At 34.2% G+C, this 72,089-nt stretch overlaps 1 protein-coding gene and 1 long non-coding RNA gene across 3 annotated transcripts in view; one reads left to right on the top strand and one right to left on the bottom strand.

The window, feature by feature from the left end:
* SOX5 (SRY-box transcription factor 5) overlaps positions 1-15,546 on the bottom strand; it is a 404,989-nt gene extending 389,443 nt beyond the window's left edge. Inside the window, exon 1 of the mRNA XM_082742456.1 lies at positions 15,351-15,546. Coding sequence (XP_082598582.1) covers positions 15,351-15,388 — 38 coding nt within the window. The 5' untranslated portion in view covers positions 15,389-15,546. The remainder of the gene's footprint in view (positions 1-15,350) is intronic.
* Positions 15,547-40,631: 25,085 nt separating this feature from the next.
* Positions 40,632-71,716, top strand: LOC309868579. Of its 2 annotated transcripts, none has more exons than XR_014313734.1 (5): positions 40,632-40,683; positions 42,179-42,245; positions 48,868-48,977; positions 50,617-50,719; positions 71,676-71,716. It is a non-coding gene; the product is annotated as an uncharacterized lncRNA (long non-coding RNA). The 2 variants fall into 2 exon arrangements; XR_014313735.1 differs by having other exon boundaries at positions 50,613-50,719.
* The last annotated feature ends 373 nt before the right edge of the window (positions 71,717-72,089 follow it).

Genomic DNA, 72,089 nt, shown 5'->3' with positions numbered 1-72,089 from the left:
GATAGTTTAAGGGACATGTTAGCCTTTTCTTAGATCTCTGCCAATATCCTTTCACCAGGAAATCTACATACCTGGCAAACATTAGTTTAGCTACTTATAGAAATGCCTTCCTTCACTAAGTTAGTTATCATTCAATATTCTTTCTCTTATCTGGCTGTACTAAAAATGGCAATGTAAAGAATGCCTTATGAATCTTCTACAATACTTCTATCGAAGACAACTTAAGGAATCATAAAACCAATGACTCTTTCACATCAGGGTCCCCCAAAACAACTGTGATTACTGATAAAATAGTAGGTGTTTTGTGTTGTTGTTTTGTGGGGTTTGTTTAGTTGTTGTTGTTGTTGTTGTTGTTTTGGCCAGAAAATGATAATCATTAACCTTATTATGACTGTCAGGTTACAAAGAGTATTCTTAACCAATGTTTTAGAAAGGATTATCTTCCCTTAACTACTTATTTATGTGCACACAAACATTAATGTGTATATGATGTACATAATATAGATATAATATATAATTTTATAATACATGTATGCATCGTTATATAACAAATATATGTATTACACATGTATAATATAAAAAAAAGCTAAGAGCTTCCATGACAGAAATATTTTCCTTTAAATATTTTTAATCCTTTTAGAAAGTATTTGAAGTTCTAATAAATCCTGTACAAACCACTGGTTTCAATATAATTTATTAAGTACTTGATATTTACATATCAACTTATAGTCCAATGTTATTTGCCATATTATGTGAAATATTCTTTAAATTCTTTCTATATTATTAAAATCTTCTCAAGGTTAGTTTCTTATGTAAGTAGTAAAGAGACTTAAGAGATGGGAATTATTATATCCCCATTTCACAGATAAAGAAATTAAGACATGGAAAGTTTATGTAATTTGCAAAACTGACACAGCTAGTAAGTAGCTGAGTTGTAGAATATATTTAAACAGTCTGACTCCAAAGCCTACCCATAGTTATATAGTTTCTCCCTAGTACGGTATTAAGAAATCAAAGCATCCCCCAGAAGCCTCAGCCATATCTATATATGGAAAAGCACTTACAAGATCAAGACCTAAATCATAGATTTAATATAGGTTTAATTCAAACCTACATTAGCATACACTATTTTAATAGTGAAATTGAGAAATCTAATAGAATAAAACCATAAGGTTCAATCTTCATTCCCAAATGCCTTGTTGTCCCCAGGAATCTACAGTCTTTTTACAATCACATTCTTTTTCCATACCTGCTGAATTTTCTACTCAAAATTACCAATACCCTTGCCCGCTACCCTATAAAAGCAGTATGTCCTGACGACAAGTGAGATCAAGGATTCCCATCCTATTAATTATTAATATCATTATTTACCAATTCATCACAAGGTTTTCCATATTAATTTCACCACTTTAGATGTGAACAGCGACATATTTAAAAATTACTCTATTGTAAGGAGGCATCCTACCCATTACGATAGCAAAAACTAATCAGATAAACTTTCTGAGCAGAGCTACTGCCTGTCGCTAAAGATATTATTTCTATAAGAAGTCCACTGTGAAGGACTTAATAAAGAGACGTTTGAGAAATTTTACGTAGTTACACTTCTCAAAGGAAATTCCATCTATAATGTGCACTGGAAATTGGTATCTCTCAGAAACAGTCTCAAGAAGCCCTTAGTAAGAAACCCTTTATATAACTGTCCATGTGTCTGGATATCCCCTGTCTAGCACATTGCCCTGTGCCATGTATGAATGAATTCATTCAGATTGGAGAAATTAGAAGTCCGGAACACAATCATTGTATGCTATTTATTTACAGTGTCTGATCTTTTAGTAATATTTATTCATCAATGAAAATAATGCTGGTATTACATCGTAGGTATTTGAAATACATTTGTTGAATGCATGGATAAATTTCTGCAACTTACGTAACAGATTATAAAGTTCTGGAAACACTTTGTTATCTAGATCAATACTCCAGTTTGATGGCTAAGAGTGAGTTCTTTGGAGCTGGACTGTTGGGATTTGTATCCCAGCTCTGCCACTTGTTACCTGGGAAGTTAGGCAACTCTCTTTCTTTCATTTTCTTCGTTTGTGAAATAGGGATAACAAATGAGATTTCTGTGAGGCTAAGGCTGGCACAGAATAAGTACATACTGAATGTCAGTGCTATCTTTATATCTATCTCTATTAGTATATCTCTATATGTATAGAGAAAGAGCTTGGATCACATCTTGTGGGTCAATTTTAGAAACTGTGTGTAGTATCAGCTGGGATGCAAAAGGGGAAGGTATTCCCACCCAACCACAAACTTCTTTAAACCCAGTGCTGAAATGACAAATATACATGGTGGCATTTCAAAAAGTAAATATAATTGTCCTTTTAAACATATAATCTCTAAAATAACCTATACAATCCTTAAGCAAACATCTCTTCCATTCTAATTCCATGGAAATTTGAAGAAACTGACAGAATTCTTTGGATAAATGATATAAAGATCTATGTAAGTCAGTGTTACTCCCAAGGTTTTTTTAAAAAGTGATACAACTTCACCTTCTTACAAAAGGAAGCTAAAAAGGGAAGATGGTTAATAAAAAACTTAACTCTTTCTGATTCATTACTATCCTACTGAGCTGTAACTACTAGAATCCAGATAGAGATTGAAGTTTTAATTTTCCTCCCTCCATGGAAAGGAATAAAACAGTGCCATCCAATAGAAATAAAATGTGAGCCACAAATAAGAGCCATGCATGTAATTTTAAATTTTCCAGTTGCCATGTTAAAAAGGTGAAAAGAAACAGGTGAAAATAACTTTAACAACATATTTTATTTAACTCTGTATAGCAAAATGCTGTTATTTCAATATATAATCAATATTTCTTCAACATGTAATCAATACTAAAAAAAAATCTTAGCAAGATGTTTTGCATCCTTTCTTTCAGACTAAGTCTTCAAAATCCACTGTTTTTTATACTTACAGCAAATCTCAGTTGAAACTAGCCACATTTTGAGTGGCTAAGTGTAATGTGGCTAGGAGCTACCATATTGGAAAGCACAACTATAAAAGGATTCTGAGAGCTTTTCTTTATACTGTTTCCCTAAATTATATACTTCTTCCTCAAAAACTAAAAAAGCAATATATCCTTGCCAATTGATACAACCTAGACAAATGAACATTCTAAAAGCTTAATTTTCCTGATATTTAAAAATGCAAAATCTACTTCCGCTAAGGAAAATAACATAGGTCAAATGACTTGGTCAAAACATATTTTTGGCTTATCATGTGCTAAGTCACAGTCTATAATAGCTCTTACCAACTACTCCATAAATTTAAAAGCTTCTAATATTTAATACCTACCAATAATCTTTTATTGAGGATTTCTCCCATACTTTTAAGGTAAATGAAATGGGTCAAATAATTAGATTTTGCCTAAAATTTACTATCTATAGCATGATTTTCCCTTACTGAACTAGTGATGAAACAGCATTGGTCTGATTTAATACTATAAATTCAGAACAAATGGGAAAGCATTAAATTCAGAAGTGCTTCTGGACCATTAACTTCCATGCTGATTTGACATGCACCATAGTATTCAGGCAACAGGCTCAGGAATATAACCTATTCCTAAAGCAAACAGTATTTTATCTCATAACCATCTGGGGTTCTTGTCCTAAGGGCGACTTGTGTAGAGTTGTCTGGTATATTTTAATATCCTGAGGTGTGGAACTAAGACCTACTTTATTAGCGAAACCCATTTTGCTAGGAAAAGAAGACTGACATAGAAGAGATTATAGAGGGAACAAAATTTTGGCTGAGGCCCTTGTTTTCATTATTTAGCTAAAGAAAATCATGGGTTATATATGCTTTCAAAACCCTATGGTTTTTCTAAGGTACCAATAAAAGTGATACCATTCATAACATGGACAGTGGTCTCTTTCATATATTGCCTATAGTCGCAAACTTAAGTGCCAAGCAGATGGTTGAAATCTGTTTTGTGTAAAACGTGTGCTTTTTTTTCCCCCAACTGTGTTCTTTGTATTCATATTCAGCCTAGGTTTTAGCCATCAAAACACTGGCACTATGTCGATCATTAGCAGCATTTTAGACAACTGGCAACTAAGGTATTCACTGTTCTCCACAAAATGTTCAGCTAATATTTCCCAGATGTATAATTAAGGCAAAAGATCATCTTCTTAAATTGGTATCAGCACTTTGGATGGCTTCTGGCTTCCAACAGATGATACCAGTGGAAAACAGTTTTATATCAAAAATCAAGTTTCTGTTTCTTGGATGTTTTTGTTTGCTTGTTATACAGCTGCCCATAAAAAGAAATCTATAAATTTTCCCAAGCTTCACCCAAAATATAAGAAATAGGTAGCTAATGCAAAACTCCTCATGCTGCTTTCACCATGAAAATCTATGATGCACTCCATTGGTATAGATAACTTTCTTCAAGTTTAGTATTTTCCTATTTTCAAAATATTTGTACAAACAATGCTTTAAAAAGCAAGTGACCCTTTTTATCTTAATAAAAAATTCTTTTTTGTCCAGTATTTTTATATAAAATGATTCATTTTTATGACAATATACAAATAAATGAGTTTTAATTTGCATAGTTTAAAATATAGGAATATGTTAGATCAGGAAATGCATTATTTTAATACTTGGTATACTGACACTTGCAAAAATAGCTTTTAGTGTATCATATTTCTTATATATTAAAGGGGAAGAGAAGTAGTTTTAGGATATTTCATTACTAGCAGTAAGCAGAGGAAGATATGCTATGTTGCTGCTACAGAGATACAATTTACCTGGGATCAATAATCATAAATGCATTTAAGATAATTATAGTTGTAGCTACAACAAAATTTTAAAAATAAGTCAATGAATTTCTTATAGACATTATTTCATATGCTAACATGTATGTTACCAAAAATAATTTTTTTCAAAGTCTGAATTCAGTGGCTTGCATTCAGAGATAATCCAAATATTTTTATAAATTTTCATAAGTTTAAAATGACTCATAAGAATTAGGGGATAAATAATTTTATACTCATTTTAAAGCCCATTTTATAGAAACATGGCTGAAACCCAAAGAATTTAAATGACTTATACATTACAAAGTTTTAATTCTTGATTTAGAAACTGTAGGAACATATGCCAACTTTGTATATCACTAAATGCTATATTATAAAATATATTAGCAGTAAGTTGCTCAACTGGATGATTTCCAGATTTTCTTTCTTATTTAACAGTAGGATATTTGCACATTTCCCTTTGGTCCTAGTTCTAAATGTAGTTCTGGTGCAGCAAGGTCCTTTTCTGTTTGTTTTGTTTTGTTTACAACCTTTATTTCTGTACCAAGAGAATAAGAGAATAATTCTTAAATTAAAGTAGCAGGAATAGAAATTTTAAAAATTCTGTATCTGAATTATTAAGCAAATAATGAATTTTAACTAATAGCCAATTCCTATGTTATCCTAAATGTGTGAATCTATATTTAAAACTTACAACTAATCTGTACAAGGACTTTGTCATACCATAGCCATATTTTCAAAGTACATATAATACAGAAATCCTTGGATACGGAGTCACAGATTATGTTGCTGATGGTATAACTACACTTTTTTTTTTCCAAACACTGTGTTAAAAAAAAAAAAAAAAAGCAAGCAATCTGCCGAATGTAACATATTAACAATATGTGAAGCTTGCCCTTTCAGATAATATAGCTTTTTAAGTGCATCTTTCATTGTTTATTCCTCTACTTCTTGCTTTAGGGTTTAACATTTATTTTCCTAAAATTGCCAGCCACCAACTATTGCATATAAGGTTGGTTGACATGATCCTAATAATTGACTAATTTATTTTGGGAACCATCTAAAATCTTTCTTTGGGCTACCTGTTTATAGTCTTAATTAATCTTACCACTTTCCTACCCAGTGTTTTATTTATTCATATAAAGATATATACTGTCCATAGCCCCAGGGTTGTCCTGATGCTCTACTTTCTAGCCTTTTCTTTTTTTTTCTTTTATCTTATTCTTATAAATATGTCAAGCTCTTTGACCTAAAATGCCACTCTCAAGCTTTTCATATTGCCCCATAGTTCCCTTTTCAATAGTCCATATATAATTTATTTTTCATGGTATTCATAATAGTTGAGGATAGCGATCTGAGGCACCTGAGAGTTTCAACCACATAAAACATGAATCCTCTCTTTTGAACCATCGGCTTCAAACTAGTTCATAGCAAATTTGAGAACTTAATCCTCAATAAGAATTAGAGCTAGTTCTTAGATTTAAAACTCCTAAAATATACTATGACTATTTGTTCCTGCACAATACCACTCAACAGACAGGTAAACTGAGAAGTGATTCCCCCATGGAAGGGCTGGGAATATAAAATACTCTGGCTCTCAACAGTTGCATAAATGTAAGAATTCTGACCACTAGAGTAAGGAGCTAGGGATCTTTCAAATGGAGTCCAAGGTAATAAAATTTCAAAGGTCAAAGACTTTAGAAATTACCCAGCATATCTTCACATTTTACAGATGCATCCCCTAAGACACAAAACAACTTCTCAGTCTATAGGGGAGAACTAGAACTTGAGATGTTATACCCAGCTAATAATCCTCTCCATATATTTTACTTAGGGAAAAAAAAATCAGTGAGGATACTGACAAATATAAATGTTTACCAAAAAGAGAGAAAATTTTTCTATGTCTTAGGAGCAATATACTCAAAGCCCACAAAATATTTTCATTTGTTATGTACGCCTTAGGCCTGTAACACTCAACTTCCTCATCTCTATCCAAAATCTCAAATATTCCCCAATATTATTCAAGCATATCTTGAGCTACCAAACTTTTTGAATTCAAATTGTTCCTTCAATATGCATGACAATACTACCTTCAGATTTCTCAAGCTGGAATACTATTATATATATTCTTCACAGAAGTCTTGGAGACTCCCAATTATCTTTTAGTTTACTTATAAAAGTCTATATATTCTATTCCTTCACTTTGATTCTTTAAATTGCTATCAGGACCTTTTGGATATGCTTTCTTTCTCTAAAATAATGCTTTTAAATCATTAAATATTCCTAAATTGTTTTTAGGTCAAATTAGATCCATTTTATTTTTCCAGTAATGTTAATTTTTTTTAGAAAATATTACACCACCATATTTATATCCCATAATCCTTAGTGCTCTAAAAACAATAACTTTTCCTTTATTTCCCATATTCTAGCTATGCTTAGGGCTAGAGGGAAATAGAAGCTCTTGCCTCAGAAATAGCATTCATTGTTATCTTTGTTTTTCTACTCCTAGGTGTTGTTTGATTAATGGTACTTGGAATATTACATAAAAGTTTTGATATTATGGGAGAGATGACAATCTGAATCTGATATTATATATTCAATTATCACTCATTCAAGGTCCAAACTGAATTAATAAATGAATCAGAAATTGCATAGTTTGATCACCAACTCATTCCTTTCTCTACTAAATAATATGAACACTATATATTATTCTAACAAATCTTCAACATAGATCTCTTATAGGTACAGATGAAAAAGAAGCAAAGAAATAGCACTGTTAATGTTGTGTGACATATTCCTGCAAACTCTTTTCAAACATATGATGAAACTCAATAGCAAATAAGTGGGGGGGGTGAAACAAAGAGACATCAGGAAAAGAGTAAAAATAAAGTCTTTGGACTTTGTAAATTATTGCCCAACAAACTCTGGGCCCAGGTAAATAACCCAAAGAAATAATTGTAGGCAAACAAGTTAGACCTTAACTTCAGAATTGGAATAAAATGTTTTAGAACTTTTTCAAGCAGCCTATAGTAACTGTGAGTGAAAAAGTACAGCATAATACAGCATTATTTTTCTCATTTTGTGTTCTCATGTGAAGGCTATTTCTCATTTTCAGTGTTTGTGCTTCTTTTTCATTACAATGTTCTTTTATTAGAGAAATACAAAATTTTTGAAAATGACAATTCAACAGATCATACGTGAAAGTTCTACAGCCAGTTTCCAAACTACCACCTTGGTATCTTGATCCTAATTAATACGAAAACAAAACAAAATCAGTACTAAAGTAAATCACTGACTACATTTTGAAATAAACTTTGATTAAAAATGTACCAACCAAACACTTTTTGGCCTTATGTCTTCTTTTACTCCTAGATTAAAAAAATATATCAACCAGCCAAGCAGGTTAACCCTTTCCCTTCTTTTCTCTGTAGTGTTCCTGAAGCCCTTAAGGAGAGAACACTCATTTATAAAATTGCAGCTCAGCCTCCCAACTGATCTCTCTTAAACCGCCAGTATAGAAACCTTATAAAAGGTCCTGAGTGTGTTTTTTTGGGGGGAGGGGGGCCTCCACAGTGAATTTCATTTCTTCATATTACACCTATTCTCAGTCCATCTGATTGTTAGGTTTCAATGTGACAGAAATGACCGGGATAGGTAGGGGAGAGGCACATGAGCATAGAACATAATCAAACTCTATGCATCTCCACAATGAGAAATATTAAAAACAAAGCTACTAATACATTTTTAATATGATCTTAAGAAAGATCATATTTTCTGTTTCTCAACATTTTCTTTTCTAAAAAACACATTCTTTCAAAGATGTGAAGAGCAGAAATAGAACGCTGTTACATATGAAAGTTTCAATGGATTTGCTGCCAGCAGCTTTTCTTTATAGTGTTCCTCTTACCTACAGTATGTGTTGGCACTGGCAGGTAGCCCTAATTCGTTAGTAGCCAAATTATTTTTGTCCCTGAAGTACGAGAAATCTCCATAGCACATGAATGAGACATGGTTTACTAGTTTACACACATTTTTATAACTCCAAGAAACCAAAACTCATTCACAAATGCTTTCATTTCAGCAAAGAGAAGGGCTACAGAATACCAGAGATACCTACTTGGAATTCCTGGTCCCCATTCTCCATGTGAAAATGAAGAGGGGGGAAAAAAATCTTTTTAGTTTACCAAAAACTACTTTGGTCCTTAATGCAAGAAAAACAAACAGCTTTCTGTTCACCACACTTCACATTTCAATAAAGTCAAAATATTTCAGTATAAGACATTAAGAAAAAAAATGTCATTTAGTAATAAACCTAAATGTCTCCAGATAAAAATTCATCATGCCAGCAGAGCAGGTTTAGATAATGTGGTTCACAACAACTAGCATCTTCATACTGCGTGATCCCCAGCCAGATACATACTGCTACACCATCTTCACTAAGTTATAAAGAAAATAGGAAGAAACAATAAGCAACACTTAGAAATAAACATACAACACAAGTGATGATTCAGCCATGGGGGGGGAGAGGCTAAAAAACAAAACAAAACAAAAACCCCAAAATAAACAACAACAACAACAAAAAACCCTGAATTCCAAAGCGATACAAAAGTAAATGTATTAACATCAAAGACCAAGTAACTGAAATGTTACTTAGATAAAAGAAAGAGAGATTTAAAATACAATGAGACGAGTTCAGGTTTGAATTGATTAAAGGTTCAACACTGACTTCAAATGCCTATGAACATCTACAAGCTTTTGTTTTTAATTTTCCTTCTGTCATGTTTTATGGGTAAAAGTCCTTAAACTACCTTGTAATAGATTAATTACTTTCAAGCTGGGTGACAAAAGGGCATAATGACCGGAAAATGATACAAAAGAAACAGAAAAAGCATGTTAACAAGTTTATCAACAAACCTGGGTAATTCTCATGAAGTACAGATTAAGGTTCAGTGGTTCCAAACTGGCAGCATTCAAGTTGGGTTCATATTTGGGTTTTTTGTTTTGTTTGTTTTTTTAAACCACCTGTCCTAAAACGACATTGTTTATGCTAATTATCTTTGTTTATGCCACAATTCTGTTTGTTTACCACATTCTTTTAAAATACCATATCCCTATAAACAGTTCTCACCAGAATTCTTCTAAATCTTGTTTCGGTCTGGTCCTTCTCGGCAGCCCACTGAGCCGAATGCAGCTCTACAATGAAGGCGCAAGAGCTGGGAACAACTTTGAGTCTCTGACTCCTCAGGCTGGCAAAGGCAGGGAATACTGCTGAGGTTTTACTCTCAGCCTCCAAGGGAAAAGGATACTGAATGTGTAGAAATGCAACACCCCCCTATTGGACAAGCAGAACCATACGCCACAGGATCTCCAGAGGAGATGTATGAACTCTCAACTAGTAAGTGAAGAGAAGAACAGATAGTGCGAAAGGAAAGGGAACGCAGTTTCCAAACTGCAGGAGAAAACACAGAAATCAGAACGAATAAAAGGTCTTCTCCTGAACCATTATCAGCTCCTGGTTAAAATGAAAGAATATGAAGCATTCTCTTAAAGGGTCCCAAATAAACACTATTCACTGAAGCTAAATACTAACAGCCCTTCCTTTTTTTCTTCTCTAGCAATATCATTTGGTCACGCATTCAAGTTTTAAATTTAATAGAAATGACGATGCTATCAATCAATGAAAAGGAAAGGACAGAATGAATGATGTAAGGAAGAATTTTCTGTGTTTTAGTCCATTTCTTGCTCAACAGAATTTTCCCATTAAAAGGACGATGTTTCATATTTTGGTTAAATCTTTGAACATCTTTTTTATCTGACTGCTATCATCTGAGTCAGACACCTGACATTAAACTGTATGGGAGTTAGTACAAGAGAGATATCCAGATTGGTTTATTTCCCATGCTGTTAGTTAACTTCATGGAACTTATAAATGAATAACAAATTATGGGAGAAAACAAAAATCCATCCTTTATGCTTATTTTTTTAACCTCTAAAAAGGAGAGAGATGTTCATTCTACATAATACACATCTGCGTTATACATACACTCATTAGGTGTTTGCAGAATTGATAGTGGAAAGAACAGACAATAAAGATCAGACTTTATCCAGGAATGTAATTTTGCTTTTTAAATGCATTATGAGTATAATCCACTTGAAACAGCTTCCAATTCTATGGAGGAATCATGTGCTAAAGCATTAGAGTTGGTCTTATTATTTGCCTCTCAGGTATGATGCACACACAGATTTCAGTTAAAAGCTCCCTAAGAACAGGTAAATACGTTATCCTGTTATCAAGCGCTTATTATATTTGAGAAACATAAGAAAACACATCAACATGTGAAGTAATCATAATATTCACACATTTCTCCTGTCAACCTGCTAAGCATTGAGCAGTACACAGTGCCACCTGACATTTAACCCTTAATTGTTCTTCGTAATCAGGCAGGTCTCCTGTTAAGTCCTTGGGACAGGACTCAACTATGAGGGAAGTCTAGCGTGTCTAGTTCTTTGGGCAAGTTGTATTCTAAACTAATATCTTGGCCAAATTAGCTTGCAAATTATTGAGATAGTAATTAAAATCTATAGTCAGTAGTAGGCACCTTTTACTCTACAAAGTAGAGGAGATAAAGTAGATAAAAATAAATAAAATGAGCAAAGGCACATATCAAGACGTCCTAAAAATACAATATCAAACTTAGAGGTTTTACAGTTGTGATAAGGTGACAGATGTGAAAAGATAACTTTTCTTTGATTCACACCTGGAGGTTACCTGCTAACTTGAATGTACTTATCACTCATGAAGTTTCTAACTATGCTGAATAAATCTGTCTGGGTAATAAATATTTTATCATTATGGCCAAACTTTAGTACCGCTAATATCAGAGACAGTCTTACAGCCAACTAATAGCTATTTTTCATGGTAATTATACAAATTAGTTTTTCACAGTACCTGATTTACCTGATTTATATTTGTCTCTTCAGAAAAAAACAAAAAACAAAAACAAAAAACCACCACTTAAAATTTTCCTAATGTCAAGAAAACATATTTCTTAAGCCAGTGTGACCACAGATAAATTTGAGGGGAATATAAAGTAAGTAAGTTAGATTTTTATTGCAGAAGGTTTTATTCCTATGGTGTTCCTTTCAACATGTAGAATAGACAGGCTGTTGTCTGCACCCGTTTTGAGAGAAGCAAAGAGGTGATACTATAAGCTTAATTTTCTTCATCTCACTACCTTCGATCCCAACTTTTTTTTCTAGACATTATCAGACTGTCTTCCTAAGCAATCATCTTATACTTGCTTTTTAATTAAATCTCTAACATAAGCAATTGAAAATTCTAACAAGTAACTTAGTCATAAAATGAATACACTATAATCAGATAGGATAAATACAAACATAAAAGAAATAAATTGAAAATTTATTTGATACTATTAATAGTATCAAAAATTCCTTTTTGTTCACTAAACACAAGCTAATATTGATATGTAAGGCAAGTGTTTTAAATATTTTCATTCTAGGAATATGAAAAAAAATGGATGGTATTCTGAAAGGAAAAACCTTATGTCTAAATTTTTTATTATCTATTACACTGTCTTCTTTTAAAAATTTTAGGAAAGTTCAAGTGTTCTTTCTCATGATGCTATTACTAACATTTAGACCATGTTGCCAGTTATGTTTCCCCTAAATAGTATGATGTAAAAGACTCTGCTTACAAATAATGTCTTAGAACACACTTTGCCTATACACCTCCCACTGAGAATTATATTTTTCATTAATCATAATCAGTTATGACAGCGATGCTTAAAAATAAAAATAGAAGATTTCTACTTCTTTACTTTTTACAATCACTGTTCAATTTGCTCTACCTCCTCATCATTTTTTTAACAGTGAAACTGTTACTACTTCTGAATTATTTAACAAGTGCTTATTAGTCTGACAGTATTGACCATGTTCATTTCTAGGGCCGATAATACAGACATCACAAATCTAAATCCAAATTCTGATCCTGGTAAGTTTTCAATATTCCTTAAAGTTCAAAGTCATCTACAGGTTGGAAAGAATAAAAGAAGACGAACAAGACTACACCAATGAAGTCAGAAAAAAATCACATAAAACTTCCAAAATACATGAACCCCAAGCTACCTATTTATATCCTCCACAGCAAACTTCTTTATTTTATAAAGAGATGTAGAAGTCTTCTTTACAGATTTATGACTAAGTTTGAGTGAACAACTCATCTATGGCAGGTGAGCAAACAGAATAAAAATTAACATTCAATGGAAATGACCTACTTATTCAACGAAAGTTGCAATACTTGAAAAGACAAAAAAAAAAAAAGCTCACTATATATGATAGTGCAGTAACAGCACACATACCTCCTTTGGAGAATATAAATATTCAATATTTAATCTGCAAAATACTCTATGTGGGTGACTATAGATACACTCAGTCGTACAAATTCAATGTAAACAAATAGTAATGAATTACGAGATTTTTGTCTGTATTACCAATTACAGCCACAGGGGAAATTATTAAGAAATTTTATACTGTATGACATTTAAAAAATGATTTAGCTATTAATATTTCCAAATATGCTGTCTATATTAATAACTCTATTGATTATCACTTTCTTATTTAATTAGCCAGCAAGAGAAGCATGACTTTGGGTGACCAAAAAAAAAAAAAAAAGGCAAAAAATTCTCACCAGAGGTAAAAAAAAAAATGTTAAGAGATTTGAGCATCAGAATAGAAAGGGGAAAAGTTTAGTTTAAAAGAGATAATTGAAAAAATACAAATAAGGTTCACAGCAGGAAAGCTTGCCTATATAGAGAAATAGGTTACAGCCTGTTAATATGTAACTACCTTTTCATAAGAACAGTCTGTTAACAGGCTTACAAATCAAGCTCAGAGTTTTATTCTCAAAAAAGTATAGAGTTGAAGATAATCATGTGCTACTTGATACAGGCTAGAAAAGTTACTGTGGTATATTAACAAACTGCAACATTAAGAATTAGCATGTCCCAATATAAATAACTTCAATATCTACATATGAAATAGGCTATATTTCCAAACAAAAGCTAACTGTTCCAAAGAGTTAACATATAGAACTTTGAAAAAATTAATTCAAGACTGTTAAGAAAGCTCAGTCATTCACCGGAATTATCTTGTGAAGATGTACCCTAATTCAAAAAAAGAGAGAGCGAGAGGAAGAGTAGAAACGAAAGAAAGAAGACAGTATTGATAAAGTATATATGTTGGGTATTTTACTTTCTTCCTTGATCTGATGCTGGCTTCTCTAATATGTGACCACATCCAAGCATTATTTTCTTCTCAATACCCTTCTTCTCTTCCATTGCTTCACTTCTAGAATGTTTTAATCTTTGTCCTTTCTTTTTTCGTCTTTTCATATCAAATTCAGCCGTCTGAGCGATGAACAGCTTGACTTAGCATATTTTTAACCAGCTGGTCTAGCACCTAGCTGCATTGCATAGTCAGAGACAACAAATGTTTATACAGAAGGTAGCTTTCATGAAAATGAAAAAAAGCCTGGGTATCATGCATCCTGGCTTTTTTTAGCTTTTTTTTTTAATTCACCATACAGAATACAAAGTTTGAATTCTTTTTAATGGCAAACAAAATTCTATTTATAGTTCCAAAAAATGAACTTATGCTGGGATAAGAACTCAAATTTAAAAACTGCAATGTGTACTTATAGGAACACGAAGAGGGCTAAAATTCTTTCAAAACCCTGTTTTACTTGCAACAACATCAAATGGAAGGATATTGCACATATTCCTTTAAATAGGAACTACTTAATTACAAATACACTTATTCCCATCCTGGCCAAAGGGAGAAATGTAAGTAAATCAAAATCGGTTAAAGACAAACAGCACAAAAAGTAGCTACTAAAACTTAGAAAGGGAGCATCCCCATTTCCCCTTTCTTGACATTTCAAGAGTAATATACTAATACATTGCTATGATGTTAAATTTTCTTTTATTTTTTTTAAATCGACTCTCTTCTATCAACAAAAGGTCATGTGCTTTACTAAGCAGCCTCCAAAGTTTTACGGAAGGATCAAATAGGAACTTATAGCCTCCGTTTTAACCACCACTGAAACCTTCTGTCACCCCAGAAATTACAAGACAGAGATATTGAAAATGGTAACACTCTGCACAAAAGCATTTTAAAAAGGTGAAGAGGGGAGAAAAATATCAATGAAGGAAGAAAGTAAGAGAGTGAATGAGAAAGAGAAAACCAGCGAGTGGAAGGGAGAGAGATGCTTAATGTTCATTTAATTTCCTGTGATAGGACACAACCTAAAAACATTAGCAGAAATCTCGGAGACTTTGCCAATCAGTTCAATTTGGTCCGGGCAATCACAACAAAAATCAGCTAACAAGATTGCAGAAGCACTAGCTAAAAGCTTTTCTAACAAACACGTTTTAGGGAAGCATCTTCCAATTGATTCAGAGATGACTGTAAAATGAGAGTTGTACTTCAATATATTAGGGGGGAAACTGTACTCACCTTTCAAACTCCTGAGGTAAATCAGGGTCAGTAAGCATGCTGGAAAAGCACAATTTCCCTTTGTCACAGCAGCCACCTATGATCGTCTCCAACTGAACCTGTCAAGTGAGTCCAAACCTTCTAAACCAATTGATTTTCTCTCTCTCTTCTCTTCTCTCTCTCTCACTCCCTCTCTCCTTCCCTCCCTCTCTCCCTCTCTCAATCTCTCTCTCTCTCTCTCTCTCCCCTTCCCCCCCCACCCTCCTCTCCCTCTCCTAGGACTCCTTGACCAGTCTCTTAAAGGGGTAGCGCACTTCCAGCAGCGGGGTCTGGCTGCTCCCCCCTCCGCGGAGCCGCACGCTCCGGCTGCAAGGCACTAGACAACCTCAGGGTGCCTGTCCTTTCCTTTTAATTCTCTCTTCTAGACATCACCGAATGTGAGAAGTCAACTCATTTAACACGTCTCCCATACTCTCTCTCCTCTAAATAATAAAAGTCACACACACGCACGCGCGCACGCACACACACACACAAACAGTATGATTTTTTTTAAATGCATTTGCTGCTGATTAAAAGAGAAATCTGTATACTAAGAGAACCACGACTTAAACTGCATTTATTAACTAAGCAAAAAAAAAAATTAAATGTTGGTAATATCATTTTTACACAAAGAATTGTTATTCCTTCTCAGCCCTTTCTAGGCTCTCTCCGTGCGCTCACGGAAACACACACACACACACACACACACACACTCACATACACACAACAATCAGGCATTGTTCTGAGGGAAGAAAAGCAACTTTGACAGATTGAAATATAGCAGAGGCCCCTTCAAGGAAACCTGTAAACAACTTGTCACTCACTCTGTCGGTCTCACTGTTAGCTCGTGCTTTCCACAAAGTGGTGCGAACGTCCTGGCAACCCGACCAAAGTTTCCTCAGCTCCAAACTCCATAAAACACGACGTGTGATGTGGAGGGGAACAGGTATCCACATGCCAAAATAACACGCACACGGAGGGAACAAAAACCCAAACCCAACCAAAAAATGAAAACAAAAAGATGGTCCTACCCAACTGTCCTGCTTGGGATGGCTGGGGAGGGCAGGGGTGGGAAGCGCTCCCCTGGCTGGGGATCTCTTTAATTTCCTCTGCCCAGGCAGCCACAGATAACAAGGTGGACAAACTATGGCTTTACAGATCCTAAGCTGGCTGGCAAGGCACAGCCTCCATAGCAGTTCCAATTATCTAGATAAAAATCTGGCAGGCGAGGAAGGTAATCAGGTAATGTACCTTTGACATGAAATGACAGAGGCACATACACACACAGAGAAAGACACTTACACAGACACGCACGCAGAGATGGTGGCTGCCCCGTGCACCGCAGCATCTGGTCAGGGAGTAAGCACACACTCACCGACACGAGATAGTGTGCATTCTTCACACACACACACACACACACTCAGTCACTCACACACGCTCTCCACTCCTACTGGGAGGGTTCATTCTGCACAAAAGGCTACATTACAGAGCCCGCCCCAATAAGGGAAAGAGAGAAAAAAAAGCCTTCCATTGTTGAGAGGGCAGGTCAGTTGATTAGATTTTCTGTGGAGAATTCCACGAGGAAATTCCCTTCAAAGCCGAAGTGATTAACTGGGGGCTATTCTGGAAATGGAGCAGACAATGGCTCAATAGTCTGCACAGCCAATGTCCAGGCTGGCACTGAACTCACTTTAAAAAAAAAAAAAAAATAAAAGCCAGACTCCCTGTTCTTTTCCACACATTCCCCCCCAGCCCCCTCCACTCCTTCCAACTTCCCCTCCCAATTCCTTTTATTTTGCAGCTGGACAACATTAAGGGCCTTTAAAACCACAAGGGTTGACCCCATAGCAGTTTGATTAGGTCCCACTTTTTTTTTTCTGGCGACAGGCAGACAGTAAGTTTACTTTTTTAGACATACACAATGAGACACCTTACGCATATTCCAAACATCAAAACCAACCTTCTCATATTAATAAATGCATTCTTCATTGAAAGCTTATATATTTTTTGACAAAGTTGATAATAACTTAATAATGAGATCCATCATTCACAGGGCATCCTAAAAATAAACGTGTATGTACACAACAAAATCAATGTGGAATAAGATTTAAGCATGTCACTATGGAGTTAAGACACTAACAAAACACAGAATTATGACCCACCCTGAAAAAGCTGTTAACAAGGGATGTGGCAAAAATGACTTGATGCTGACATGATTTTCTTTTTCAGCAGTTGGGGAAGGGGGAAGGATATTACTCACTATTCTTCCTCGCCGTTAGCCTCAAATTATTATTTTTTTTATTACAGCAACAACCCATTCCTACTCAGAAAAAATAAGGAAATTGTTGCATTTATTTTAAATGTCTATTTTTTCAGTCCTAATGGGACCTACAGTCTAACTGATAAAGTATACAAGAAATAATCTTTTATATTGTTAACAGTGGTTATGGGAATTAAGGAATGGTAGCTTCATGGTTGCACATACTTTAAAAAATAGTTTTTAAAAGATTTCCTAATTAGGGTATCTTGTTTCATCTTATATCAATAGAGAAAAATGAAGAAGGAGGAGGGTGAGTTACAAGGGGCACTGGGAGCTGAAGTCAGGAAGAGGAGGAGGCAGCAAGGAGAGCATACAGGGAGAGCACAAGAAGGAGACATAGTGGCAGCATAAAGATAGAAACAAAGATAATGGCCATAAGGCAGGATGCTGAGATCCGTATGGTCCCAGCTGCTGTCTTGCTACAGTTACTACCTCTGGTTGTTTCTCTGAAACTCTAATCCAGAAGGTCACCAGAGCAGGTAAGAAAGAGAGCAGGAGTTTTTGAGGCCAACTCTACTATAAAGGGAAGATGCTCATATCAGAATCTTCCTTGTCTTAGGTTTTATTTTCACAGACATTTGATATATGTATTTGTGAGTATACATATGTCGAATAAGCACAATGAGCATATAGGAAAATGTTAAATGGTTTGGAAGTTAGTTTACAGTCTCAACATGTTTCTATAAACATTCCTATAGCCATTCAAAACCAAATTATTTCTTGCACAATCATGCCTGCTAAACAAACTGAAACAGACGAGGAACTAGATGGAAAATTTGCCAAATACAATAATGATTATTCTAATAATGATACTTTGAATTAATGGAACTCCAAGCTCATAAGGAATTTTGTTCACATAGATTAGCTTATGGATCATCAGGCAGCAGCGAAAAGAGTGGGTTGGTATATCCTTCCTTCCCAGTGTTTAAACTTGGGCAAAAGGAATTTAAAGTCATATAGCTAATTTGTGCCCCATTTGTTACTTAAAGCTAGATCTTATTTCAGTTGTGGCACCGTAATACAGAATAAAATAATAATCCAGAATTTATAGCTGAATGAACATCCCAAGATGGTACTTAATTTTAAGAGACCTAAAGGCTTTCAAATAATTGTTAGTAAAATTAAATTTGATATAATCTCATTGGCACTAAGTTAGTCCTGTGTTTGATGGAATAAATATTTTTAAATGTATCTCTCTAGGCCTCAAGTGTTTTCTTTCATTTGAATTCTATATTGCAAATGAGCAATTCTGCAAGATTTTACAGAGTCAGGAAGAGAAAGCAGTTCCAAAATGTTCTTCTCATATCCTGTTATTGGTAATCTTATTAAATGATTCAATTGATCCAATCAATCCAACATTTAATAGTAAATTATTATTATAAATCTCTTTTATATTAAACATTATAATATTTAAATATGTGTTCATGACTAGCACATGTTAGTCATGTGTGTTAAATAACATATGTGTTAAATAAAGCTATATTCTTTATCAGTTACCTGAAAGATACCTGAAAGGTGAGATATCCAGTCTGTTATATATCCAATATCCACTACATCAGAACTAACATGCCAATGTGATTTTGCTATATTATTATAAGTAGGTCTGCCGGTTTCATAATGTATATAAGATAAAACACAGTTTACTTAAGCATTCAGTAAACATCTGTTAAATGCTAACCAATAAGTTAAGTACAACAGCTTTTCTTTAAGTTAATTTATTAATTATCCATTTATTTAAGTAATCTCTATACCCAATGTGGTGCTCGAACTCATGACCCCAAGATCAAGAGTAGCATGCTCTTCTGACTTTGCCAGCCAGGCACCCGTAGTTAAGTCCTACAGCTTTTAAAGAAGTCAAGAAAAATTTGTAACAAATCTAATTACACACACACACACACACACACACAAACACACAGACACACAAAAGACTAAAATTCAAATTGTTTCATATCCAAGCCCTCTAAAGTGATTATAGTAAGAAAAGTCCGAACCAAAATAAATAAGCGAAGGGACAAAAAACAATGATGATAACTGAACAATAATTAAATTGGTAGGAAATATAAAAATGTCTACAAACACAGATATACAAATATAAATACGTTTTCAGAGAAGAACAGAGTACAACTTACAATAGAAACTCCACAAAACAATTTTTCATTTAATGAGTCTCTTTGACACTGCTGAAGCAGTATTATGGAAAATGGAATGAATCTGAAAAAGTGTGCTTTTGAGCTCATGTTGTTTCCATTGCAAATATAAAAAGGAGACTCACACAGGCTAAGGAAATATAAGATATGCTAGGGAACACTGCTGGAAACTTCTCAAAGAGAATATCAGGAACTTTTAAGATCATAAACAAGTTATTTCCAAATTTAACCCTCTGTAGACATTGTTTCAAGTAACATTTTTAATATTTTTCTTCTCATTTTAAAAGTGTTTCATTCCTCTATCTTAAGATATAATTGTTAAATATCTTCTATTTTAACAATTGAAATTTCAGTATGTTGTCACAGGTATAGATTACACTTTAATATTTTACAAATGTCCCCATCATCAAGCTATAGATTTCACATTTTATGGAATTTGAAAGGTTATTCTTGAGAAATAAAACTTTTAGTATTACAACTATAATAAATTTAAACCAAATCAGTGTCAGACAATAGCAACATTAACTTGACTTCACCTGACAAAAGAGGCTTTAAGAAAATATACACCTATTTTCCCCTAATGTTATTTACTTTGTCACAAAAACATTGAAAAAGAATCCACCCTCTTAAAAAACAAAACAAAACAAAACAAAAAACCCTCTTCCAACCAATGTACATCTGTGAGTCATTCGCCAAATGCCTGATGAGCTGACGATGATCTAACCTGCATAGCTTAAAATGGACTTTAAGTAGACAAGAGTCTTGCCATTGGCCCTCTTCAGAAAAGCACCTTGGAAATTCAATAATTCATCTATTTAAAAATACCTAAAATTTCAATTTCCCATAATAATTTTTTTGCCAGGACCTTGGCATTTAATAACAGCTTATAAATTCAAGGTTTCTGTACCCTCCTACTTTTTGTATTGCCAGTTGGTCAGTTAGAACATGAATTTTCCTCAGATCACATTTTTGACCAACTAGAGTTCTTTAAATGTTCTTTTTTATTTTAAAAACTCTAGTCTCATACTTCTCTCAAAGATGATGGCATTCCCAGCAATAGTTCCCACTGTTTTATATCTTACTATTTATTTCCTTTAGAATAATTTTTTAAAAGATTTTATTTTCTTATTTGACATAGAGAGGGAGAGCACAAGTAGGCAGAGAGGCACGCAGAGAGGGGGAAGCAGGCTCCCCACTGAGCAGAGAGCCCAATGCAGGGTTCGATCCCAGGACCCTGAGACCATGGCCTGAGCCGAAGGCAGAGGCTTAACCCACTGAGCCACCAGGTGCCCCTAGAATAATTTGAAGTAACTTAAAAATCATAAATTTTACCTCTTGAGAACTTTCTCCCATAACTGAGATGCATATAAAACAAATTATCTCATTTAATATTCAAAAACTACATGAGCTCTATAGCTATATTATCCCACCTGGAAATGAAGGAACCATGGCTAACAAACAAAAGTTAATAATTTATCTGAGGTACCAAAACTAACAGGTGCAGAAATGGAGAAAACCAAACTTATAACCTCTTTCTTCTGAAGTTCTCTAAAGGCAACAAATGCTAATTTATCTCAATATAGCCTAATAGCAGTTAAATATTGAGTGCACAGGAAAGTGCTCATAGGTATGTTTTAATGTTAAGTGAATGTTCAAACTGGACAAAATTGGGTTGAGTAATGATTGCTCCATCCTCACAAATAACTTGATATAAAATATTGCCTTTTTTTTTAAGATTTTTATTTATTTATTTGATAGACAGAGATCACAAGTAGGCAGAGAGGCAGGCAGAGAGAGAGGGGGAAGTAGGCTCCCCGCTGAGCAGAGAGCCCGATGTGGGGGATCCCAGGACCTTGAGATCATGACCCGAGCCGAAGGCAGAGGTCTAAACCACTGAGCCACCCAGGCGCCCCAAAAGATTGTCATTTTATGAAAATTAAAAATAGTAACTAATAGTACTCTTATCCCATTATGGTGATAATAAGCATCAAAATTAGTCTTAATAATATAACTTGGTTCTTTTAAAAGTAATTCCTAAGCATTCTCTTTCTTAATATGATTATGACTTTTGGAATCCCAGGGAAAATACAGGGACCTATTTTCCTGGTCTGCAAGTAATTACTTTGTAATGGAATTTCTGTCTTCTAGAAAGAATCATTTCAGGTAAAGTGCATCTATTAGAAAGATAAGAACAACTGAACTTATACCTTCATTTTTTTTTTAATTTTTTATTTTTTATAAACATATATTTTTATCCCCAGGGGTACAGGTCTGTGAATCACAGGGTTACACACTTCACAGCACTCACCAAAGCACATACCCTCCCCAATGTCCATAATCCCACCCCTTCTCCCAACCCCCCTCCCCCCAGCAACCCTCAGTTTGTTTTGTGAGATTAAGAGTCACTTATGGTTTGTCTCCCTCCCAATCCCATCTTGTTTCATTGATTCTTCTTCTACCCACTTAAGCCCCCATGTTGCATCACCACTTCCTCATATCAGGGAGATCATATGATAGTTGTCTTTCTCTGCTTGACTTATTTCGCTAAGCATGATACGCTCTAGTTCCATCCATGTTGTCGCAAATGGCAAGATTTCATTTCACAATCACCTCTCCTTGTGATAAGTGGTGATGTCTAATGGTTGTCAGTTCATGAGGATGAGAAGGACATGAATCAGTCACTCTGGTGGTAAAAATCATGACTCCTATTGAGTAAGAAAAAATCCGTATAACCCATGAGAACAGAAGCCATTCACATGGAGCCAGACTTTAAAAGAGTGCTTTTGACCATCAAACTTTTTGTACACTCTCTCAACCTGGAAAGAAATTCATGGAAGAGGCAGACACTAAGTGAGAAGTAGCCCCACAATATGGCTACAACATGGCTTAGGTTCTTACATAATAGACGATTTCTGCAAATTTTAGTACACATATTGCAGGGAAGGTTTTTTTTATATAGATGTAAGTACTTCTTGATATTAACTGACCAAAGTAAGAAAAAAAAAAAAAAAAGCTAAAACTGAGTAAAGTATAAAAACATTTGAACACTTAATTTCATTTTTAAGTTAGCTATATTTGTCTATCATCTATAGTCTACTTTTGATTGCATACTAAGTAAATGATAAATAAATTTTATTCATAGCTACATGAAAAGTTACCTATTAATGATGTTCAGTCTACTTACAACTAGAGCAGTCCAGGGGAAAAGATTATGGCTAAGCTGCAAGTTAGAAACGTATGTTTCAAGTCAGCCTCTAGTTCCTCCTTAGTAGTGGCATGGTCTTATCTAAGTCTTCAACATCTCAGGAAAAAGGATTTTTAAGGTCCCTCTCAACTCTCAAATTCTGACTCTATAATCTCTCCGTTGATAAATCAATTTATAACTTAAAAATAAAATTTCTTACAGTTTTATCCCAATTATATCCCCTTTTTAAAGTTTTGCAACTAGTTCTTGCAGTTTATTTTAATCCTTTAAAGTACAACTCTATATTCACACAACAATATAAGGATGATGAGGAAAATAAATCTATATTAATGAAAGTTAATTCCACTAAATTCAATGAAGTTAAAATCACCAGAAGAAGTTAACTGGTTATAGAAAAAGTCCATGTTTTCAAAAGAACTAATTTTATGACAAAATCCATCTTTTTGTGGTTCTGAAAATTTGTTGTACTCGAATTTTCAAGTCACAATTTTCATTTTCCCCAATAAGTACAATTACGTGTATTAGCTTTACCTAATTCAGTGAGAGAATTAAAAGCAGTTTCTTATTACCTTGAACATGCCATACATGTGTGATAATAGTGACTCGCATGTATAGGGAAACAAGTGTAAGGGCCTCTACCTTTATCCAGAATTTTACAACATCAAATGAGAAACTCAAAGATAAACTAAAAAGCTGAAATGTTAGAAATCCTAACAGGTAAATTGTGCACAAGAAAATCTAATTTTTAAAATAAATTTTGTGGACACTCTATAGAACCCCTGCCAAATAGACAGTTTCTCTTATTCATGTTAATATTAACAAAAATGACTTATTGCCATAATTTAGAAAATAATTCAGTCAGACTATAAACAGGATGAAAATGCAAGAAAACAGGTATTACCGAAAGAATGTATTCATTCAATTACTCAGTAAGTATATATAGAATCTTAAATTCATACTTTTACTGTAAATGATCTATACATATGTCAAGATTTCATTGTTTGTACCTCACATTTCATAAATTGGGGAGGGGGGGATAAGTTGATATTTGTAAACTTCCCTGAAGCTGAAGAACTATTTAGGTATCAAATGGTATATTAGTATTTTAAGACACCTATTAATTAACCCTAAATAATTATGGGTCTGTAATCAGAAACATTTATGTTAAAATCTTGTTTAAAGTCAAAGCACAGATTAAAAGACTATATAAGTATTTGTAACATATGCCAGTATCCTAAGAACATCTTGGGGAAAACATATACAAATATATATATATGAAGTATAAACATATATAATATATTTTTTTCTTGTATTTTTATCCTGTGTATAGTCTGACAGAATTATTTTCTAAATTATGGCAGTAAGTTATTTTTGCTGACAATAACATGTTCACAATAATGTGTGTGTGTGTATATATATGTATGTGTGTATGTATCTATATGTTTGTGTGTGTGTGTGTATGTATATATATATATATGTTTGTGTGTGTGTGTGTGTATGTATATATATATATATATATATATATATATATATATATATCACATGTCCTTCCTGGTTTAGGGGCCAAGCTTCAGATTTATTCAATCTTTATGAGTGGACCATTATTCTTAATCTTAATGAGTTGGTCAAGTTAACACTGTTCCAGTATTGTGTATGTACCCTGAATTTTATTAGACTAGAAAAAAGAAAAAAATTAATATATATATTATAGGGTTTCTAATGAGCATCTTTTCTGTCCAGAGCACTCTAGTAAAAGGTGAGGACACAAAGACAATTGTTTGCCTCCAAGGAATTATAACCTGGTATAACATATGGACACTCTTGTCTGTTCCAAAGATATATATATATAGATATATGTCTATATATATGTCTATATATATCTATATATATATGTCTTCAGATATATAGATATCTCAAGTTTTTACAAACTAGAAATCTACTATTTTTACATAGATTAATTCATTTAATTTCCAAAACAAATCTAAAGTGTCTTACTTATTAATATCAGTTCCATGACATAGAAAAAGTAAGTGAAGAACAGGGAAAAAAATTAACTAGCTTCTGGGACACCTGGGTGGCTCGGTTGGTTAAGCATCCAACTTTTGATTTCAGCTCAGGTCATGATATCAGGGTTGTAAGATCAAGCTCCCTATCAGGGAGCCGTGCATGGAGTCTGCTTAAGAGTCTCTCCCTCCCTCTCCTTCTGCCACTCCCTGACCTCTAAAAATTTTTTTTTTTAAATTAACTAGCTTCTGAATACACAGCTTGTCAGATGCAGAACCACAATTTCAAACCAAGTGTCCCATTACAAATCTAGTGCCTATTACACTCTATAAGAGAGCTACTTTCAAAAGTTATATGCAATCCAAATTAAATGATAAAAGTATCCTGTGGGGAGTTTAAGTAACAAGTGATCTTAAAATATCATGACCATTTTTTGAACTTCAAGAATTTAGAATTAGTCTGTTAGAGTTAATAAAGTATAGATCAGAGAATCGGTTGAAAACCCCGGAAGCACTATATGACTTTAAAATTACAGGTTTTGGGGGTGGGGGGATGCTGGGTGGCTCAGTCGGTTAAGCAGCTGTCTTTGGCTCAGGTCATGATCCCAGGGTACTGGGATCGAGTCTTGCATCTGGCTCCCCACTCCTCAGAGGGCCTGCTTCTCCCTCTCCCTCTGCCTGCCACTGTGCCTACTTGTGCTCTCTATCTTTCTGTCAAATAAATAAGTATTTAAAAAATAAAATAAAATTACAGTGGGGGAAAAAGTAATATGCAAAAATCAATAGCTTTCATATACATGACTAATACCCAGCTATTAAGAGATAATGAAGGGGAAGAAAAGGACCTCATTAAGATTAGTAACACAAAAGATAAAATAGCTAAGAAATAAACATGTTCACATGTAAGACTTACTAGCAGAAAGCTTTAACACATATTGAAAGACATACCATGTTCCTGGATAGGTAGCATCAGTATCATAGAAAATACCATTTCTTTCCAAATGAATGTATAAACTTAGTGAGTTCAAATTAAAATGGCAGCATATGTTTAAGGCACTAGATAAACTCCTTCAAAAATCAATGTGAAAACAGACATACAACAAACAAAACAAAGAGGACTAATTAGAATAACTCTTTAAAAGAACGTAGGCTCAGATTACTAGAAATTAAAATATAATAAAAAGGCTCAATAAGGGCGCCTGGGTGGCTCAGTGAGTTAAGCCTCTGCCTTCGGCTCAGGTCATGATCTCAGGGTCCTGGGATCGAGTCCCGCATCAGGCTCTCTGCTCAGCAGGGAGCCTGCTTCCTTCTCTCTCTCTGCCTGCCTCTCTGCCTGCTTGTGATCTCTGTCTGTCAAATAAATAAAATCTTTAAAAAAAAAAAAGGCTCAATAAATTTTAAATAGATGTATACTGAATGGATTTGAAGACTGAAGGAATAAAAAGGGAAGTACTGAAAAACAGTCCACAAACACAGAAGGGGATAATTAGTATATTTGATTTGGTAAATGATATAGGCAGCATTCGACAAATGCTCTATGATTACCTCAGGACTAATGCAAACAGAAATGGATAAAGATTCAAATATAAAGAATAAAAAAATATAAATCTAGCAGAGGGAGCACAAACAATCTCCAATATAATCATGGAGTAGAGAACTCTTACTAATAATGGATCAAAATTCAGAAGCTATAAAATTTTTTTAAAAAGTAAATAAATCCAATCATATAAACATGGAAACATCTGAATGATAAAAGGCACCATAAAAAACCAAAAGACATGAGACAAGTTTGGAAAAAAATATATGCAACCCATATCAAAGGAAAGACCTAGTCTCCATAAAATGTGAAAAGGTCTTTGAAATTAGTAATAAAGATATCAGCAACCCAATAGTAAAAAGGCAAGTAATATCACTTGATCAAAGAAAACAGAAATGGTTCTTTTTTTTTTTTTAAGATTTTATTTATTTATTTGGGAGAGAATGAGTGAGAGAGAACATGAAAGAGAAGGTCAGAGGGAGAAGCAGACTCCCCAAAATGCTGGGAGCCCGATGCGGGACTTGATCCTGAAAGTCCAGGATCATGACCTGAGCCAAAGGCAGATGCTCAACCAGCTGAGCCACCCAGATGCCCCAGAAATGGTTCTTAAGGAAAAGAGAGATGTTCAGCATCCTTTAATATAAATACAATTTACAACAATGTGATAATCATTTTTTAAAACCTGTCAACATGGTGAAAAAATCAAACTTTGTTGAATATTTTATTCATTCCTTTGGTCAATGGAATATGAAACTTTCCATATGAAAGATTTATTTGGCTCAGCTACTCAACTTGTTTCTGCCTTCCACCATGAAAATAGTATATCCCAGACCAGGGCTAATCACCTTTGCCTAAATCTTGCAATGAGAAGAGACATGGAGCCAAATGTACCCCAGCCCAGCCCAATCAAACGAACAGGCAGCTGACTCAGAGCAAACCCAGAGCCCTCATGTAACACAAGAAAAAAAAATTAATTTAATCTATGGACATTGTGGGATTGTTTCTTACAGCAAAACTTACTACCACTTACAATTTGTATATGACTTATGGCAACAAATACTCTTGTATATCACTACTAGAAAAGTACATCAATATAACCTTTATGGATGGCAATTTGGAAATACCTATCACAATTACAAAGTAAATTCCACTTCTGAGAATTTATTGGAGATAAACTTTCACACGTACAGAATGTTTTGTAGCCAAAGTTAGTCACTACAGAACAGCATGTAATAGCAGAGGACTGGTAACAACCCAAAGGTATATTAATTATGGACACAATACCACAATGGTATACTATACAGCTATTTTAAAAAAGACTGTATGCACTGATACAGAAAAGAACTTCAGTAAATTGTTGATATATATTAAGTGAAAAAGCAAGACGCATAACAGAAATGAACACAGTAAGCTACAAAATGTGAGAAAATAAGACATCAAATTTCTTTTTGCTTATATATTCATAAGCAAACAATAGAAGGACACATCAGAAAATGAAACAAAAATAATTATAATGGTGGGGTCATGGGAGGTGGGAACTTAACTGAGAGGAGGTAGGTGAGTTAAAACTTTCTGAGATATGATTTTCTACCTTTTTATTATTTTTTTTCATTTTGAATGTGGATCCATTTCTTTTATAAAAACCTTAAATAAACATAAATCTAATTTTTTAAATACACATCTAGTTGAACTAAAAACTCTCCAAGGTTTATCTATAAACTATACATATTTCTCAGATTCAGAAAGGCAGATGCTACACAAACATACCATCAGAGACCTATAATAATATATAACGTATTTGTTATTAAAAAGTATTTTACCTGCTAGAAAGAACTATATTCTCATTTTTAATTATAATCCTCAATTTAAAGATATTTTCATAGACCACAATTTTAGTTTTGGAAGTAAGTATTTCTTTAGCTGAAATTCAAAGATCCCAGTAAATCTAATCTTGGGGGTATATAATTTTTTTCTTTCAGAGAAGCTATCTATAACTCATGTTTGGGAGATGACAGTCTTATTATAAGACAAAAGTCCTTAATATGCAATACTTGCCTCTGTTATGGTCTCCTTACCCAGTCTTATTTCTCCCTACACACCATGAAATTCACTCTCCAACTACGTTGGACTGATAAAGTTGCTGGAAAGCAGCTTGCTATAGCTTCTCTTCAATGCATTTGTATAAAATATGCATTACTCCTGAACTATCTTCCACATTTCCTTACCCCAATTTATTGGGCCAATTCCTATTCATCCTTTAAGATTTGTGGAAGCATCAGATCCTACTGGAATCCTATCTTGATCCCTAACTTGTTATTCTTCTTGACACTCCCACAATACTCCCTAGAACATAAGTTCCCACCATTTCACTCTAAGCTCTGTAAATATAGATATTCTGTCATGTGTATCCTGCAGAGCATTTCAAAGTTCTAGAGTACTCACTGCACTCCCAACTGAAGAAAAACGTAGGAGACTTCAAAACCCTAAATTTGCATGTACTGGTATCACTAGTCATTGCATAATCTGTTTCCCAAATTTGGGACATTCTCCCCCATCATCATCTTTACATCTGGGTTTAAATACTACTTCCTCAAAAAAGGCTTCCCTAGACCCGGACTGAAGTCTAGGAAACCACATGTGGTAGAGGGCCAAAGTCCATGGATATCAGTGGTGGTATTAACAGAAATTTGGAAGTTGGGATTTTTTGAAGGAAAAGTGATGTGACACTGAGTTTGACATAGAGATTTTTCAACCTAGAGGAGGAGCTATTACACTGAAGTAAAAATACAGGGAAAAGTACATTTTATTTCATAAGTATGAAAGGCTGGTTTTTAAGGTAAGTAAAGAATTAATTAGAAAGAATGAAGTTTCTAATTAATTAGAAAGAATGAAGTTTTAAGAAAAGACAAACATCATGATGCTTTTTTTTTTAAAGCCTTATTTAAAAAGCCACAGTTTGGGGCCATTAGACAGTCATTGATGCGAGATGTTCTTAAGATACCAGGAGAATAGAGTTTATCTCTGGAAAAACTAAACCACAAACTCTATAGCCTTCCTTTACCCCTCTGTACACACACACACACACACACACACACACACACACAGAAAGATTTTATTCCCTTACACAAATAACACTACAAACAACATAGGGTCTCTATAGCAGGAATTGAATCAGAAAGTGAAAACTGTCAACTGAAACCACACTTTAGGAAAAATAGACAAGTGAGAAAAAAAATGTTGACATTAAAAAATGTCTATACACAAATGTCTAAAGTTTTTGAGAAAAATAATGGACTAGTCACTACTTTCATAGCATAATGGACTTCTTTATTAATTTCATAATGGCAATAATCCCTGTCAAATACAACTGCCATTCTAGCTTTCCACAAGTCCAGATGCTATTTTGGCAATTAGGCAATCACTGCCATTTTTATTGCATTTAACGTGATCAAGTATGCAATTGCCCACTGTTGTCCTTTTCTTCCAGTACAAAGATGTAAATCTTATTTTTGATTTAAAAATATTTCATTTATATCTCTTTGTTGATAGGTTTTTCCTGTAGTTTTACTTCTAGGTCCTGTAGAAATCATTAGTGACATCAAGCCAAGGGCTGAACCTCATAAGCAACCTGAACAGTTTGATTCACTGAAAAACCAACCCACAATTCACTAAAAGAAAATGTAATAATGATCTTGTCCAATTAAAACTGTTAAATTAAATGGAGAGAATCTAATGATTTCCTCTTATCATTTTGATATTCTGGAAGAATGGCAGGGGAATAATAAATACCAACATGTATGTTAAACATGCCTACTCTGTTTTAGTTTAAAGAAAGCAAGCAATTTTTTTTTTTTAAAAAAAGGGAACTGTACTGTTACATAAAGGACTTTCTAATGGGAGCATCCAGGTACAAAAAAGGGCAAATAACCTCCTCTTAATTAAAACATACCTACTTAAACAATTTCTTAAACAAGTTAAACAAATAGAAAGCTAACCTATTAACCTGTTGAAGAAGTATAAGAGAAAATAAGAATGCTGCCTGAGCATAAGACTAGCTACGACAGATGCGAATAGACAATGGCTAAGATAAATGCAAACAGAAATAATACATTTATCTCGTTTCTTTTTCTATAATTCCTGTCAAATACATATAACCTTGTTTTTTCATTACATGTGTGCCGTTCTGCCTGCATACCTACAGCTTAAGAAATTATATAAAAGTAGTTGCAGAATTCAAGGAATTGTTCTCGATCCCTGAATCTGACATACCCATATAAGAGCAAAATTCAGTATCAGAGGGGAACTAGACTGGTTAATTTAATGACCTGACTTTAGAGAGCTTTCAGAGAAATGCTCAACAGGATTACAACTGACTATATCCCGAGTCTGTCATGCATGCGTGCACACACCAATGAAGTACACAAAGTTGGGCGTAAGTTTTGTTCAATGGACTGTTTTTGCATTTGAAGTATATACTTTCAAATAAGCATCCTGCAAATAAAATCAGTCAGTGATAAATTTATAACAGATCAATAAAAACCTAAAGCAGTAATCCTCAAACTTTTTAGCCTTAAAATACTTTCTCAAAAACAAAAACGAAATGAACAAAACTTAGGGATAACAGAGACATTTAAAAAATAGGGATGAATTTGTGTGATGGGTACTAGAGCACAGTTGGAGTGGGAGTGTAGTCCAACAATCCTCTCTTTCTCTTCAAAGCATGGTTAGAAAAGCATCACACCAAAAGAATTCCAAATGTGTGCAGGAACAGATTAAGACATAGTATGGGAGGTAAATATAGGAGTATTAATTAATGTAAACTAGATATTTCTGTTTTATAATATATACCATAAAATGCCTTATTTTATCACACATTTGCCCGTTTTCCCTTTATCTATTATTTTTTAACTATCCCAATACATTTTTCACTTTCCCAATGCACTATGTGACTGTAATTGTCATCAGATTCGCCACATGTATTCCTCAGAAACACTTGTTTGATAATGCTCTTATTTACTTTGCAACCAATCTGGCCTCAGAAAAGACACACCTCAGTTACTATTTTATGCTTCCCCAAAAGATACACAGTGGTCCTGTTAGCATAGGGGTTCCCATATAAGATGTTTGGAAGAATGAAACATGTTCACATTTCCTCCTAGGAAAGGAGGAAACCTTGAAAAGGAAGCTAACCTACTAACCTATTATACTCCTGGAGAAGACTGTTAATTGGCTGTGTGAAGTCCAGCATGACATGGGTGCTTCCTTAAAGTTTATATTCCCTAAGGATGTGTGTGTGTATGCACATACATGTTACACACATATCTATGTGTCATGTACCAGGTAACACAGTATGATCATCTACCACTGTGTCTTTCAAATACTTCAAACATCTCAAATAAAAAAGGCTTTTTTCGATTATCTAAAATATTAAAAATAATAAAATATAACTCTATGTTCATATAAATATACACATATTGGCATCTATATGTCTATAGAATTAAAACTATATTTACAGGGACACCTGGGTGGCTCAGTCGGTTAAGTGTCTGTAAGGCTCAGGTCATGACCTTAGAGTCCTGCGATTGAGTCCCTGGTGGGGGTTCCCTGCTCAGCGGGGAGTCTGCTTCTCCCTCTGCCTACTGCTTCCCCTGCTTGCGCACGCCCCCCTCCCAACAAATAAATAAAATCTTAAAACAAAACAAAACACATAAAACTGTATTTACATGTTTCCACCAACTCTGGCCCATCTTGAGAAATGCAATCTTTCACAGCGACCCATAACGTCGGAAAGCTGTCACGCTGAGTTTGCAAAAACCAGACTGAAGAAGCATCCGCCAGGGGCACAGACCTCAGCAAGAACAAAGGCTAGCCCAGGAGCAAGGCAGCTAGCGGTGGGCTAGGGCTGTGCGGCCCGCAAGGGGCACCCTAGTGCCTAGCGTGCACACCCACATCCGGGGGCTTAGTGCCTTGCGCAGGGGAGCCGGTCTGATTGGTGGCCCTCTCCGCCCACTCCTTCCTGGGGAACCTGTGTAACTTATTCCCATCCAGTGTCCAGAGCTGGTGCTCAGCTACGCAAAGAGACGCCTGAACACCAAGGGTGGCCAGTATCAAATCAGTCTCAGGTGGCCTGCACCGTCATGTTCAGGGGGAATTCCTACCTGCGTATCAACTCGTCCCTATCAACCAAAGGACCACTTACGGTTCAACACCAGTGACCAGATCATGCTGGACCACTGTCCCATCGTGCCTCGAAGACACCAGCAACCACAGCCAAGTGATGGAGGCACAAAGACCAGAGCACTAGACAATTTCCTGGACAAATTATGAGCTCACACCCCGCATAAAGGTTTATGATTCCCTCATGATACTTTCAGTATAACAACCACAAACACTGGGAAGAAGTGCAGAAGTAAGCGGCAAGCTTGCTTTCTTACAATTGGCTTTGTAGCACCTTGCGATGCACTCTTAGAACACAGTGATATTCAGCCTTACAAGTTTTGAGTCGTCCATTACTTGATGCAGATTATTTCATTACTTATTCAAAATTTCAAAGCAGCAGCAGAAATAGGCTTTTGCAAATTCAGTTTTCTGAATAGAGGAATAGTGGTGTGGGAGAAGACAGGATAGGAATCAAAACTTTTTTCTTTTTTTTCTCCCTGCATTTCCTCCTCTCCATTCCATTTTAGAGGGAAAGTCAACCAAAAAAAAAAAAAAAAAGAGCCAGTAAATGTATTAAGAGGTTAGCTCAAGTAAATACTTCTACTCTACTGATTTTTTTCTTTTTCCCTCCCACATAAAGGAGAGGAACAAGTTTGTTTCTATTTAGGCAAAAACTGAAAAGCAGCAAATTCTGTGCAGCCGTGATTGTCATAAACATCTAGTAATAAGTTTTATATTTCCATGTATTATATGTATTGAAAATAAACACATTAAAATTAGGTTGATTAGGGGCGCCTGGGTGGCTCAGTAGGTTAAAGCCTCTGCCTTTGGCTCAGGTCATGATCCCAGGGTTCTGGGATCAAGCCCCACATCGGGCTCTCTGCTCAGCGGAGAGCCTGCTTCCTCCTCTCTCTGCCTGCCTCTCTGCCTACTTGTGATCTCTGTCTGTCAAATAAATAAAATCTTTTTAAAAAAGAAAAAATTAGGTTGATTAAACCAAAATAGTTTATTTGAGCAGAAGTGAAATTACAGAAATGGCAATGAAGAAAAATATATTGAACTGCCCAGTAAGTTAATTAAGTCTTATTAATGTAATTAACGAATAGGCCTATTTCCGAACATCGACACTTTATGTACATGATAGGACAAATTTTATGCATACTCAGTACATACTTATTTATAATTTATATGCATTGATCGAATTATATACCAACATCTCAGGAGCAATATAGTGCAGAAACACAAACATTCATTATATGAAATCAGAGAACCTAGGTTCAAGTCATAATTCTGCCTTGATGCCTTTATCCTCAATTGTTTCATTTGTAAATTGGGGATGATACCTATAGTTATCTTTTAAAAATTATATAGATATTTAATATTATAATATCCAGAAAAATGCCTTGTAAACTGTGAAATGTAATATATGTGTGAGCAATTATTACAGTCAATAAGGTATTGTTTATAAACTTAGAGAAGTAACTCCAGTGTGTATAATCAATCACACAAATTCCTATGTAAAATGACCTCTTTCAATCATACTACTCTTCATACGGATTATATTTTCCTCTTGAGTGAATGATGCTGAAAAGAGCAATAAGATGTTTCCCAGCAGCTGTGTATTTAACCCATAGTCAATTATTTTCAGATTGTTTATGTTGCATACAATGCATATCGTAAGAAAGGAAACAAAAACATTAAGACTCTGAAATGAGCTTGTAAATGTTAAGATTATTTAAGCATTTCATTTATTACACAATTTATATGATGTATAGCATAAGCATACACACACAGAAAGGAAATGGATTTGAAAAGTCAACACTAGGTGGGTCCATAGTAATGAACTGAACATTTTAAAATGAAATGTGAGAAATGTCTCTGTTTAAAATAGATGCATTGCAGCTCAAAAAAGCCAACTGAAATGGAGCAAAGTGAAAAGCTCAATTGTTATTTTTAAAAGGTACACAAAATATTTGTAAATACGAAATATTAAAACATAACTAAATACGCAAAATACTCAATTATTTTTTAAAATTTGGTGATTTAGTATCTGCCAAAACAGTTTCTTTAAATAAAATTATACAGACAATATGCAACAGAAAGAAAATAGGAAGATAGTGCATAGTCTATAAGTTATCTAGAATAGTAGTTTCCCAGATAAATGTCTTTCTGATTAAAAACAACATATTTTCTTAAATATCCTAATAATTTCACAATTATTTTAAGCCAATAAATATGAGAAAAACTCTGTATTTTATTTCTGCAATAAAACACTATAGGATAAGATATATGTAAAAAATATTTTCATGCAAAAGAATGAGAAACTGGACTTTTTAAAAAATCTACTTATTATATATAATATATGTTTATAATATATTTATAAAATATATGTCCTATATATGTTATATGTATATCCATATCAATATGGGGGGAGGGGGAGGAGAGAGAGAATCCTCAAGCACATTCCCCACTGAGCACAGAGCCCCACAAGGGGCTCAATCCCAACACCCTGAGATCATTACCTGAGCCAAAATCAAGAGTCAGCTGTTCAACTGAGTGAGCAGCCCAGGCACCCCAAGAAATTGGAAAAACTTTTTAACCAAGTATTAGTAATAAGAAATTAAAATGATTATTTAGCATAAATGACTTTAATTTTTTCCTGTCTTTATACTCTTATTCTCCTAGCTTGGCTGTTCCTAGCTAGAAAATTTTGAAGAATATGAAGTTCAGTTTTATGACTGAGAAGATCCTTGTTATATCAAGATACTATAATATATAAACCAAGGATAACTGTAGCTTACATTTATTAGGTATTTACTAATACCACAGCATTGTTACACTCTTCAACCAGCCCTTTGAGATAGGCATTCTTGTTAGTATCATTCTGATTAGAGTACAAAATCAGAGATATTAAATAATCTGCCAACAATCAAGTCGTACATGGCAGAACATAGATTCTACATGACTCTCTAATACTAGTTCTTGAATCTTTTTCAGCCAAACTTCCTCAGAATGGTGTCTATGCATGCCATTACTATTAAACCACCTGACATTCACTCCCCAATGAAATATAGTATGGCTTTCATGCACAAACAGTGCTACCAAAACTACTATTTCTAAGATTAACAATGACCTCCATATTACTAAATCTAGTGGAAACTTCCATTTTCCTACAACTTGACCTTGGCCAAGCCTTCCTTTAAACAGTTTCTTCTCTTTATTTCCATTACAGCAGGGTCCTGTTTTTCACCACACTTCTCTGTCTGCTCCTTTTAGGACATCGAGTGTTTGTTGTTCCCTCTATATTCAATCTTTGAATGTTAGAGCTGCCTGGTCAGATCATCAATTCTAACTGTTGTCTCTCTCACGGACCATTTCATTTATTTAACCTTTCTACTTTAATGATGTATATGTCCAGACCCCCAATATTTTTTCTAACTCAGACCCCTCTTCTTATATTATATCTCTACTTGGATGTCTTCTATGCATCTCAAACTCAACATGTCCCCAAAGTAAACTCATCCCCTCACTATTCTCCACTCCAACTTTTCGGTCATGATAAATGGAGCCAACATCCCTCCAACTGTTTGGGCCAGCACTAGGGTTCAGGCCCCCAAATCTACTTTGTCTCCAAGTCCTTCTAGTTCTATTTCTTAAATCTATGTCTTGAATCATTCAATTGTCTGTAATGCCACTGTCACCGAAACAGTCCAAAGCATTATCACCTGTTGAAATACTGTAATTCCCTCTTAGTCTGTCTCTACCTAGTTGTTCTCTCCAATCCATATTTTCCCAAATAATGCCAAGATTGATCATCTTCAAACAAAAATCTTATCATGTTATGTCCCATGCATAAAATTCTTCAGTCTTCACATTTCATTTAGAATCAAATCCATAATCTTTACTACAATATGTATAATACCTCTTTATTGCTACCAAGCTCTAGTCAATGCAATTTTATCTGTTATCAGGATATACTAAATCATTTCTGAAATAAAGCTTCTGTCCTCTGCTGTTTTTTTCTGTCTGCAATAATGTTTATCCAAATTTTTATTTGGCTAATGTCTACTTACACTCCATTTCCACTTCTTCAGGGTAACTTTTCCCTACTTCCAAACTAAGGTAGCTCAACCGAGTTTGCATTGTTGGAGTATCATTTGTTGATTATTCCACTTATTTTCAGGATGAAAGATGATAACTTTACATAGTAAAAAAAAAAAATCAAAATATATTCAACAAAGTAGAACTAAAGTCAGTCACCATTTGCAAGATGGCTGAGCATGCTTCTGGGCTGCCTTCTTTTGTTTTACTACCAAACCAGCAAGCAAACAGTACAAATATTTTGCATGAGGTCAAGGATACAAGTGTGATGACATGCTCCACAGTGACTTTCTAACAAGAAGGAGCTCTGAAGTTCTGGGGTCAGCTGTCTGCTCCTCTAGCTAAGTGAATGATTTGCCAAGTGGGAGAAATCTAGAAGTCTTTCATAGCATAAGAGCATGCACAAGTTCACTCTAACATATATACTTTTTTGCTGTGTAGTTGATCATAGCAGCATTCTAGTTTACATTGTCACATTAATTAATATGGTCAATCCCAAGCCTATCATGGGAACAGAAAAGTACTGATCCCCTTCCTCCTAACAAAGGAGCACCTAATAGACTTTCAGCTTTTCAACAACTTTATTGGATATAATTCACATATGATGCAGTTCACCCATTTAAAGTATACAATTAAGGGGCACCTGGGTGGCCCCGTCAGTTAAGTATCCAACTCTTGATTTCAGCTCAGGTCATTATCTCAGGGTCCTGGGACTGATCCCTGCATTAGGTTCCGTGCTCAGTAGGGAGTGTTTGAAATTTTTTCTCCTTCTCCCTCTCTCCCTCCCCCTCAAATAAATAAATCTTTTTTTAAAAAAATAAAGCATACGATTCAATCATTTGTATTATATTATATTATCATTTTTAAATGTAGATAGATATATATATCATAAAATTTACTATTTTAAGTGCACAATTCAGTGGCATTAATTACATTCATAATGTTCTGCAACCATTACTCTTATTTCCAAAAAGTTTTCATCACCCCAAACAGAAACTCTGTGACCATTAAGTAACAACGCCCCATCCTCTCTTCCCTTTCAGCCTCTGGTAATCTCTAATCCACTTCCTGTCTGTATAAACTTGCCTAATATAGATATTTAATGTAAGTGGAACCATACAGTATCTGTCCCTTTGTGTCTGACTTATTTCATGGTGAATAATGTTTTCAAGGTTCACCCATACTGGGTATACTATGGGTATATCACATTTGCTTATCTATTCACCTGTTGATGAACACCTAGGTTATTTCTGCCTTTTGTCTACTGCAAGTAGTGCTGCAATGAACACTGATGTACAAATATGTATTTGAATCTTGGTTTTCAGTTCCTTTGGCCACATAACACTGAGTAGAATTGCTGGATCATATGGTCATTCTGTTTAGCTTTTTGAGAAACCACATAGCATTGCTACCAGCAATGTAAAACCCTTCCAGTTTCTCCACAGTCTTCTCAATACTTGTTATTTTCTGCTTTTGTTTGTTTGCATGTTTTGTTTTTTATTATAGACATCCTAGCAGGTGTCAGCTGATTCATTTTTCTGGTGAGCCCTTTTACTAATTCTCATATTTTGGGGAGAAAACTAGAATCTACTAAATCCTTTACCCATCCCAAGTCTGTTAATTATTTTGACAACTTCTATTTTTGGGAAGGGGAAAAATCAACATAGATTGAGAGCTATTAAGTGTTAAACACTGTGCCAGCACATTTATACACTTATATATTCCTCAAAGTAGATAATAATAGTTTATTTTCTCATTTTATAGATGAAAAACTGAGGATCTAAAAGAACCATATTTGCAAAAGGAACAGAATAACTAAATACTTCTCAAAATTTTATTACAGTTATTCATCTCTATGTTCAATAAACATGTATTAGGCACTTAATGAAATCTCTAATATAGGGTAATGCAGACTACAAAACTAAAAAGCTGAGACACTAAACATGGCCTGGAAAAATTCCTAACCATTTTTTCTTTCTTCTTTTCGGTTTGCGTGCTTTTGTTGTAGTTGTTGACATTAACATTGCTTATCTTAGGGACTTGAACAAAATTCTACACTCTCCTTCCAAGTTAAAAGAAAAAGCAAATCACCTAAAATATGATCTAATACTAAAAGATGAAGGCATTATTGAGGGAGAATAATCATCATAGATAGATAAATTCACAACCAGTCAATATTCTTTCTTTTCAAACTCTAGATTATGATCTTCCTGTTAAAAAAAATCATGTCCATGATTAGTTGCTGAAACCAATGGGTAAGAATGATAGGAAGATAGTATAGAAAGAGAACAAATCATTTTACAAGAAAATGAAAGAGAAAAGTAATATGTGGAATCATAATTTTTCAATGAAAAGATTGATGCAGAAAAGGAAAAAAACGATTAAGGATTAAGTTTCAGTGATATGAAAATAAAGGAAAACTCTACTAAAGAAAAAATTAGAATTTGAATAAATTAATACAAATTTGAAATGTGTTAGGAGAAAAGACAGTATTAAAGAAGAAAATTATCTAGAAATGTTTGGGAAAATATCTACAAAAGCAGATTAACAACAAGAAGCTAAAATATCAATCTAAAAGTAAATCTCTTCTAATTGAAAGTAAGGTAAAATAAATCACTTCTATTTCACTACACATCTGCTTGTATTAAATGTCAGTTATAAAAATAAAAGAAGTTAATTTCCATTAGTCTTTTTTATTTCTATGTAGATATTCTAAACCCTTAAGCATTAGAAATTTACCCCAAAGATACAGATGTAGTGAAAAGAAGGGCCTTCTGTAACCCAATGTTTATAGCAGCAATGGCCACAGTCGCCAAACTATGGAAATAACCAAGATGCCCTTCAATGGACGAATGGATAAGGAAGATGTGGTCCATATAAACTATGGAGTATTATGCCTCCATCAAAAATGATGAATACCCAACTTTTGTAGCAACATGGACGGGACTGGAAGAGATAATGCTGAGTGAAATAAGTCAAGCAGAGAGAGTCAATTATCATATGGTTTCGCTTATTTGTGGAGCATAACAAATAGCATGGAGGACATGGGGAGTTAGAGAGGAGAAGGGATTTGGGGGAAATTGGAAGGGGAGGTGAATCAAGAGAGACTATGGACTTTGAAAAACAATCTGAGGGGTTTGAAGTGGCGGGGGGGTGGGAGGTTGGGGTACCAGGTGGTGGGTATTAGGAGCGCATGGATTGCATGGAGCACTGGTGAAAAAATAATGAATACTGTTATGCTGAAAAGAAATAAATTTAATAAAAAAAAGAAATAGGCAAACAAAAATAGAAAATGTTCAAATATATTGAGATAAAAGTAGATTTGCAAAGATTTTTAAATGTTACATAGATAGGCAGTGTAAGAGTGCCATCTAAAACTTTATTGGTTTCTCATCTTATGGACAATTCAGTACAATAACATTAGAGCCAAACCAGACTATAATTCTTAAGGTGAATCTGATGTACTTATATAAAAAAATATATAAAGCCAACGAAGGATTAAGTATAAAACATGAAAGACCAAATACCAAATTCATTGATTAGGGTCCAATTTATTCTCTGTGTACCCAGTTCTAACATTTTTGGTTTTGGTCATTTATGTTGGTTGATTGGTTAGTTGTTTTGAAGTGTGGTTTGTTTTGTCTTTATTATAGTCCTTAGTGCCCGGCTGTAAATCATCTGTTTGAAGCTTTGGAATGTGATGCGTTTCTTTTTAGGGGGACAGTGTGATGTCACAACTAAGACCATGGATTTTAGAGACAAACTATCTAGGTTCATATCCTGCCTCTGCTGCTCATTAACTACTCTCTATGCCTCAGTTTTCCCATCTGTTAAGCAAGGCTGGTAATAATATCTATCTGGTAGGGTTATGGTGAGGATAAAAATCAATGAATACGCATAATGGAAGTACTTTTCTCATAATATGCACTACTCAAGTTTTGCTATTAAGACCAGAAAGGAATTCAAACATTTTATACTATGAGACTTGTGTTTAATCCATCATGTTATTTGACCTAATGAAGGTTATCCTTCTGAGCTTACTTGTAAGCAAATTACTATGGGTGAATTAGAATTAGCATATTCTTCCCAGTTATAGACAGCAGCCTCAAATACAGTTAATATAACTCATTTTAACTATTAAGCATAACACTAAGTTAAAAAAAACTATATTTTTATATATGATGTAAATTTATAAATTTGAAGAACAAACCATTTTTTTTATTCAGCAGTTATTTACTGACTCTCTTGAAACAGCTGACTCTAAAATAAATGTGAAATAATTTAAATTCCTTCAGAGTATGGAACTTCATGAAATCTTCAGATAGGCATAAAATACTTTTCTCTGAACTGATTAAAGAGAAAAAAAAGTTGTGTCTGAAATTAAATAAACCTAAAACCCATTTTGTCAGAATTGCTGAGAAACTGACACCAGACAGTTTGACCAAATCTGAGGAAAAGTTTGAATAGTCTCTCCAAAAACTATCAGTCTCTTACAGAATATGTCTTCATTTCTATTAGGTGAACAGTATATATATATATATATATATATATATATATATATATATATATTTTTTTTTTTTTTTAATTTTCAAAAAGGAAGTGGAGGAGGGCATGAAAGAGAAAAAAGGGAAAGAAGTAAAAGTTAGTAGAACCTAAGAAACAAATTTAGGGTTTGGCCTAATATTAATCATTTTACCGAAAAGCAGATGAACATAAAATTTATTAAGCCTAGATATTGTATGAGGCTAAGTAGATTTGAACAATGAAAGGAATATTACTTAGGAGGTGATTTGGAAGTCCATTAGACATTCATTTGAAGGCAGACATAGAGATGTCACAAAAGTGGGTAAACTGTCCGTCATTATAATAATACATTGAGTCTCTTTTATATGGCTGGGGTGTACAACAAAGAACATTAAACCCACTGATAAGACCCGATATTCATTGTCAGCTCACCATTTGTTTAAAAAAACAAGACAGAATATCAACTTTTATAAAAATCTCTTGGTTTAGAAGTAGAGGAATAAAATAAGCTGTGAAAAGCAAATACAGGAGACAAAGATGGGAAAAGAGGAAAGGAATTAGAAGAAAGAGGATTCAGATTCTGTAAGGTGGGCCCTTTTACCAAATATACTTGTACTAAAGATGCTCGTGACTAAGTTTTGTATGTAATCTCATTACCTTCTGTGAAATATCATTAAGTTCATATTTGGATAAAATTTATTTGGGGAAGAGAAATAGGGACAATAGCAAGGAGATAAGATTTATAGTAAGATAATCTCATCTATAACTTAATGTGAATTTAGTCAAGATCAATTTTTTCCAACTTTCCTTTGAGCTCCTCAGCACAATACGGAGAGGCTCAGAAGGGAAGTCGTATGGATGATTTTTGAGTTCGGAACAAGGTACAAAGTGATGCTCTGCTATTCTATCACTACCCATTTCCCAACTCCCAAAAAAGTACAATCAATGACACTGGCCTTTGAGGAAAGAGAAAAGTGGTATAATATAGGGGCACCTGGGTGTCTTCCCTCTGGCTTTATCATAGCTCAGGCCATGATCTCAGGGCCATGGGATAGAGCTCCACATTGGGCTCTGTGCTCAGTGGGGAGTCTGCTTGAAATTCTCTCCCTCTTCCTCTGCCCTCCTGTACTCTCTCACTCTCTCCCCGCCCTTTCCCTGTCATGCAATCAATCCATCAATAAGTCTTTAGAAAAGGAAACAGAAAAGGGGTATAATAGAAGAAGGTGAGGGTAAAAAAAGAGAGGCTGACAGTGTTGAGGACAAAATTATCTCTTTATTTTATCTATGCTACCCCTTCAAACTAAAAAAAAGGAAAAGAAACAAATGCTTTCCTTTTCCTTCTTAAACTACAAGTACCCTTGACGACCGGTTCTAAACCTGTTTGACCTGTAGCCCAGATACTAATTTATGGATTAAATAAGCTTTTGTGGATTGGCCGGCTACCCAAAAAAAATTATAATTTTATTTCTGTAGGAAAATGTGTTGTAAATTCCAAGTTCCAAACAAACTATTTGAAACAACCTGTTCACAAGTTTGGGACAGCTTGCACACTGTGTGTTTTGGATTTACAAAGTTAAATGACACCTTACTGGTTAAAAACGTATTATGACATGTGAATCATATAACTATTATTAATCTTCAATAAATTCTGCTGGAGTAAGTATCCTAAGGTGTGCTAACTTAATTTAAACCTCTGTAAAATGTAGCTGGTAAATTTCCAAGAACAGATTGACTCACGATATTTTCAATGTCCAAAAATTTGTCTTTTAGTCATAAAGTAAAGAAAACCATGTTGCATATTTCAACACTTATGTCTTCAATCTAAAATAAAAATGAAGTCCAAATGTAGCCAATATCAAAAATGAACCAATCAAGAATATCAAAGTTTAAAACTGTTTCCTTTGATTTATTTTTAATATAGAAAACAAAACTTTGGAATTAATAATAGAAAGCACATACAGTTCTAATTATACACAAAAACTAAAATATAAGAGTGTAGATATTCCCCAAATATTATCACCTGTTATTGCTATACATCATTTTTTCTGAGTTATTCAATATTCTTTGCAACCACTATCCAATTCACGATATATGAAATTATATAAATTATAGTAATAATGTGAAATACTTGCTTTCAATCTAAATAATAAAGAATTATTGCCTGTGTTATAAACCAATCTTGATTTCCAAGCCAATGAGAACATTTGGTTTTTCTCACTCTGGGTTCCATACCTAGCTTTAAATTATGTTGCTCATTTATTTGAAATTTAAGACTTGTCAACATTAAAAAAAACTTACTCAAATGATTTTTGCATCCCCATACAAGACTTAAATAAAATTCTACATCCATTCTCCTAAATGTTTATCATCTTTAGACCCTACATATAAGAAATTTAATTATTTAGGTAACTTATGCTATCATGTCTTTTCCTTCCTCTTTTAAGTTTTTAGATCTATGATTTCTTTGTTCTTTTACTCATTGCCTTTCTAAATTTAATTGGTATCATTAAATGATAATGTTTAAACTGTATTAATTAAAGCAATATCTACTTAATTGATACATTTTAAACAATATAATTTATATTATCACATAATTTTTACTATGAAAGTTCATCATTCATATTCATATTCTCTTTTTTTAAGATTTTATTTATTTATTTGAGAAAGAGAGAGTCAAGAGCATGCGCATGAGCAGGGGGAGGAGGCAGAGGGAGAGAGAGAAGCAGATTCCCTGCTGTGCAGCAGCCTGACTTGGGGCTTAATCCCAGGTCCTCCCCTCCCCTCTAGACCATGATCTGAGCCCAAGGCAGATGCTCAACTAGCTGAGCCACCCAGGCGCCCTTCATTCACGTTCTTTTTGTCACATTTTTAGGACCATGATAGTTTACTTTAAAAATACTAATTAGCGCAGTATTGTTTTTAACTGTATATGTAGAAGTATTACTGACCTCATGAAAAAGAAAGCGTGATACGTTTTTATTTTTTTTGAAAGGGAATCTTTCAAGCTTCAGTGTCTAATAAATTCTCTTTCATTTACTTTCTTATTTCCTTCCCTTCTTATGATTATACTTAGCTGCTACTATTACCTGTCTTTCATATATTCCTTTTCTTAAGATCCCTTTTTATTTTACTGAATCCTGTTAAATAATCTTTCAGTATAAGGTGAGTGAATAGAATAGTAAACTAGACTAATGCATGATTGAAAGTGTCTCTTGCGTAATATAAGAAACAGTTAAATACCTTTTTTTTTGCTCCTAACTTTGAAGACATTGCTTAATTTTCCTTGAGTATTCACTGCTGTGATGAAATTTTAATATAAATAATATTCTCATTCCTTCAAATGTAATATTTCTCCATATATACACTTTCAATCTGTATGATATATATATAACCTGTACTTTATATGTAACATATATGAGATATAACTTACGTGTGTGTGTGTGTGTGTGTGTGTGTAATTTGAGAAGGTGGCTGATTTCCAAAATCTCAACAGAACAAACAAGATGGGAGACTCTTAATCTCACAAAACAAACTGAGGGTTGCGGGGGGGGGGTAGGGAAAGGGGGGTTGGGTTATGGATATTGGGAAAGGTATGATGTGCTATGATGAGTGCTGTGAAGTGTGTAAACCTGGTGATTCACAGACCTGTAATCCTGGGGCTAATAATACATTATATGTTAATAAAAACTAAATAAATAAATAAGCAAGCACATGATAAGATGTGAAAATATCTTCACTATGCCATATTTATGAAATAACTACCGTCAGTATTGGGAGGTAACATCAACAAAGAATCCTAGCCCATATTTGGGAAAATGTTTAAAAAATACTTTTTCTTTTAAAAATTTCCATTTTGTGGTTGTTTTATTTCTAGCATATCTAAAAAATGTGCCAGTATGTCAAAAGGGCCACATTTCCGGTCTACTCCTGTTCACCATTTCAGACATTAAAAGGAAACTCGTCTTCTTCCCACCCCACACCATTGACGTGCTATATCTGCTCTTTGTCCTCACCTCTTCCCAGGGAATGACATAATTCCTGAACTACCTCTTGGGACCAAGGGTAAACACTGACAGCAACAAGGTCTTCCTTGGGAGGTTAGGCCACAGAAAACATTAGTAAACCGTGGCAGTGGCTTGGGCTGTTTGGGAAGGAATTCCTGGTTCTGTGTCCTTGTAGTATGGGATAGAAGGGCAGGAGATAGGGTCTTGGGTATCTGTGTGAGCCTATCCTGGCCCCTCATATCTTCTCCTTGTGAGAAGTGTCATGGCCAGAACAGGGCTGATGTGGGTCCCTCTAAATGCCCTGGTAGTTCACATCTGAAGCTAGTACAGGCTGTTTTAAGAATTTCATTTAACACTTCAAAATTTTTTCTGTAAGGTAGTGGCCAGGGTCAATGATTAGATATCCAAGTCTAATTCCATTACTGACACACCTCCCCTTAGAGGTCTGCCTAAAGGCTTAAGGGAGGACATAGCCCTCTCTTTAAGGACTTCATGAACAGCTCCTCCGTCCCCATAGCCCTTGTTTAGAGAATTCATAATCTTTCCATCCTGGGAAACTCATAATTTCAGCGAAATGAAAAAGGAAAAAAATTTCCCTTCACTAAAGTTTAAGACTATTGGGTTATTATGGTAGTGATATAGTAGTAGTGGTAGCAGTTATTAGAATTTAGTTTATATAATAATCATGAGACCAATATTAGTATCCAAACTTTTTTAAAATGTGGATCATGGACGCTCTAAGATGTGATAGGTAAACAATCAAAAATAGATTTGGGTTTTTTTATTGGATTGGATGCTCTTCAACTGTGTTTCCTAATTTGTAATGGACCAAATTCTAGTCAACATAGACCATTGATACTAATCAGGGAGTTTCTCGACAGTAACTAACTATTCTTTGGTTATCACCATAATATATTACTCTTCTGTGTACAGTTTATTCACACACACACACATTTCTGAGCAGCTTGGATTTAGTTACTTTTTTCTTTTTTTAAGAACTAACTGAATGTAGCCTGTAAAAAATTATTTCTGAGTGAAGAATCCTGAAAATATAGGATAACTTTTGTTTGCCTGTTTTTGTTTTGTTTGTTTGTTTTCCAAGAAGAAAGTTCTTAGGTATATTTCTTCAAGAGACTCAGAAATGTTGTCAAATTGGTGCTCATTTTTCTGATTATCATATAATATCCAATAGTTATTCTTGACAGTCTGTAAATAAAATTTTCATTTTCTACTACTGTCCTCAACAATTGCTAAAGAAATTAACTAGAGTTCCTTATATAACTTATATGTGAAAATATTGCCTGTGTCACTGGAATATTTACAGCCATTCTATTGTAATATATAATATTGATTTAATAATATAAGAAGTCCTATAATATACTACCTCAAAGGCAGAGACCATAGCACTTTCTATATGTGATCAGCATCCAGAAAATTTAATGAAGCGTGATTGTTGGAGATATGTACATAGAATGATCTCCCTGAGAAGGAAGTGAGTACTAAAGAACACTTTGAGCTTGAACTCTAATTCTAAGACTTGGGTAATTTATTTGGGAAAAGTTTTTCTAATGAATATAACCATAAACTGCCTACTTTCCATAAAAACCCATTTTTATGATTTACAGAACAATGCATTGCCCTACCTCACAATTTTTATTCTCAGTCTAGGCGAGATGCCACATCCGCAACTGAAGTAGGGAAGAAATGATATGCTTTCAACATTCAAGTGGGTATAACTTTCCCACTTCCTTTATATGTATAGTACTGAAAACTGGACAGTGCAGATGGAGAATCATTGCTGTTTTTATTTCACAAGCTTATAATTCTCTCAAATTCAGAAACTTGTATGAATGCATTTACAGCCCCTCAGTGATCATCCATTCTTAATAACCAGGAATGCCTCATGGTATATAGTTGATGGTGATCATGGTTTGGTGACTGAGAGTCATGGTACCAGTCACTGATATTGTAGTTTTTATGTTGCCTACTCTACTCCTTAAAGGAACACCATCTAGTGGAAATATATGTGTGAATCACATGTATAATTTCAAGTTTTCAAAGAAGCCACACTCAAAAAAATAAAAGAAAAAGGTAAAAATTATTTTAATAATTCATTTAACCCAATATATCCAAGACATAATGAAGTCAACATGTAATTTTTATTTAAAAGTAATTTATTTGAAATTCATTTTTCTTTATTAAGCTTTTGAACCTAGTGCATATTTAGCATATCTCAATTTAGACTAGCCACACCTCAAGTACTCAGTAGCCACAGCCACTGTCTACTCTGTGGAACAGGGCAGCAGATGCATCATTTTGTGCTTTTGCCAGCCCTTTTCAAGTTCTTGCAAACAACCAACACACCATGATCAAGAACCTGAGTTGATCCTGGAGAGCAAGCAACAGAAAATACTCAGGTTTACCAATCACTTGGATCTGGAGTTCATTGTGTTGAACTAAGTGGCGAGAGCCAAGATCCTATGGGAAGCCTTGAGTCTTTATGTTTAGAAATGGGCAGACAGCATCCTCCTTCCAACTGACTATCAGTGATGGGGATTGGAATAGACTATCTGTGGTGTTTCTGGGATTTGTAAACATCTCTGCTTCCCTCAGTGTCCAATCTCTATTTGGTACCTTCAAAGCTCAAGTCATACTTGGCGATCAGAAGTTGAGTTTCACCAAAGCATCGTGAAATGGTAGCACAATGCTATTCTAGGATAATGTGAATAATCATGGGATCAGAAGACTGCTCACTGAAATTTATGTCTCTTATCTGAGGCCACCTGAGTGGTTATTCCAGAAAAGAGAATCAGTTTTCCTCATCTATAAAACTAGGAGATGGCCAAATGAGCAGCATAGTTCCTTCCTATGCTGAAATTGTGTGACTACCATATAAACTAAGTAAATACCATAAAAGAATAAATCTAAAATCATTTACTGAATGCACTCAAGCCTTATTAACATAGAATTATAAGTGTATTCTAAATCTATGAAAAGCTAAATTTATGAAATATTATTATACAAAAGAGGTTCTCATTTTTTTTTTAACAGAAAATGAGATATCTGCAGTATAGATGGTGATCGAATAGAACTTACAAGCTAGGCTTTCCTTAAAGTTGTCCTAATTTATTACTTGCCACATTATTTCATGTGGAGCCAGAGAAGTTATTTTTAAAGATAAAGTATACATTAGTGTCCTTTAAACATATTTTAAGACACAATGAATTGGGATAAAGTTAAACAAAATTAAAAGATAAAATAAAACTCAGTGTGTAGCTTGGGAAATCAGAATCCTCAAGAATGATTTGAGGCAGTGCCAGAACCAGCATAATTTCTAAATTATTTTTAAGCCCCAGGACTATAGATTCAGAATATTTTTTAAAGAACAACCTCACCTCCTTTGATTTCTCTCAATAATCCTTTTCTCTATGTGCCTCTTACGTAGTCATTGGTTCAATTATTTAGTAACTATTTACTAAAACCCTCTTATACCTATTAGCAAATACTGTGATAAGCATCAGAAAGATGACAATGTACAAGATACAATTCCTGCCTTAAAGAAGCTTCCAGAAATTGAGTGCTGTGAAGAGACAAGTTCAACACGCTGTGGTAAGTGCTAACATAGGAGTAAGTTTGCATTACAGGCACCTTCAAGGTGTACAAAGTAGCGTAGGAGAAACAGTTTGCTTAGCCTTGGATAAGTCTGGGAAAGCTTTTTAGACGAAGACTTCAAAACTGAAGCTGACTCAGAAACCCACCAAGAGATGGAAGCAGGAGCTGTCTGAAAGAGGTCAGGCATGTTTCCTACAAAGGAACAGTGTGTTCCCAATTCCAGAAGAAAGAATGCAGCGCATTTTGGGGAAGAGCAGAGTGCCCAGATCACCAGTTAGAGGAAAGTACTGAGGACAGGGTGGAGATGTGTCATCCTGGATCTCACCATCAATGTCTGAGACCGGAGATGATCGGGAGAAATTATTTGAATGAGTGAATAATGGAAAATGCCAAAATAAGAGGAAATTTCAAATTATACACATTTCCATCTTGCAAACTTACTTCTTTCAATAATTAGTACTCCCTGCTTAAATTGGATTTTACAGTGCATCTAGGAAACCGAAGGCTGAAAATACTGCTTAGCAAATATTGGGTAGGCATTTGATATAAGGACAGATAAGAACAATCGTAATTAGTACATCAGTTGTTTCTTTGTAAGTATGTGTTTTTAAAGTATTTTAAAATCATTCATTTTCTTAAGTATTATAAGTACCCCCTCTGCAAGCTCAAATACAAACTTCATTTGCATCATTTTTATTTGTTCAACGGGAGAAACTGCTGCCCAGCACTTATAAAACAGCTACATATTCTAAATTGGTGGAATCAAGATGATTAGTTTTTTAATGTATTTTTATTATTATACATTTCCCTCTTTAAACCAGTAAGTTGACATCCATACTAAAAGCATGTAACTTAAACTTTGTAATTAAATTGCATTGCCCAGGTTTGTCCATGATATCTCACCGTATGTGATCCAAGAAGTCTGTACAATGAACAAACAGAACTTGAAGAAATTAAAATGCTATTGTTAAGTGAAAAGCCCTCATAGATACACATAGAAACAATCCACTCCCCTTCCTTGAAATGCCCCTTTTTATTTTTTGTTTCTGAGAAGAAAAGCAAAAGAAAACTGTATTAATTTCCTGTGGCTGTTTTAACAAATTACCACAAGCTTAGTGGCTTAAAACAACACAAACTTATTTTTTTATAGTTTTAGGGGTCAGAAGTCCAAAAGGGATCTTCACTGGGCTAAAATCAAGATGTTGGCAAGGCAACACCCCTTTCTGGAGGACTTTGGGGAAAATTCATTTTCTTGTCTTTTATAACTCCTTGAGACTGCCTACAATAGTTGTCTTATGATCCCCGTCCAAGTTCAAAGCCGGCAAAACGAGTCTTTCTCAGTATACTATCTCTCTGTCTCCTTCTTCTCCATCTGAGGGGCCTTGTGATCACACTGGGTTCTTCTGGATAATCCAGGATGATCTCCCCATTTTAACTGATTTGCAATTTCAATTTCATCTGCAACTTTAATTCCCCCTTGCTCTGTAATGTAACATATTTACAGGTTACAGGTATTAAGATGTGGGTCTCTTGGGGGGCCTTTACTCTATCTCCCAAAGAAATTATCAGACTAAAAACATTGATCCATTTTTAATCTACCTTATATATTAACTGCATTTTATTTTTGTCCAGTAAGATTTGATTGGAACATGATGCTAGGCTTTCATGTAATCTCAAAGAAGACATAAGACAAAATTCCTGTCCTCATGAAGTTTGCAGAGAGAAATCTAAATATACAGGTACAAAGTAGAAATCGTGTGGGACAAGGGTCTTTCATCACTTTAAGTTAGCCACAGTTAATGTGAAAATGTAACAATAATAACAATTATTTTATTATATGACTCATAATATACTATTAGAAGACCAAAATATGTCTTTCATTGATTGGATGATTCATCACTCCATAGAGAAAATGAAAAATTTGGTCAGTCAACTGACTGAGCTACATGATGCTAAACAGCTAATTTAAAGGATCTTTTATTTCATCAATATAATTTTTTCTCCACTCAAGTGACAGAATATTGTAGAATAAACTAGAGGTGGTACCAAATTTTCAAAGTTACCCATGGATCCGTCCTTTTAATGTTCTAGGAGAAAAAAAAAAAAAAAAAACAGGTTTGAGATCAAAGCCCTCATCTAATTTCCTTCAGTGGTATGTATTACAGACTTTATCAAGTTAGTTAATCTTTTTCTTCATACTCCATTTTCTTCCAGAAAAAAAAGTTTAAAATTCTACTTCAAATTTCTCTTCTGAGTGTGCTAATCAAAGATTTAAATCTTAAAAAATCACTCTTAACTCTTTGTTAGAAAAAAAAAGAGGATTATTTACATTCTTCTCTCAACTACAAAATGTTGTAGAGTTCAGTTAATGAACAGATTTTACTTTCTATCACAGTTAATGATGCTAATTTCAGGGGTTGGCTTAACATGCTGTTGAATGCCTACTAAGTGTTAGTGCTATTCTAGAAGGTGTGGATACACTAGAAAATAAGAAAAACAAGGGGAGACCAAAAACCTATTAAATAAGCCAGAAAAAATAATCAAATGATGATAAGTGCTATGCAGAAAATTAAAATAATTGTGATCTTGAGTGACTGGGTGTCCAGAATGTGTGATCAGAGATGGCCTCTCTCAAAACAAGACATTTAAGTTGAGATCTGAATAACAAAGAGAAACGAATAATGCAGAAATTAGTAGAAGTACATGCCAGTAATCCAGTGGGACCACTAATGGAAGTAAGCATGAGTTCAAGCTTGATGTATTTCATGTAAGAAGACCAGTAGAGCTGTAACATAGTAGGCCAGCAGGCTGGAAGGAAAGTAGTACAAAGTGGTCTTAGAGGGACAGCCACAACCTAAATCACAGAGAATTCTGAAAGCCATGGTAAAATAAATGATGGGAATTAATTGAAATGTTTAAAGCAAGAAGTAGTTATTATTTGATATACATTATAAAAAGACCATTCTGCCTGCTATGTGATAGGACAATTAATTGTAAGGGGGGGAAGTGGAAGTAGAAGAGCAACAGGATTTTATTATAATAATCTAAGTAAATGATGATGTGATTTGGCGAAAACAATGTAACAAGAATGAAGAAAAGTGACTGACTATGTGTTATCTTTGGGGAGGTAGTACAAAGAATTTGGTAACTGCATGGGAAAGACAGAAGATAAAAATCAATACCTGACGTGTTTTTGCATTGAGAAAGTGGCTAGAAGCTTGTGCAATTTATAGTGATAGAGAAGACAAACAGAGGAGCAGGTTGTGGGGCAAATGAAGAGTTCTATTTTGCCTGTGTTTGAGATTGTTACTAGACATCTGGGTAGAGATGCAGACTGTATCAATCTGCAAATTTGAGGGAGAAAGCTGGATTCCTGATAAAAATTTGAGTCATCGTACTATTAATGCGTTTTGGTATACAAGACTGTATGAAGATATTTAGGGAGAATAAATAGGGAAAGAAGAGAGCTTGGGCATTGACAAGGAAACCCCAACATTTATATTTTAAGTAGAGTAGAAAGAGTCAGCAAAGACTGGAGTCTACCAGTGGGGCAAAAGTTAGGACAATATAGTGTAGGGACTGGAGGAAATTAATGTCTATTGCATTCAATATTTTGGATTAAGTTCTTTGGATCACAGGAAATATATGTCTCTAAGGTCAAGCAAAAGGATTTGAAGAGTGATGTGGGAGGGAGAAGAAGGAAAAAAAAAACACGGATTGGCAAACACTAATAAAACAATTACATGATTTCCTTCAGAAGTGCTTAATAGGTAGAGAAACAGAAAAGCTTGTGTAAACCAGAGTGGATGTAGTAAAAAAGCAAAGTGGACTTTGAAGGCGCTTAGAAGAGTAGGAGAAGTGATATCCAAATGGGTCTGAAATCAACAGAGAATTAAGTGAAGTTGGAGGAACTCATGGGTTAAGAGACAAAAAAAGACTTAAAGGAATGAAATTTTATAAGACCGAAATGCACGTCCTGTTGAAACAAGAAAGTTAAAGCTTCCTTTATGTTACACCAGGGGAAGTCATTCGTATTAAATTCCTAGAACTGTGCTCACATAAAATAAAATGTGGATAGTGTTTCCTGGAGTCATCCTATGTGGCCTCATTGGAGGACTAGAAGATTGCAGTTAGAGTCTTGAAAAAGAAGTTATGATTTCAGATATGGGACATTACTGGTGCTGATAGAGAAGAGGGTTTGGTCATGTAACTAAGTGTCAGAATTAAGTGTAGGGTATTGAAAGGACAGTTCATGAACACTAAAGCCATCTAAAAAAGGGGCATGAGATCTGTCACCAAAGATGACATGAAAAAATCAGAAATGCTTAAAGTTAGAGAAGACCTTGAAATACAAAGAGAAAACTTATTTAAGCAAACACTGATTAGATTTGAAAACATATGAAAAGAGAGTATCATTATTAACCATAATATACTTCAAGAGGGGAAAAAAAGAGAAGAAAAATGATGAGAGAGAATTGGAGAAAGAGGGGGAATAGGGACTAAAAAGAAAGGGAGATAGGTTTTGACAAATCAGGACCAAAAGACTGCTACAGACTATAGCATCTGTTCCCCTTAAATGCATTTTTCTCTTAAATGGTCTGTCTTGTTCCTGTCTGGTCCATATTCACAAAGCTTCACTAGAAATCCTTTTAAAATGCAAAATGGATCACAGCACTCACCTTCAATAGTTTCCCATTATCAACAGAATATTGTCCAAGCTCCTTAGTGTGGCAATCAAGGACCCTGACGATCTGATCACTGCCTATTCTATCAGACAAATCTCCCACTACATTCTTCATCATTTCTTTTCAATATGATCACTCTTCCTTCCGTGCAAACACCATGTTGCTCCTCACATTTGTGTCATGCTCAGTTTACTTTTAACTGTGTTGTACCTTGAGAACTGCATCATATTCTTTATGAAACCATCTCTAGTTCTCTACCTGTTCCGTTCATCCATTCCCTGACCTCTCTATACCAAGGAAGAGCCATCACCCTATCTCTTCCTATTCTGTACTACCCTTCTGTACCTTCTACTGCTTCTATTATTCCATATATTCACTTGTATTATTTGTTAACAAAGGTCTCTAAGCTTCTTTAGGGCACAGATATTGTTTCTTTAGCAAAGTGCCTAGAAAATAATTGGTGCTCAGTGGTGTTTGCTGAATAGATGTTACTTACTATAAGGCGGAAGCCTTGATAAAGAACAAATGAAAGATGTTACATTAGAAAGTCTGAAAAGTAATCAGATCAGACTAGAACATTTTTGATAGTTTTCTATGATTAATATAATAGTCTTGATCCAAATTCTGAAGCCTAATCAGCTCCATAATACTGAAAAAATTGGATTATAGAAATATAATATGGCACATATATCATATACAATGCACTACCAATGAATTCTGGGACAGTATCCCATAATCAAATATGTTGATATGTCTGCCATGACATATATGAGTATTCACACTAATAAACACTCCCTTGTCTGTCCATTTAGGTTTTTTGCAAAATTAATTACCAAAAATCTTAATACATATTTCCAGTGATAAAATGACTTTCAAAAAGCTCTCAGAACTACAAATAAGGAATTGTAAATCTGTATGAAAATGCACTTTGGGGGTGCCTGGGTGGTTGAGTGGGTTAAGCCTTGCGTTTGGCTGAGGTCATGATCTCAGGGTCCTAGATTGAGCCCCCCGAATGGCAGGGAGCCTGCTTCTCCCTCTCTCTCTGCCTGCCTCTCTTGCCTACTTGTGATCTCTCTCCCTCTGTCAAATAAATAAATAAAATCTTAAAAAAAAAAAGAAAGAAAGAAAGAAAGTGCACTTTGTAGCTACTAGAAAATTCATAGGACTGTCATAGAAGTCAACTACTATAAGTACTTCATTCTCCCTCATTTGGTAATAAAATAATGCATTCACACAATTGCTCAAATAGAGGAGCCACATACATAGATGAATATAAAAGGTTTGGGTTTTTTTTTTTTTAAGATTTTATTTATTTGACAGAGAGAGAGAGGTCACAAGTAGGCAGAAAGGTAGGTGGGGGGGTGGGGAGCAGGCTCCCCGCTGAGCAGAGACCCCAATGTGGGGCTCGATCCCAGGACCCTGAGATCATGGCCTGAGAGGAAGGCAGAGGCTTAACCCACTGGGCCACCCAGGTACCCAGGTTTTTCTTTTTAACATTTTGTATAGTTATGTAGATTGAGTATTTAAGAGAATAAAACACAAATAATATAGAACTAATCATTACATTTTAATGTAAATTCCTGGATGAATCCATAACTCTCCAGTAACATTTTAGTCTGGTTTCAAGATCACCTTGTTGATACCTTCCAGGTGTCACTGTTAGAATGACTTTAGCTCTAAATCAAGAATCAGACTTTTATCTGTAAAGAATGAGCTAAAGGTTACTGGAGGGGAGTTGGGCAGGGGGATGGGTTCAACAGGTGATGGGTAGTAAGGAGGCCATTTTTGATGAGCACTGAGTGTTTGTAAGTCATGAATCATTAAATACTACACCTGAAACCAATATTGTACTGTATGTTAACTAGCTGGAATTTAAGCATAAACTTGGAAAGAAAAAAATGGCTTTAGCTCTTGAAATAAAGAGGCAATATAAAACTTCTTTTCTCCTATGCAATTTTCTAAAAATTGTATTTCTTGCACACATATAATGTTTTAGGCCTTCATCATCAACAACAAAAACAAAAATTATAATTTTAAATAAAAAATAGTAATAAATTTACAGTCCCAGAAACCCTGATCAATATTAAAAAACAAAACAAACAAACAGGAAAACAAAAACAAGTGCTTTCCTTAATAAACTTCCTTAAAATTTGTATCTCAATAGCTTCTAAATATTTTCTGAGGAGCTTTGATGTTTGGTCCATCAGCAGTTACAAAAAAAATCTTTAGTTAACAATGAGACATTTTTAAAAGCTAGATTTTTCTCTTTATTGTCCTCAGGTAAATATTACTTCAGAAAATTTACCCAGAAACAGTGCACAGATGTGCCACAATAAAAGATTCCTCCTCTAATTAATTTAATTTGACCATATTTATTGACATTGTTTCAAAGTCAAATTGTGTAAATAAACAAGCTATTAAAAATAAGATTTAAAACACCATTTGCAAAGCAGCCATTAATGATTTCTTTTATAATATGAATTACTAACATAATAACTAGTCACCCAGAAGTTTAATATCTTTTATCCATTCTATAAATGCATTTAATATTCAAGAAAAAAATTTTCCATGAGTTTATTCTCATTGTAGAATAATCATTCTATAAATTGTCACAAAACAATTGTCTCTAGAACTCTTAAGAATACAGCTGTGGGTAGCCATTCAAATTTATACATTTTTTTACATAATTTCTTCTTTGAGGTCTATATTGTGTAACAATAATTTTAGACTCATGAAGAAAGGAAACTCTCCTTCCATTATATATCAAGTATCTCAAAGCCAAAGGAAACTTTTAGTTCCACAGGAAAGTTAGATAGCTCTATGTCACAACCGTAAAAGCATGTCTGAGGAGAGACAACTTACGCTGCTAACAGTTCTACTGAACCACTTTGCACAGGAGAACATGGAAGAAAGAAAAGCAATAACAAAACTGTTACCACACCTTACTTCCCATTTTGTTATTCTCTGCTTCTTCCCTTTTGATGGGCATACTGATCATTAAACCCATCCAGAGGATTGGGACAATTCTACTACGTTACTCCACTCCTATGCTGAACACTTAATCCTCATTTGTGATAATCTACAGTCAGTCCACTGGTTAGATATCTCAGCCAATTTGGAATTACACCACCATAAAACACTTCACATTTCTTGATGGTGTTCAAAACACTAAATAGAAGACCAAAGACATATAGAATTTCAGTTTTAACAAGCTGACTTCACTGTGACACCACTGTGCTTCCCTTTAACTGCTTCCCTTTAAATACAACAAACAAGCCATATTTAAGAATAGAATGTCAGTAAATCAGAAAATTAATACTAAAAAATTAAATAAAAAATAAAACAAAAAAACCCACATAGACATTTTAGCATCTACCTTTCTTTCTCTCTTTCTTTCTCCTCCCTTCCTTTCTTTCTTTCTTTCTTTCTTTCTTTCTTTCTTTCTTTCTTTCTTTCTTTCTTTCTTTCAAAGTAGTCTCCACATTGGGCTGGAACTCACAATCCTGAGATCAAGACCTGAGCTGAGATTGAGTCAGACTCTTAACCAACTGAGCCACCCAGGCCCCACTATTCACCTTTAATCTAGTTCAAGAATACACAAGTATATTTAGTCATTCCAGGACACAATGTTTATTTTTTCAGCAGCAAAGCAAGTAAATGCTGTCAATACTCCAAATTGTCATCATGACAACTTCATTCAGATTGTCAACCAGCCACATACCTCTCTCAGATACCTCTGTGGTCCAGACTCCGTAACCTTTCCCCTTACAAAGCCCTACCTACTTCCTCATTCTCCCAAAGCTAGAAGGGATCCAAAAATGAGGGGAAAAAACAGCTTTTTCTAAAATCTTCTGGTTAAGAAAATTCTTTTAGTTATTTGAAGTAAAGAATTATTCACTCGGCATCAGGGAAATACAAATCAAAACCACAATGCGATATCACCTCACACCAGTCAGAATGGCTAAAATCAACAAGTCAGGAAATGACAGATGCTGGCGAGGATGCGGAGAAAGGGGAACCCTCCTACACTGTTGGTGGGAATGCAAGCTGGTGCAACCTCTCTGGAAAACAGCATGGAGGTTCCTCAAAATGTTGAAAATAGAACTGCCCTATGACCCAGCAATTGCACTATTGGGTATTTACCCTAAAGAGAGAAAAATTAAAAAGCAATAGACATAAAGTGCTTCTACAAAGATGTATCATAAGTAAGGTATCTGAAATGAATGGGTAAAGCTATGGGAATAATGAAATAAGTGAGATGGTGAAGAGAGGAAATTTTTGAGCAAAATGAAGGAAGACTAGCAATAATAAAATAAGAGGAATTATTACTTGAATTTTTCTTATATGAAAAAATTTTCAAGTATCTCTTTCAAATTGTAGAGAGCAGTAATAAATTAGCCCTTTTGCCATGTAAAAACTGAAAAAGCAGAATGCCCCCTCCACCCAAAAGTATACGAATGAGTGATAGATATAGATACAATCTACATCTTTATATCTAAATAAATGGCTTTATTTTCTTTAGATTGTTCCCATATTCAAGGAATGTAATATCAATTACATTTTCTCTGCAATTTTGCCCTATCTTCTGATGGCCTGTACTCATTCTTCCAGGAGAGAAAACTCACATGTTAGCATAGAGGGGTAAGGTATGGGAGGAAGGGGGATAGTAGGCAAGACATAGATCTCTAAATTGAAAAAAGTAATGAGGTATTTTCCTGATAGGCTAATATGTTCACATGTATGGTCCCTAGATATGGTACAGTGGCAAATTTTCCAAAACTTCTTGATATGAAAGAGTCAGAATAAGCATTTTCTGTGTAAGTGGTCTAATATAAGAAAACAAGCTGTTATTGTATATATCTCTGTAGATGCTCATGATTTGATGGACAAAGTGTCTAGAACAATTGGACAACAAAGTGACATAAATCTCAACAGTACAAAAATATATCTATTACCTACAGTATGTCCAGAATCAATCTTTTTAAAGGATGATTATAGTTTGACCTGAGATCTGTCAAGTATATTTTCTTCCAAGAAGTCCCTGGTGCTTCCAAGCACAGTCTCTGCTGGGGATACATTATAGGCTCCAAAATGAACAGAATGTTAAAAACTAACAAGATCTGTGAGAGTCTTTTCTTGGCAAATTTGACAACAATTAGTGTCTATTAAGTTTTTATTAGCCACATAATAAATGAAACAGAGGACATGATATTTAAATGTATATATTTGCCATATAGCAAGAAATATTATGAATATAAATACTAATGGAAAAAATAAATGCCTCAGAGAGAGAAATTGAAATTAATTTGTCATTACTCCTCATTTGCCCACCTGAACCAACTCAGGCATATATGTATTTTTTCTAATCCAAGGGTGGAAATTATCCTTCTTTAAAGTCTCTATTCGGAACACACCTTTCCATCATCCACATCCAGGCACCATGACAACTTGTTTGAAGGACTAATTGTTATTTTTTCTGTTCTTATCCATTGATGTTCCACATTCTTTCAGTATTGAGAGAGCAACCAGAACTATTCTCCTTAAGTGAATCTGATTATATCATGCAGTATCATATATACCATATTTTTGGATGGGAACCTACAAGGTGAAGCACAGTCTTCCCACCTTTGCCTCTCCAGTCTGATCTTTACCCATGCTCTCTTTACTCTTTGAAACAGTCACATGAGTCCTCACCATACTTCCCTGTCATGCGATTTTTGCAAATAGTATCTCCTCTATCTGGAAAGGTCTTCCTGCCCTTTCATTGCCTAATTAACTTAAAGACTTCAGTTATCATTCCCTAGAAAAAGTTTTCCTATGGCTCTTCACAGAGCTACAGCTCTGTGAAACTATGCTTCAGAACACAGTGTCATGGGTACATTTTGTTTGTTTGTGTGATTATATGATTAATATATACTTGGTCCCCATTAGAATGAAAAATCCATGACTGGAAGGAGATTACTCCTTTCTCACAATCGAGTTTCTATACCAGTAGAGCACTTGGCATATACTAGGTATACAAGAAATATTACTTGAGTGACTGAATGAATGAAAAAATGGATGAAATGAATGAGATGGTGCACTTACTACCTTCTTCATCTTTACTATTTGATAACATATGTTCTTCACCATGAATAACCAAAGAGTAATCACATTCAAGACCTATTATCAATCCTTTATAAATTATCTTTTTCTTGTGGCTCAATATGAACCAAAAGTACTGAAGGTTAAATGGAGACCATCTAAAACCATGCTCTTCAAACGGACAGACAGAAAACATATTTAAAAAGCTTACTCACGTTACTAGTAAGTTAAAGCTATTAATATCTGTGTGGTGTTAAATTGCTACAACTATAACAGCAGGAAAAAAAAGATAATCACATCTTCAAATATGAAGGAAAAACAGCAATGCTCACTACCTAAATTCCAAAGGTAATCAGATTTTATTTTAAAATTCCTAATTACAAGGATGGCACTCAGTACATTAAAGCGAATATCCTGCTTATAGTAGTTATGCATTATTCACCTAGTTAATTTTTCTGGGTATGGATTATGAAGTGGACCTTTCCTTTATTTTTATTTGTTAATTTTGTTTAAATTAATTAATAATTCCCATTTTTAATCTTTACACATATTGTTCAAAAAATATGTGTTTACATAGAGTAAAAGCAAACCTACAAAATAATGTGTAGAAAAGCCTAGCTTCTACCCCTTTCTATTTCTCCCGTTCATAGAAAAATATGGTATGCCTTTGATTGTTATGTAAATAAGATATCTAGATCCAAATATTTAGATATCTAAATATCATTTCCCCTTTTCCTTGGTTAAATGGTGACATGCAAAAATTTCTTCATTTTGCTTTTTTTTTCTACCTAACGATAAATTCCAAAAGCACACAACAAATAAATGTGTGTGTATATACGTACATGTATATAAAATTGTGTGCATATATGTGTGTGTGCGCGTGTGTATACACACACATAATTATTTATATATTTAATGTTAGATACTTTAATAGACAGGTAGTGGTATCCTAGTGTGGTTTTAATTTCTATATCCCTAACGGACAGTGCTGACCATGTTTTCATGTGTTTTTATGCCATCTACCTTATTTAATGAAGTGTCTGCTAAAATATTTTCCCCCATGTTCTTAATTGGATTATCTACATTCTTATTATTGTGTATTTTTGACCTACAGAAATCTATTTATAATCAATATATACAACTTTGATGTGTTTGGAGATAAGTATACATTTGTGAAACCATCACCTCAATCTATGCCATAAACCTATCTAGCACCCCCAAAAGTCTCTTATTTAACACTTATTTATTATCATTATTTTGTAATAAGAACACTTAACATACTATTTACCTTCTTGGCAAAAATTTTACATACATAGCATGGTATTAACTGTAGGTACTATGTAATATAACAGATCTCTAGGACCTGTTCACTTTATATAACTGGAAAAAAAAGGTGAAAATTATCAGTGGCAGACTAAACTTAATGGAACAAAGTCCAATATCAGTTGAACCATGTAAATTCTTTTAATGTATTTCATCTTGAGATATATGCCACCTCAAATCTGTAGAATGTAAGACTATAAATATATAGAAAAGTTTATTTATTTAATTCATTTTAGTTATTAGAATGACTAATTCAGCATAGATCTGCATTATTAGTTGTTTGAGTAAAATGAAAAAGGGAATGGCAAATTCAAGACATTAAAGAATATCATGTAACACATAGTAGAAGATATTTTTGTACTGAGAAAAGACCACTATTTAAGTTCCAGAGACCTGAAATCTAATCTATGGATTGTTCTATAATTTTAGTTTAAAAGTTGAAGTAGAATGGATTGTTCTATAATTTTAGTTTGAAAGTTGAAGTAATGCTCAACATTACAAGTCACTAAGGAAATGTAAATTAAAACCACAACAAGATACTGCTTCACATTCACAAAGATGACTAAGGTAATTAAAAAAAAAAAAAAAAAAAAAAAAGGAAAATAAGTGCTGATAAGAATGTGGAGAAACTGTAACACCCACACATTGTTGGTGAGAATGTAAAATGGTAGAGCTGCCATCAAAAAGTTTGGCAGTTCCTCCAAAAAGTTAAACACATAATTACCCAACAACCTACTCCAAGGAATATATCCCCGAAAATTGAAGATAAATATTCAAATAATTGTTAGTATATGAGTGTTAATAGTAGCACTATTCACGGCAGTCAAAAGATGGGAGCAACCCAAATGTCCACCAATAAATGAGTACACACATAGCAGTCCCACCCCACAAACCTTGTCTGGTACATAGGTTAGCTTTCCATGTCAGTTGCTATAGTCAACTATGGTCCAGAAACAGATAATCCTCCTTCTGACTTATCATCAAAAGGTCAGCAGTAACCTAACACTACATCAGAATGCCTATGTCATGTACTTCACTTCATCTCATCATGTAGACATTTTATCTCATATATCATCACAAGAAGAAAGGTGAGCATAGTATATACAATAAGATATTTTGAGAAAAAGAGAACATATTAATATCACTTTTACTTTATTATGTTGATATAAATATTCTATTTTATTGTTAGTTATTTTTGTTAATTTTTTTACTATGCCTGATTTGTAAAGTTTACCATAATTATGTATGTATGGGAAAAAACATAGTATTTACATTTCATTACTATCCATAGTTTCAGGCACTCACTGGGGGTCTTCGAACAGATTCCCTGTAGATAAAAAGGACTACAAAATATATATTTAATGAAATATTACTCAGCCATAAAAAGGAATGGAGTACTAATACTAATGAAGTATAAATACAACAATGTGGATGGATCTCAAAAGCAATATGCTACATGAAAGAAGCCAGACACCAAATGTTATATATTGTATGATTACATTGATATGAAATATCCAGAATAAGTAAATCCATGACAGAAAGCAGATTTGTGGTTGCCAGAGTCTAGTGGTATGGGAGAATAGAGCAGGACAGCTTAATGCATTCAGGGTTTTCTTCTGGAGTGATGAAAATGTCTCATCTGGAGCTATCTAGGAGTGTTGGCTGCATGACATTGTGAACGACAGTGCTTCTAAATTGTATACTTTAAGGTGCCTGAATTTTTGATATGTGAATTTTAACTATAAAAGAAATGAAGAATAGCCTTCCTACATGGTTAAGTAAAAGGTTCAGTAGATCTCCATAAAAAGCAACAATAAAACTGGATAAAATTGCCAAAAATAATCATTTCAGAGCTATTGAAAATTGACCAAAGGTATACAAAATTGTAGTGAGATGTTTACTCAAAACAAACAAACAAACAAAAATAGAACAAAACACAAAGCCTACTAAATATCAGGAACCAGTGGAAGTGTGTGTAGTATTTTATCCTGGAACTGCTTTTACCTTCTCCACCAGCTCCCAGCTCCTTTTGTTGTGTTTCTACCCAGACATGGCAAACTCTCAGGAACATCAGCTTTCCTAACAGACAGGGAAGAATTGATTTGGAACAGAACTTGAAAAGGCCCATGCCCTGAGGTGTTGTCAAAAACAATAGCAATCTCTGTGGCAAACAGTCAGAGAAGGCCAACATCATAGCTTACATGAGCACACAATACTGGCTGGGACAAAAAGCAGATCTGGAGACAGTAAAAAAATTTGTAGGGAAATCCAACAAAAGAGAAAGCCATTATGGGCTTTGATAAACTCCCACATCCCCTGGGAGTCTTGAAGGCTGTTGAACATGATTGCAAGATCACGGAGCTAGCCTCAGCTATTTTATTTGCTCATGCTTTGCCTGAATTTGAGTCCTTGCACATGCAGAAAGTAAAAGATGGGGCAGATTCATAAACTGCCTGAACTTTTTGTTCCTTGTCTCATGCACAGATCCATTAACAAAGGGTAGAAAGAAGTCTTACTGACACAAGATATTTAAGTACAAGATCAGGTCAATCATTGTCTAATCACTAAACTGATCCAGGGAAAACTTAGAAAACCAGATTAAAGAAAAATTAATTAATTAATTAAAAATACAAGGAAGAGACCATAATGCACACTGAGGGCAAAATAAAAGCCAAAAAATTAGTTCAGGTGAATCACTAAAAATATAAACAATGACATCAACAATGACTCCCAAAGATTGGTGAAAAAGAGGTAAATCAGAACCCAGAGTTACTGTAATATATTATCAGATTATCCAGTTTTAACAATAAAATAGCAGGACATACAAAGAAACAGGAAACTGTGACCCATACACTGGAGGAAAAGAAGCAGTTCATAGAAACTGTCCCTTAGGGGCCCCAGATACTGGACTTGGCACACATATACTACAAAATGACAGTTACAATTATGTTCAAAAAATTAAAAGAAAAACATAGTTTAGAAGAAAAGAAAGCTTGACATTAATTCATCAAGTATAGAAAATCAAAAGGTTAAATTATCATTATATTTTAATGGAAAGTTTAGATTTGGAAAAATGTACTTAAGTGAAATGAAAAAATTTACTGGTGGAACTCAACAATAGATTTGACTACCCAGAAGAATCAGTTCATTTGAAGGTAGATAAATAGAGACTATCTAATCTTAAGAAGAAGGGGAGGAGGGAAGATTGAGGAAATCTGAACAAAGCCTCAAAACCCTTGGGGGAAAGCTTTTAAGTGCACCAACATATGGGTAATTGGAGTTCCAGAATGAAAGAAGAAAAGAAAGCACCTGAAAAAATATTTGAATAAATAATGACCAATGAATTTCCAAAACTTGTAAAACAACATAAATTTTATATCCAAGAAGTTCAACAAACATCAAGTAAGATAGATAAAACAGATCCACATCTAGAAACATTTAACAGTCAAGCTATTAAGATTGAAAGAACAAGCAAAAATTTGGCAAGCAGGAAGGAAAAATGACTCATTTAAAGGAAACCACAATAAGTTTAACAACAGAATTTTCAAAAGAAACAAAGAGGTGAAAGGCAGAGGGATAGAATAATTATATATGTAAGTTAAAATATACATGATTGTGTTTGTGTGCATGCACACACATGTACATGTGCCTCTTTGTTTCTTTTGGGCAATTTAAAAGATAACTGCATAAAGTAATCATTGTAATAATAAACTATGCTCAAAACCATAGGTGTGGCAGGGGGAAAGCCCTGTTATCTGAGATTTTTATATCCTGCAAAACTATCCTTTGGAAATGAAGGTAAAATAAAGATATTCCCAGATGAGCTAAGAATGAGAGAACTAAATATTAGTACACCTTTCATATAGGAAATACTAAAGAAATTCCTTTGAGCTGAAAGCAAATAATATAAAATGTTAACTTGATTCCATATAAAGAAATAAAGAGCACTATAAAAAGAGCATAAACATAAGTGCTTTTTCTTATTATTCGCTAATTATTTTTATAAAAGGTAATTTCATAAAATAACTATAAAATAATTATAAAATTGAATTTAGACTCATAGAATATGAAATTATTTATATAAATATAAATAAGAGTGTAAGTGTGTGTACATATAAAGAAGGTGGAGGAAATCAAGCTGCAATGGAGCAAGAAAATTAGAGCAGATAAGTAGATGGTAACTTTAATTCATGAAAAGAAATGAAGAGCACCAGAAAAGGTAAATATGTGAGTTGATATGGAAAATTTAAATAGCTTTTATTCCCTTTTTCCTTTAAACATTTTAAAAAAGATTTTATTTATTTATTTGACAGACAGAGATCACAAGTAGGCAGAGAGGCAGGCAGAGAGAGAGGGAGAAGTAGGCTTCCTGCTGAGCAGAGAGACCAATGCGGAGCTCGATCCCAGGACCCTGAGACCATGACCAGAGCCGAAGGCAGAGGCCCAACCCACTTAGCCAACCAGGTGCCCCTTCCTTTAAACTTTTTTAAAAGGCATAAAATTGCCTAAATCAATAATTATAATAGAGTATTATTAATTGCATAGTATATATACATAATACATATTATAATAATAGCACAAAGAAGGCAGAGATATTGAGCTATATTGGAGCAGTTTCTGTATTTTGTAAGAATTAGACTAGTGTCAATCAATATCTGTATAAGAATTAGGTTAGCATTAATCTGAACCAGACTGTGATCATATAAAATGCATAATGTAATCTCCACAACTATTAATAAATATATATGTATAGAGAGAGAATTTAAAGACACTAGAAAGTATGTATTTACCACATAAAAGGAAGTAAAGGATGAAAAGAAGAAAAGACATAAAATATATAAAAATCAAATAGCAAAGAGACATACTTTAGATTTAAAGACATAAATAGTTTGAAAGCAAACTGATGAAAAAGGTACACCATGTAAACAGAATTCGTAAGACAGCCACACAGGAATCATCAAGGGTATAGAAGATTTGAAGAGTACTATCAAAAAACTGACCCAACATCTATAGATCACTTCCCCCAGCAAAATATACATTCTTTTCAAGTACAAAGGGAACATTCTCCTCAAAATACCATATGGTAAGCCATTACAAAAGTCTTAATGATATTTAAAGATCTGAGATCATAGAAAGTGTATGTTCTGACCAAAATGGATTTAAATTAAAATCAACAACAGAAAGAAATTTAGGAAATCAACAAAAATTTGACAATTAGAAACATGTTTCTAAATGATCCAAAGATCAAAGAATAAATCAAAGAGAAAACTAAATGAAGTGTGAACTAAAATAGTGCTTAGAGGGGCACCTGGGTGGCTTAGTCAGTGAAGCATCCAAACCTGCACTGGGCTTCACACTAGATTCTCTCTCTCTGCCCCACCCCACCCCCCAAATAAATTAAAAATAAATAAATAGTGGTTAGAGAAATTTTATAGCTGCAGTTCCCATCTTTAGAAAGTAGAAAAAGGACAAATTAACATAAAGCAAGCAGAAGGCAAGAAATAATAGAGTGGAACTCAGCAAAATAGAGAATAGAAAAACAAGAGAGAAAAAAATCAGTGAAATCTGATTCTTTAAAAAGACCAATAAGACTGACAGACCTGTAGCTAGACTGGCCAAAATAAAAAGTGAGAAAACACATGTTATGAAAATCAGGAATTAATGTGGAGATAACACTACTGACCTTATAGAAATTCTAAGTACTGTAAAAGCATCTAATAAAAAACTTAATGCCAACAAATCAGACACTTAGAGAAATAGAACACATTCCTAAAAAGACACAAAATATAAAAAAGTGACTCAAGAAGAATCAGAAATATCTGAAGAGACCTATAATTATTAAAAATTAGTAATTAAAAATCTCCCCACAAAGAGAAATTCAGCCCTGGTTGGCTTCACTGGTGAATTCTATCATTTAGAGAAGAACAAAACCAAGCCTTCCAAAACTCTTCCCAAAAATAAGAGACAGGAGAAGCTGAATATTACAAGAAAAGAAAATGACAGACCATATCACATCCATCATGTATACAGACACATAAATTCTCAACAATATATTAGCAAACTGATCCAGCAATTATATACCCTAAGTGAAATTTATCCCAGGTATGCAAGGTTGGTTTAATAATTAAACACCAATTATTATAATACACCTTATTAATAGAACAATTGACAAAAATATGCATGACCATCACAGTGGTTGCACACCCTCCCTAAAAAGTTGACTAAATCCAGCAACTGCTCATTATAAAAATTCTCAATCAACAAAGAATAGAAGGAAATTTCCTCAACACTAAAAAGGGCATTTAGAAAAAGAGGGGGAAAAAATACAACTAATATTATACTTAATAGCAAAACACTGAATACTTTCTCCTAAGATCAAGAACAAGTTGAGGATGTCTGTGCTCCTAATTTCCATTTAAACTCCATTTACCCAGTGCCATGACTTAAGATAAGTAAAAGTCATCCATAGAGGAAAGTAGAAAGTAAAACAGCCTTTATGGGCAGGTTATTTGATCACATGAATAGAAAATCTGAAGGAGTAGATCAAAACAGCAAAACTAATGACTAGCTTCAGGAAGATTACTGAGTACAAGATCAATATACAAAAATCAAATATATTTCTATATACCAGCAATAAATAACCTGAAAATGATTTCACCCACAATGGCATTAAAAATAAAATATCAAGGCACAACTTTGACAAAGGAAGTGCAAGACCCATATACTGAAAACTATCAAATACTGCTGAGAAGTTAGAGAACAAATAAATAGAAAGACATTCCATGTTCACAGATTGGGAGAGTCAATGTATTAAAATGGAAATTCTTCTTAAATTTATCTACACATTACACACAATTCCTATAAAAATGACAGCAGGCTTTTTTTCTTTTTTGTAGGAATTTACAAGCTGATTATACAATTTATATGGTAATGCAAAGGACACAGAATAACAAAAACAAGTTTGAAAAAAGAACAAAGTGGGAGGACTTCGACTTTTTTTATTTCAAGGCACAATATAAAGTTACAGTGATCTAGACATGTGGTGGCAGTGGTACAAAGTTAGACACAGATCATCACAACACAATTGAGAATCTAGCAATCGACCTGTATATTTATAGTCAATTGATTTTTGACAAACGTGCCAAGGCAATTCAGAGGAGAAAGCAGAGTCTTTTCAACAAACAGTGCTGATACAATTAGATTTCCATGTGCTATAAAATGAATTTAGACCCTTATCTCACATCAAAAGCAAAAAATGTTCACAATTGATTATAGACCTAAATGTAAAAACTAAAGTCACAAAATGTTTAGAAGAAAACAGGAAAAAAAAAAACCTTTCTAATCTTAAAGCATGATACAGAGTAGAAAACAAAGTGAAAAACTGAACTTTATCAAAATTAAAAACTTTTTTTCCTCAATACCATGGGGAATATGAAAATGTAAATCACATACTGGGGACAAAATCATTTATAAGCCATGTTTAAGATAAAGGACTTATGTCTAGAATATATAAAGAACTCATAAAACTTAATAAAACAATACTCCAATTAAAGATTCACTAGAGATCTACATATAATTTTCACCAAAGAAGATAAAGCTAAATATATCTATATATAAAGATACTCAAAAACATTAATCATTAAAGAAATGCAAATTGAAATCTCACTGAGATGCTACTTGATACCCACAATGATGGTTGGATTCTAAAGGACAGTCAATGAAAAATTGTTGTCTAGAGTGTAGACAACCTGGAACATGCACACACTGCTTATAGGTATATAAAACAGCATAGCCATTTTGGAAAACAGTTTGGCAATTTTGTTAATAGTTAAACACAAATTTACAATGAAACCCAGTAATCCACTCCTAGATATCCAACCAAAGAGATGAGAACATATGTCCACTCAAAGACTTGAATGTGAATGTTTTAGCAGCATTATTTGTGATAGCCAAAACATGAAAAAAAAAAAAGTCCAGTTTTATCAACAGGTGGAAGTATAAACTAAATGTCTATTCAGTCAGTAGAATATTATTCAGCAATAAAAAAAACCAAACAGCTGACACGTGCTAATATCTTTATGGAGTAACCTCAAAGACGGTACACTAAGTGAAAGAAGCCAAATTCGGAAAACTACGTATTATATAATTCCAAAGATCTAAAATATCCAAAAAACCCAAATCCATCAGGATAAAAAACAGATTACTGGAGGCCTGGACCTGAAGTTAGGAAGAGAGACTGACTGCAAATAACCATGAGAGATCTTTTGAGGATGATAGAAATGTTCTAAAATCGGACCGAGATAATGATTGCACAGCTCTACAAATCTGCTAAAAAAAAAAAAAAAATCACTAAATAATATGTTTACAATAGGTGAATTGTAAAGTATGTAAATAACATCTCAATGAAGCTTTCACAAATTACTGAAGAAGAGAAACGTGAATGATCTTTAATCAGATGACTCTTGGAAAAGAGTCAATCTGTACTGTAGAACCCCTTATTTTTTTTCAGTTAAATATTCCAATTATTTTCCTCACTACTAAATATCAAGTTCATATTAAAAATGTAACCCTTTTGGGGCGCTTGGGTGGCTCAGTGGGTTAAGGCCTCTGCCTTTGGCTCAGGTCATGGTCTCAGGGTCCTGGGATCGAGCCCCACATCGGGCTCTCTGCTCGGCACTGAGCCTGCTTCCTTCTCTCTCTCTGCCTGCCTTTCTGCCTACTTGTGATCTCTGTCTGTCAAATAAATAAATAAATAAAATCTTTAAAAAAAAAAAATGTAACCCTTTTTATCACCTCTGGCCACATTCTCTTCTGAGTTACCTGTTAACTGTGCCTTTGCCTCAGAGACCTTGCCTCTGCAGTTCCCTCTGTCTGGCATGCAACTGTGGAATTAGTACGACATCTTCATGTCTCATTCCTTCACTTCATTCCTTCAGAATTACCACCTCTTTGAAGAGGACCTCTCTGTCAAAAATAGGCCTTCTGTACTCTCTTATCTTTAGTTTACATATTTTTCCTTATTATGTTTCTTTAAAAACCATTATTAAATAACAGACGTGGCCTGGAATAGTATCTGGCCCATATTAGGATCTCAACAAATATTCGTGGCATGAATAAATCATGTCACAGACACAACTATCACCACGAACAATAGAACTTGAAACTATCCTTTAGAGAAGTTCTATAAAATACGGAGAGAATAATTAAACAGAAGCAAAAAAATGTACATTTTTCACTAGTTGTAACATAAATTATCAAAGCTTGGAAAGATTTACTATATATTCACTTCCGGAAATTTTCCAATGGAACAAAATAGAGGGAAAAGAAATCCCTAACGGGTGTTTGAACCCTCTATTTGCATCTGGAATAGTTTTGCATTGATATCCATTCTGGATTCATTCCTTTGGCTAGGTTTATTACTGGTTGATTTAAATGGGCTATTGATGCCAAGGCCTTTGTAGTAATGATCAAGAAAAGAATTATTATCCTGACCCAGTCAGTGAATAGGAAAGCTTTTTTCAGAGCATCCCATGGTCACCCTTATGGACATAAAGAGAATCTTTTCATCAGGATGGTGGTATAGAAAGAATATTAAAATAAGAGATCATTTTGAAAAATAAGGTAAGAGAACTCTTTCCACATTATCTTGTTAATGATGTAATGATTAACTTCAAGATGTTAAGAGAACAAAAAACTGGAGAAAATTAGTGGCAAATGCTTTTCCTGTTTTTGTCCTTACTTGTGCAGTCAATTCCATTATTATGCATTCCTGGTTTCTCGCTGTCTCCTCTATTATTGCTTTTGGAGGGAGGAGCAGCAACATGTGTATGTATGTGTTTGCATGTGCATACGTGTGTGCCTGTGTGTGTGTGTGTGTGTGTGTGGCTGGGGGTTTAGTGGGAGAAACTGAACATAGACCCAGTTCCTCCCTCTTCTTTCTGCTGGCAGGTAGATGCTTGCAGGGATCACAAACTCTGCTTAGTTCTGTCCCTGTGGAAGGAGGCCTGTCCCCTGTCCACCCCTTCTACTATTTGGGCAAATTGGCCTAATTCTGGCACTCTGTGTTAATTCACTGCCCACATTCTCTAGTATCATCTTTATAAGTAATAACCATAATATTTTTAGCCCTCATCTATCTTACTCCTTTATATAATGGCCAGTTCACAAAAAAATTAGGCAGGGAATATCTTTTCATTAGCAGGTGGTTCTCCTCAAACAACCCCAAACAGGTCTCAATTGACTAGTGCTAATATCTTAACTTATAAAACAGAGGCAATGAGAGGTAGGGACTAGGCAGTAAGAATTAAGGACTACCTAAGTGTTAGTATTTACTACTTCATACCATTTTTTTTTTTTTTACTATTTTGTAATGTATGTGTTGTCTTAGTTACTAAATGGTCTTGTGAAGTCTTTCTAATTAGGTTTAAGGAATTGCCTAAGGGGGGGAAAAGGATATCTTCTTTGGTATAAACTTCTTAGATATTTTTAAGTATAGCTGCCACTCAGTAAGCTGTGAATGATTACAGAGAGGAATGGCTACAGAGACCAGAAAATATCTGAAATAAGAAACTAAGATTGTTCTTTTTCCAGTCTACTAATTTAGGGACATTTTGATCCAAACCATTTGAGATGACAGGAGTGAAAAATGGATGAAAAATTGATGAATCTACTTTTACCAAAACGTTTTTAAGGATTTTTGGTGCACATTTTCTAGAATATTATGCCAAATAAACAACTATTCTAATATAAAGAACCCATAGTATCAATTATTATCACTGTCAATCAGAGAATGAAAGCATTCTACAATGGGTCCTGACAGAACTGACTATTATGATTGTTTCTGCAATGTTTGAAATATGTAAATGAAGACACTTCAAGAAGATTTTGACACAACAGGTTTAACAGATAGGGCCCAATTATGTCAGTCAGTGGAATTCAATTCCCAGGAAGAACGGATGGACATCCTAGAAGCAGAACTTGGTTTATATCTGCACATATATTTTTAAGATCCAGTTCC

The sequence above is a fragment of the Mustela nivalis genome (assembly GCF_964662115.1).
Source record: "Mustela nivalis genome assembly, chromosome: 7".
NCBI lineage: Eukaryota > Metazoa > Chordata > Mammalia > Carnivora > Mustelidae > Mustela > Mustela nivalis.
This window is presented reverse-complemented; position numbering and strand designations above follow the sequence as displayed.